At 48.1% G+C, this 72,089-nt stretch overlaps 1 protein-coding gene across 4 annotated transcripts; it reads right to left on the bottom strand.

Moving 5' to 3' along the window:
- Positions 1-24,944: 24,944 nt before the first annotated feature.
- Positions 24,945-38,912, bottom strand: LOC123430053. Of its 4 annotated transcripts, none has more exons than XR_006622840.1 (4): positions 38,475-38,912; positions 38,031-38,405; positions 29,223-29,297; positions 28,624-28,664 (listed from the first exon to the last, which is right to left on the bottom strand). XR_006622840.1 is itself a non-coding variant. In XM_045113975.1 (3 exons), exons 1-3 carry the CDS (start codon positions 38,537-38,539, stop codon positions 38,064-38,066), a joined length of 303 nt encoding a protein of 100 aa, XP_044969910.1. In that variant the 5' UTR covers positions 38,540-38,912; the 3' UTR covers positions 37,495-38,063. The 4 variants fall into 4 exon arrangements, 1 of the variants encoding a protein (XP_044969910.1); XR_006622838.1 differs by having other exon boundaries at positions 38,031-38,392; XR_006622839.1 differs by lacking the exons at positions 28,624-28,664; positions 29,223-29,297 and adding an exon at positions 24,945-24,975 and having other exon boundaries at positions 38,031-38,392.
- Between the last annotated feature and the right edge of the window lie 33,177 nt (positions 38,913-72,089).

The following is a 72,089-nucleotide window of genomic DNA, read 5'->3' as shown; positions in this document are numbered from 1 at the left end:
CCCATGCTATGTACTTGGACTCGTCGAAGACCATCTAGAAAAAGGATTACACACACGTAAAGAGTGTTCTCGACTCTGCCCTGTTAACCTTCAGCCTTACTGGTGGATGTATCAAGGTGAAATAGTACAGGAATAAAGCACCGACTTTCGGCCATAAGACCGACTTCTCCTGCATCCAGCAACCACACAACAGTACGGCTGATGGATTTGACCTCATGCATCACCTGATGGAGTACATAAGCGATAATCAACGCCTTCGCATGTCAGCTACTACCGAAGATGCCAAGATTGTCAGCTGGGCCACAAGCATAAGAAATACACCGGATCATCGAATGCGAGCTGAGGTTTATCGTGTACAATGTAAACTAGCCCAAGTGATCATGAAGCAAGTCTTCGAACCAACAGGGATGTTCTATCATGGGCCAATCACGCGGGTTGATGTCCAAGCACTACTAGTCGCTCAATGTCTGGACCTGAAGCCTTTCACGAAGCTCGGGTGCGTCCTCCCTGACTATGAAGATTGGAACGCCGACCTGGACGACTGATTGTCAATGACAATATGATGTAACTAAACCGTGGTCCTGAACTAGTGTGCCTTATCACTATTGTCTTTCTATGGCAAAACTTTGAAATTATGCATGGCGAAACTATGTGATGTAACTAAACCGTGGTCCTGAACTAGCGTAGATCACTCTAGTTAATTAGTTTGTCTATGAGGAACTTCGTCATTTATGTTTACTATTGGTTGCTTTTATTTTGCTAATCATGCCTCTTTGTTTTCTTAAGTACATTATGATGCATATTATTGTTCAAATCAACAACTCACGATGCAGGTACCAAGATCATAGATGGCGAAAGACTACTAAACCGTGTACGTTGGGAGGGTTCCAGGAGTTACAACCATTGGCCAGCCGCTTAGGCCCATGTGCACAGGTACCCGAGTGCTAGCCACAGAGGGTTCGACACCAGAGCCAAAGCGGAAAGTAGTTACTTGAGGTGGACACTCTAGCATGAGCAGGGGCGGGACCGCCGGTACTACATAGTCGCGCTCTTCCTCATGTTGATCGCTCTTCTCTTGTACATCATGTTGTAGATAGAGATGACGAAACTTGTGGGTGTGCCATGACCATGCAGTTGCACTTATTCGAGACATGACATGATCGCACTTATGTATCGCTATTTTCGAGATTATGTGATGATATTTTGTGTTGAATGATGATGATGATGATGATGATGGTATGACGAGACTACTGTATGTCTATGATATGTGAGAATGGTGTATGTTTAATATGATGTGATGAAACTATTGTATAGAATCTGTATAAATACATCACAAATACGTAGAGGGTGCAAATCTGTGAAAGCGGTAAAAGTTAGCAGTAGCGCTGGTAAATACTTACCAGTAGCGTTGCTTAGCAGCAACACTTTCTATGAGCAACCGCTACTACTATAGTTAGCAGTAGTGCTGGAGAGGGAAGTGCTACTGCTAACACTACTTACCAGTAGCGCTGCCCATACCAGCACTACTACTAGGGTTTAGCTGTAGCGCAATAGCAGTAGCGCTTGGCCCAGCGCTACTGCTATGCATATTTCCAGCGCTACTACTAGGGTTTTCCCTAGTAGTGTATGGATAATGCATTTGGTAGAATAACAAGTAATATGGAGTATCGTTGGGTAGCAGCTTAAATGTAAATAAACATGATCATAGGTGGGTGTGCAACATATGCTAAATGGTATTTAGAAGAACAGGTTACAGATATCAATATATTTCTTATGGGCTGAATACTTCGGGTTCACCCGATATGAGAAGTCACCAAACTTGGTCATATCAACTCTTTCTCAGATATCACCATTAAACACACACACACTTGGTTTGTGAGGAAACGACTAGACGTAGTTTAAGCAGGATTACCCAACTGTCCTTGACAGTGGACACGACTATTCGAATAGTTTTACACTCGGCAGAGGTTGTACGCTGTACCCACAAAATTCGGGAAACTTCCGTGTCATTTACTACTCATGGTATATAACATACCCGAGGTAAGTACCCGATCATTGCATTTCCCCCTGATGATACTAGACAAAGAGGTCCACTCGATTGGTACCCGGGCCAACCCACATGATGTACGTCTTACGCGCACCAACTCTGGATAGTATCATCCATGCAGGGACCAACGGTGTCCCCGGAACACGTAAAAATGGCATAGTCGTCCTACCTGGCACAACATCGTCACGAGAGTGACCACAAATCACTCCCGCCACTAGTAATTTGGCTCTTTGCTAGCACCGACCAGAGTAATCAACCAAGCCCCGTCCCATAAAGGGGTAACGTGGTCGCACATGTGAGGTTGGGACGGTCGACACGTCATAAATCAATTCTCATTTCCGAAACCACTCACTCCAAAATACCCGGTGCAGCACTTCACCAAAAGTGGCCACCTAACTCATCATCACCCTCGGGCATTAGTGGCACCCAACGGGGTTTTCATAAACCATTGATATTTACCATCATCATGCTCATGCTTTTACTATGCTTAGTTCTACTTGTCAACATGATATTAGTGTGATCCTCATAGGTGGTAGGATCATGCTCAAAATGCAAGTGCTCTAGAGGAGCCATCAAAAACATCATACAGATGATATACTGAATATCATATGCAACTGGAATAATTTTTGTATTAGTATGTAATATAATATTTGCTCAAACATGATCAAAGGGCTGCTTGGCTTGATTAGTTAAGTATCTGGGGTCTTCGTTAAACGTTGTTTCTATCGTCGTAATAAATAAAGAAGCAATAAGTAGCTCACTCCAAAACATATCACAAACTCACTTCAAAAATGTTGCTTTATTCTGATAAATCCATATTGTTATTTTAAAAAATTTGTCTCTGGTTTTAGTGAAAATATTATTCTTAAAATCACTTCAACAGAAGAAAAACTATTCCAAATAGCCTTTTTAATTATTATAAAACAAAAAGGTTGTCCAAATAATTTGTACAAAGGCTCTATTAAATACTACTCATTTTTAGAAGAATTATGGTGGAAAAATAATAAAAATATATTGGCTAACCATTTTTACAAAAATTGTTTAAAACTAGAATAAACAAAAAAATAAAAAGAGGCTGTGGCTCAGGCCTGGCTCGGCCTGTGGCTCGGGCCGACCCAGCTAGCTAGCCAGCTAGTCGCGCGCGCGGCCAAGTTCAAACCTGACGCGCTGGCCCCTGCGGTCAGCGGGACAAAGGAGAGAGGGGAAGAGAGAAGAGCCACCGACAGGTGAGCCCCACCTGTCGGGGTCGTCTTCCACCTCAGGACAGAGAGGAGGGGAGGCACGCCGGTGACGCTACCAACGTCTTGGAGCACAACCGAAGGCAGAAATGGGACTAGCTCACTGTTGCCTACCTGTTGGTGTCCGACGGGTCGACGGGGAGGCCCTGGTTCACCGGCGACGAGGTGGCTACGACGGAGATGTTTTGGGAGGCTGATGAACTAGGTGCTACGGGCGTAGATTAGCTCGGGGAGGTGATGGGGAAGCTCCCTGTGGCTGCTAAAATCCCGGAGAAGGTGAGAGGAGCGTGGGAGATGGCCCGTAGCCCGAAGCTCTGAAGGCTCGACGGAGCTCCCAAGCGGCGGGGCCTCGGTTGATCTCGAGCACAGGAGCTCTTTGTGCTGAAATGAAGTGGCTAGGAGTGGAATTCAGGCACTTGAGCAGTGGGATGGGGCTGGTGGAGCGACGGGGAAGGGCTATTTATAGGCCACCGACGGTGCACCGAGCCAGTGGCGCCGATGGTTTCACCGATGCTCGCAGGAGGGGTAGTGTGTGCTCTGGGTCGAAACCACAGTATGCGGACGTGGTTTATAACCTATGTGACCCACTGGTAGGGAGAGAGAGCGAGGAGGATCGTGCACGAGTGGCCGTGGTCTTCTGGTTGGATCTGGCACGCGTGGAAACGCGTCGCTCCGGTCAACAGAGCGAGGGAGGAGGGGCCCTGGGGCTTCCCTGATATAGAGAGGTGGTCGGGGACTCGAATGGGCATGAGGGTGAGGCTCGAGGCCGGTCCTGAGCACCTTTGCTTCGGGTGCGGCCAGCAGTGTGCAAGAGTGCAATTTTGGCATGTCATGGCATGCTTACGCGCTATGGGGCGCTTTGGCCATGTCTGGGGTGTCCTGGGGCTGGGCCTGAAGATGCTTAGCCGTTTGGGAGCCGAGGGGCTCTGTGTTGGCCATGGGGTGTGATGAAAGAAGAGATGCCAGCTTTGATCCAAAACTTAGAATTGGGGTCTTGGGATCTTCTTCTTGGATTCTAGGAGGGGCCACTCTCCTGCAGCTGGCGAGTGGTGCTGCCTGCTTGGTCAATGAGTTTGGAGGGAAGAGCTTAGGTGTGGAGTGGGGTAGGAGCTGATTAGCTAATATGACAGAAGGTGTCCGACACGTGTTTGGTATAGCAACACCTCACCATGTTAACAAGATTAACTTTGATGCAGAAATAAGATACACCACCAAATTTGAGCTCCATTCGACAAGTTTGGCAATGCAAACTTGAAATCACCCCCAAATGGGCAGATCTGTCCCTTTCAAAGGGAATGCGGGTAGATTACCTCCTCCAAATCCCATTTTTGTGAGATTCTCCTCATTTGGGGTGTTGAACACTCATGCAAAGTTTCAACTCATTTGGATAAACTTGGCAATGTAGAGATGTTTCAACTTGGTTCTGGACAGAGAGGGTTTTAGGATTATTCAGTGAACCAAACCACCTTGGAATGAGGTCAAACTTGGTGTGGAAACCAAATATTGCTTGGGAAGGTTGCTGGAATTTTCTAGGATTTTATTGGAAATATTCCAAAAGATCAAAATAGACAAAATAGGTTTTCATGGATTTGCTCAAATATGTTGAATATAAATATGGGTTGAAAGTCTTATGGATGGAAAATATATGTCCTCTGAGTATCTCTAAATTTTCTCACATTTTTCTAAGGCAGAAAAGTAATTTTCCATATAGGATTATTATTTCTCACCTCAGAAATGGACATGCATATAAAATAGCAAAATAATTTAAAAATAATTATTTTATGGTTAGAGAGTCAAAATAGTTTTAGAACCAGATCACCATCTTTGGGTAAGAGCACTCCTTTGCTATCAAGGACTTGTAGTGCAACCCAAAGCAAGGTTTTGAAATAGTCAAAAATAGAAAAAGAGTTTTGGGAATATTTATGTTATGAAAAATATGGTTTTTTTATACTACTCAATCAAGCATACAAGCATACAATGACAACCATGGCACTCACAGCATTGGTTTTTGAAATATTTAATAAACTCATATTTCGAAACTAAACTGAAGGTGAGGTATAAACAGGGTGTGACACATCCGTATCTCCCTTTTTGGGATTGTAAAGGAGTTTGCATCTGGTTTCAATTATGATCTGTCCTTTCTCGTTTTCTCGGAGTTTTGTTGGTTTTCTCTTTTCTCTCCACGTATACGCGCCACGTCTCCTTTGAATGCCACATGAGCGGGGTCTGGGGCACGGTGCCATGCCCGGGACACGAGCTACAATCACGAGCCTGTCAGGCTCCGTATAAGGACGCATTCCCGCGCGCCTCACCAAGGTCGTGCCACCTAGCTTCCTCGCGTGGCGCACAAAAGCGAGACGACAAGAGCATGTCATGCGGCACCAGGCAAAGGATGACCTATCGGTCATACACTTAGGGAAGCCCCCAGCCTACCTCAGTACTCCCACTGCTTGCCCACATCCAGTGATCATAGCCCGGCCGCCGGGTGGCATCAAACCCCGCATACAAGACACACACCGGGCGAAACAAGGTACAAAATGACAACAAAGGCACTAGAATTCATGCAAAACAAAAATTCATGACAGGAACGGGAGGTTCAAGCAAAATGTTGTCGGCTTCATGCCCCGGTGGAATGACAGGCTGGCAGATTCATGGGGCCAGGGAGGCCTAGAGAGACGCACAACTCTCGTCGCCATCAATGTCGACCTCGTGGGCTTCGGCCTCGTTGTCGTTTTGATCAACTACGACCTCGACACCCCACTGGCCATTGAAGCCATCGGGAACGAACTGCGCTATCAGCGCCTCAACATGGTCTGCAACCACCTTCCCCAGGATGAAGCGGCTCGCCTCCGGAACAGGTGCCATTACGGCTGGGAAATTGAAGGGGGGTCGGTGTGGAAGAGATTGCTGAAGACGTGCGTCATTTCCTAGGATAGGAGGTTGCGGCTTTCCTCCATGATCAGGTCCCCAAATTCCTGAGCGCCCAACTCAATCTGTTCCACTACCTTGGTAAAGAAATAAAGGTACCCGACTTCATTAGACATGAGGGGGCTGGAGACGCTTCCCTTGTAGACGAAACCCAGGGCTCGACGTGCCCGTCACTCGAGACCTCGGGACATGTCGAAGTGTTGAAGATGAAGCCCTCAGGCCTCTTTCGCCTCGTCAGTCGCCCGCTCCTCGAGGGAAGCAGCGCCAGTCACTTCCCCATGGAGTGAAGCAAGCTCGGCCACGGCTGTGGCCTGATCCCAAAGCGTGGTTTTATCACGGTCTCTTCCAAGGGTAAGGCCCTCCTCGAGGCTGTCTATCTTGCACTGCAGCTCCGTGCACAGAGTCGTGAAGCGGCCCTCCTACAATTGCATCTTGCTTCTGTAATCCTCGTTGGCCTTCCCGACCTGCACGCCAACATCCGGTTGGACCTTTTTCACTCGTTGGTTTTAGGTTGCCTCGATGCTAGCTACGTCCTAATCCAGCGCCTCCAGCCGCTCACGTTCCAAGGCCAGATCCGACGATACCAAGGCAAGCTATTTCTCAAGGGCCCGGAGGTCAGCCTCACCAAAGGCAAGCTCCTCGCCCTTGAAGCTGTTGTTCCAAGGCGGTGTTCGAGGCCTGGAGCTCCCTCTTCCGGTCCTCGGCGGCCTTGCGGCGCTCACCCGCTTCGTCGGCCTCATAGAGGGTACGTTATGAAAAGGACGTGGATGTCGCCTAGAGGGGGGGTGAATAGGCGCTTTAAAATAGTTAAGGTTTAGGCTTGAACAAATGCGGAATAAAACTAATCGTTTAATATGTCAAGCACAAAACCTACAAACAACTAGGCTCACCTATGTGCACCAACAACATATGCTAAGCAAGATAAACAACTAAGTGATAGCAAGATATATTACAATAAAGAATATGTCTATCACAAAGTAAAGTGCATAAGTAAAGGGTTCGGGTAAGAGATAACCGAGGCACGGGGAGACGATGATGTATCCCGAAGTTCACACCCTTGCGGATGCTAATCTCCGTTAGAGCGGTGTGGAGGCACAATGCTCCCCAAGATGCCACTAAGGCCACCGTAATCTCCTCACGCCCTCGCACAATGCAAGATGCCGTGATTCCACTAAGGGACCCTTGAGGGCGGTCACCGAACCCGTACAAATGGCAACCCTTGGGGGCGGTCACCGAACCCGTACACGTGGCAACCCTTGGGGGCGGTTACCGGTACCCGTACAAATTGCTCGGGGCAATCTCCACAACCTAATTGGAGACCCCGACGCTTCCCGGAGCTTCACACCACACTGATTGAGCTCCGAGACACCACCAAGCTTCTAGGACGCCAAAGCATCCACGAAGAACAATATCAAGGGTACTAAGTACCAAAGGTAGTAAGCTTCTCAACTTCTCACTTCCACGTATCACCGTGGAGAACTCAAACCGATGAAACTAATGCAATGGCAAGAACACACGAAGTGGTCAAGTCCCTCACACTCAAATCCCTCCACAACAACAAAAGCTATGGAGAAATATGAGAGGAAGAACAAGGAGCTCACAAAGAACTCCAAGATCAAGATCCAAGGGGTTCCCCTCACGTAGAGGAGAAAGTGATTGGTGGAGATGTGGATCTAGATCTCCTCTCTCTTTTCCCTCAAGAACAAGCAAGAATCATTGGAGGGATAGAGAGTAATCAAGCTCTAAGAATGTCAACAATGGAGGTAGAACAAGAGCTCAACGGATAGATGAGGACAAGAGGGAAGAAGACCCCCTTGATATAGTGGGGGAAAGAATCAGACCGTTACCCCCACTCTCTGCCTGAGCTCCAGCGGTACTACCGCTGGCTGCAACGGTACTACCGGTGGCACTCCAGCGGTACTACCGCTGGGCCCCTGGTAGTGTAAAGGCACTACCACCGCCAAGAAAGTCTTCGCAAAAAGGTCCGTCCACGAACAACCGCTAGGCAGGTGGTACTAAGCTCCTGGAGCGGTACTACCGCTGACCAGGGGCGGTACTACCGCGAGCCAGCGGTACGACCGCTAGGGCCAGCGGTACTACCGCCAACTCTAGCGGTACTACCGCTAGGTCCAGCGGTACTACCGCTCGCCACTGAAACAACCATAACTTTCGCATACGAGCTCCGAATCGAGCAAACCCAAGCTTGTTGGATTCAGGAAATCTTAAGACCATGCGGTTATGAATATTCCAATGATATAGAGATGTGAGATCTCTATGAATGAAGAACCGGCAAAAACTCCAACATCGAAAACATCATAGTAGATGCATATGGACTCCGTTTTCGATGAACTCGAGCTTGTCACGAAGATGACCATAAGCTCTAAAACTCACAAAGTTGTGTATTGTCTGAGATCTTGATCAACTGTGTGTCTCTATGACCATTCTTTGGATAATACCTTGAATACCATCTTGGTCATCATATAAACTCCTTGAACCCAACAGATGGACTTCAAGAAGTGCCTATGGACAAATCGTATAAATGTAACTTAAGGCAACCATTAGTCCATAGGAATTTTCATCAAGTACCAAAACCACATATGGAGATATATGCTCCAACACGTTCGAACACCTCCCTCGCCACAGCGGAGGACTCGTCGACCTTCGCATAGACCTCAGTTTGATAGCCACGTCATGCTGATGCCACCCGCGAGCGAAGCGCAGATGTTCCTTGGCGAAGCACGCGTCTACATCCAAAAGTTGTGTCCCAATCTGCTTCACCATGTTCAAAGTGCCCCTTAAGAGGTCATGGTGGACCGAGGTCCGGGAGGCCACAAGCTACAGGGACCAGTCCAGCTTGGGCCTGAGGCTTCCACTTCCGGGAAGGTCCCCGAAGGCCGAGGCCCTACTCGCTGGGGGATGGGGTTGGACGTTGGATGCCTCGCTTCATCAGGGCAGGGCGCGGTAGACTGCGGGCTCGAGGCCCCACCCTGGGAGGCTAGCCCCACTTAATCCTCCATGGCATGCGGAGGGCCATCACGGGCGATCGGGGGCTTCGGCACCCTCAGCGCATCATCACCCATAGGCCTCCCCGCCGGGGACGCTGGGAGACTTGTCCCCCTTTGCCCCGCGACATCGATAGACGAGGACGGGGCTCCAACATGGGGATCTGGCATGCGAAATTCGCTTCCCCCTGCCCTGTCCGGCGGCGAGAAACCGCGCGTCGGGCTCGAGGGTTGGCTAGCCCTCTTGCCAACTAGAAGCTAGTGAAAAGAGGGATTATTCACACCAGAAGCGAGAAGGCAAATGAAATGGACGGGTGGTGCTCCTCTTCTTCAACGCCATCGGCAAAGCCCTAGTGTTGTCCTTGGACCAGGCCTGAGGCCGGTCCCCCCATCTCCCGCTGCCGCAGCTCGGGTCTACGCGCCAAGCTAAGCCCCCGGCTCGAAGGCCACCAATATGGGCGCATCTTGAGGCCCCTCATGGCTTCTCAGATGCTTCCCTCGCTGGTCGAAGCAGGGCATCGCGCGGGCAAAGTCTTCCTTGTTATTGTACCTGTACAACGGGCACCCCTTGCGATGGAGGCCCCCGACAGACTTGCCAAGCAGAACCTGGAGCACGCTGTCGAGCATGTCGCCCGGCAGGCACCTCGGGTAAAGCCGCATGGGGTCGTTTGGCCCAAAGAAGTACCACATCAGGGGAGAGTGACATTGAAGCGGGGCAATCCACCGCCTAAGGAACTCCCTCGTGATCTGCGTCGTGGTTACCCGCACTTCCCTCAAGGTCTCAAGTCTCTCCCAAACTAGCCACAACCTCAGGTCAACAAGTAGAACGTGCTCCCACCTGGATCACGGAACTACCGGGGAAGATGGGGTCAGTAGAAGGGGTTGTATTTCCCTGCGTCCACAAACACCCATTGCCGCGTGTAGCCCTCGGCAAAGTGACCGATCGCCATATCTATCCAATCACTCACTGTCGCGTCTACTGGCTAGAACGATACGCACCCGGAGTTGTGGTCGTGCATGGTCAGCTGGAGGAAGAAGAAGTGTCGGAGCAGTACCACCGAAGCAGGGACGCCAAGGAAAGCCTCGCATGGAAAGGCGACGGATGATAGGAGGAGAACAAACTTCGGATGAAGGTGCAGCGCATGAATTTGATAATGCATGAGCACGGCGTTCAAGAACTCCCAGAATGGAGGGAACGGACCGGAGAAGAGTGCGGGAAGGTGAAGACCAATAGAAGTTGCTGACAGCTCAGTGATATGTGTCGAAGCCGGCAAGATCAAAGTCGTCCCCCACTCGCTCGAGCCGGTCACGACCATGGGGAGGATCTTGTTGAGCCCTTCGCGATTCAACACCTTAGTCCTATCTAGTGCAGGCCGAGAGCCTGGGTAACCCCTTCTGCTGCTATTCCTGCACTCTCCCTAATCAGAGGGGCTACCATGGTGTCGTGTGGGGAGGGGTGGTGGCTGTTCACCAGATGCAGGCAATCTTATGCAAGAAGGATGGTGCAGGGAGGAAACACTAGGCAAGGGAGAACAGTGACAGACCAACAGCGGACGCAAGCTTTATGCCGGCCCAGGGTGGAATCCGAGGCGTCATGGGGACCAGCAACGATGTTTCACGGCTAACCGAGTGCCACATCATGCCGGGCCTGCAGGTAGTTCGGGCCCATGTCGCCTCGCCCCTCTTGTTGGGAGGAGTCATACCCAACACGGGCCCGGGGGCTACTGTCGGGCCCTTGGGACCGGTGGTTCCCAGGCTTGTTGGCCTGCAGCCTGGAGCACAACACAGCAGGATGTGCCTGGTTCATATCATTGGCAAGCCTGACAAGGAGGATCCTCGTGAGGTCCCTTTCCTCACGAGGCGAGCATTTGAAGATCTTCGCCCATGAATCGGGAGGACGTCTGTCGCGAGGTCCTTTCCCTTGAGGCCCTCGTGGGCCAGGCTCACTGAGGGTGCCCTGGAACGATACCACGAACCAGACCGTTCTTGCGAGTGAGGCATGCCGCACAGGTAGCATAGGAGCAGTGCCAACGATTGCGTACGGGGGGGTCCCATTCCATGCTAAGTAAGTTGGGACAGATGGCGTGCACCCTGCAGCGAACCATGGGGTTTTCCCGTTCGGTGCAAGGAGGCTAAAGCTGGAAGCTCCACGGGACAGAGGTCATCCCCGATCCCACCAATGCATCATGGAGAGAAGGTTTTGCACGCGAAGACCAGCTTTGTCAGACCAGACTGTAATCCTGTCCCCCTTCAAAAAATGGCTGTTGTCGCCACCCTTCCCGCCAATGTTTTTTTTTGGGGGGTGAGGACCAAGGCTCGTATATAGCAGAGTCCTAGACTCCATAGAAGGGAATTTAATCCTCATCCCCGGGCTAGGGAAAGAAAACACATTTGTACCATTCTTCCACCTCAAGCAATGCCAATACAAGAAGGAGTAGGGTTTTACACCACGAGGTGGCCCGAACTTGGGTAAGTGTCGTGTGTTTTGAGTTTGTCTCCGTAGCTCGTGTTACCATAGAAGCATCGTGAATCAATAAGGTAGGGTAGGAGAGCGAGCGCACGCCAGTGTTAAAACATTTCCTTTGGTGTGTGGAGCCCCGATACAGACATCCATGAAGATCTGGTGGTAGCAAGAGTAAGCATCAAGGAATGAGAACAAATTGTAGCTAGCAGTTGAGTCTATTATCTGATAGTCGCACGACAAGGGGAAAGGATCCTTTGGACAAGCCTTGTTGATATCTATGAAGTTGATGCAAAATCTCCATTTCCTGCTAGGCTTCTATACCACCATTGTGCTCACTATTCATGTGGGATGGAGAACACCTCTGAACAGACCTAATGCCTCCATTTTCTTAATTTCCTCGACAATGAATTCTTGCCGCTCTAGCGCTTGTTCCCGGACCTCCTGCTTGACTTGAAGTGCGTGGGGAAAAATTGCAAGGTGGTGCTCGATCACCTCACTTCGAACACTTGGTATATCAGATGGCTGCGAGGAAAATACATCAACATTCGCCCGCAGGAAGGCGACATTCGCCCACAGGAAGGCGAGCGTCGATCGGCTAAGGATTCCAAGGTACGACAGTGACAACTTGGTGACATAAAAAACTCTCTCTTTCTTTAAGTTGAGCTCACTACCAAATGTAACCGGCAAAGTGATCATTCCAATGGGATGAGATCTTCCTAGGTTGACACCCTGGAAGGACCCTCTCAGCTTGAGATCCATGTCGGCAATCTGTAGCCGCTTGATCCCATCGGGCGAGATCAAGTTCAAGTAGGCCCCACTTTTGACCAACATCTTCGTGACCCTAACGTAGCAAATTCTCGGGGATAACAACAATGGCAAACACCATACGACAGTGATGCGGTGAGGGTGATCCTCGGTTTTAAGATGATGGGTACGTTTGTCCACTTGAGGGGTTTCCTTTCCCTTGACGCTGGTTCAGCCATGTTAACCTCAACGACACACTACTTGAGCTATCAGTTTTAGGAGTGCAAAGATGAGCCTCCATCAACACACATGATGTCTAGTACCTTTTGGAACTCCTGGCCCTCGGATCCTTCTTCATATTCGTCCTCATTACGTCCCTCATCATCGGACTTCTTGTCTCCACCCCATGGGGGCTTATCCTTCTGCCGCTTGGCCTTGCCACTCCAACCAGCATGGCCACCGCGGTTCTTCTTATCGGATCCACCTACACTGTTCTGGCCTTTCTTCTTGTCACTCCTTTCGTACTCTTGCTTCAACTTTTTGGCAAGTTGATTTACTTGGCGACACTCAGTGATGTGTGGCCCTTGGTGAGGTGGATCTTGTAGTATGGCCTCTCGGCCTTTTCCCCTATCGTAGCCTCGCCGTCTCCGGAGCATGCAGCTCATTCCTTGATGGACACCTTTTACTTAGCCTTCATGCCATCACTGAATTGTCACACCCTTTTATAACCATAACTTCCTTGCACTTCCGCTTTCGATTGCGCTTTCGGCCCTTTCCCTTCTAAGTGGGTGCATCTTCATCTTCGTAGCCCACCTCCTTGCCAAGATCCACGTCGAGAAGTGTTCTTCCTGTTGGAATTATGCCCTAGAGGCAATAATAAATATAGTTATTATTATAATTCCTGTATCAAGATAATCGTTTATTATCCATGCTATAATTGTATTGAATGAAGACTTATATACATGTGTGGATACATAGACAAAACACTGTCCCTAGCAAGCCTCTAGTTGGCTAGCCAGTTGATCAAAGATAGTCAGTGTCTTCTGATTATGAACAAGGTGTTGTTGCTTGATAACTGGATCACGTCATTAGGAGAATCACGTGATGGACTAGACCCAAACTAATAGACGTAGCATGTTGATCGTGTCATTTTGTTGCTACTGTTTTCTGCGTGTCAAGTATTTGTTCCTATGACCATGAGATCATATAACTCACTGACACCGGAGGAATACTTTGTGTGTATAAAACGTTGCAACGTAACTGGGTGACTATAAAGATGCTCTACAGGTATTTCTGAAGGTGTTCGTTGAGTTAGTATGGATCGAGACTGGGATTTGTCACTCCGTGTGACGGGGAGGTATCTCGGGGCCCACTCGGTAATACAACATCACACACAAGCCTTGCAAGCAATGTGACTTAGTGTAAGTTGCGGGATCTTGTATTACGGAACGAGTAAAAAGACTTGCCGGTAAACGAGATTGAAATAGGTATGCGGATACTGACGATCGAATCTCGGGCAAGTAACATACCGAAGGACAAAGGGAATGACATACGAGATTATATGAATCCTTGGCACTGAGGTTCAAACGATAAGATCTTCGTAGAATATGTAGGATCCAATATGGGCATTCAGGTCCCGCTATTGGATATTGACCGAGGAGTCTCTCGAGTTATGTCTACATAGTTCTCGAACCCGCAGGGTCTACACACTTAAGATTCGACGTTGTTTTATGCGTATTTGAGTTATATGGTTGGTTACCGAATGTTGTTCGGAGTCCCGAATGAGATCACGGACGTCACAAGGGTTTCCGGAATGGTCCGGAAACGAAGATTGATATATAGGATGACCTCATTTGATTACCGGAAGGTTTTCGGAGTTACCGGGAATGTACCGGGAATGACGAATGGGTTCCGGGAGTTCACCGGAGGGCAACCCACCCTGGGGAAGCCCATAGGCCTTGGGGGTGGCGCACCAGCCCTTAGTGGGCTGGTGGGACAGCCCAAGAAGGCCCTATGCGCCATAGGAAGAAAATCAAAGAGAAAAAAAAAGAGGAGGTGGCAAAAGGGGGAAGGACTCCTCCTTCCAAACCTAGTTGGACTCGGTTTGGAAGGGGGGGGGCTGCCCCCCTTGGCTCGGCCGAAGCCCTTAGGGGTCCTTGGACCCCAAGGCAAGGTTCCCCCTCTTCCCCCCATATATACGGAGGTTTTAGGGCTGATTTGAGACGACTTTTCCACGGCAGCCCGACCACATACCTCCACGGTTTTTCCTCTAGATTGCGTTTCTGCGGAGCTCGGGCGGAGCCCTGCTGAGATAAGATCACCACCAACCTCCGGAGCGCCGTCACTCTGCCGGAGAACTCTTCTACCTCTCCGTCTCTCTTGCTGGATCAAGAAGGCCGAGATCATCGTCGAGCTGTACGTGTGCTGAACGCGGAGGTGCCGTCCATTCGGCACTAGATCGTGGGACTGATCGCGGGGCGGATCGAGGGACGTGAGGACGTTCCACTACATCAACGGCGTTCACTAACGCTTCTGCTGTACGGTCTACAAGGGTACGTAGATCACACATCCCCTCTCGTAGATGGACATCACCATGATAGGTCTTCGTGCGCGTAGGAAAATTTTTGTTTCCCATGCGACGTTCCCCAACAGTGGCATCATGAGCTAGGTTCATGCGTAGTTGTCTTCTCGAGTAGAACACAAAAGTTTTTGTGGGCCGTGATGTGCGTTTTGCTGCCCTCCTTAATATTTTCTTGATTCTGCAGTATTGTTGGATCGAAGCGGCCCGGACCGACATTACTCGTACGCTTACGAGAGACTGGTTTCATCGCTATGAGTAACTCCGTTGCTCAAAGATGACTGGCGGGTGTCAGTTTCTCCAACTTTAGTTGAATCGGATTTGACCGAGGAGGTCCTTGGATGAGGTTAAATAGCAACTCATATATCTCCGTTGTGGTGTTTGCGTAAGTAAGATGAGATCCTACTAGATACCCATGGTCACCACGTAAAACATGCAACAACAAAATTAGAGGACGTCTAACTTCTTTTTGCAGGGTATGCTTGTGATGTGATATGGCCAACGATGTGATGTGATATATTCGATGTATGAGGTGATCATGTTGTAATAGATAATATCGACTTGCACGTCGATGGTACGGCAACCGACAGGAGCCATAGGGTTGTATTTATACTAATGTTTGTGCTTGCAGATGCGTTTACTATTTTGCTAGGATGTAGCTTTAGTAGTAATAGCATGAGTAGCACGACAACCCCGATGGAGACACGTTGATGGAGATCATGGTGTGGCGCCGGTGACAAGAAGATCGTGCCGGTGCTTTGGTGATGGAGATCAAGGAGCACGTGATGATGGCCATATCATGTCACTTATGAATTGCATGTGATGTTAATCCTTTTATGCACCTTATTTTTCTTAGAACGATGGTAGCATTATGAGGTGATCTCTCACTAAAATTCCAAGACGAAATTGTGTTCTACTCGACTGTGCACCGTTGCTACAGTTCGTCGTTTCGAGACACCACGTGATGATCGGGTGTGATAAACTCAACGTTCACATACAACGGGTGCAAAACAGTTGCGCACGCGGAAATACTTGGGTTAAGCTTGACGAGCCTAGCATGTGCAGACATGGCCTCAGAACACATGAGACCGAAAGGTCGATCATGAATCATATAGATGATATGATTAGCATAGGGATGCTTACCACTGAAACTATGCTCAACTCACGTGATGATCGGACTTGAGCTAATGTAAGTGGATCATGAACCACTCAAATGACTAGAGAGATGTACTTTTTGAGTGGGAGTTTAGCGAGTAATTTGATTAAGTTAAACTCTAATTATCTTGAACATAGTCTAAGTCCACTTTGAATATAGTTGTGTTGTAGATCATGGCTCACGCGACAGTCACCTTGAATTTCAATACGTTCCTAGAGAAAGCTAAGTTGAAAGATGATGGAAGCAACTTTGTAGACTGGGCTCGTAATCTTAAGCTAATCTTACAAGCTGGGAAGAAGGATTATGTCCTTAATGTTGCGCTAGGAGATGAACCACCCACTACGGCTGATCAGGATGTTAAGAACGCTTGGTTAGCACGTAAGGAGGACTACTCAGTAGTTCAATGTGCAGTCTTGTATGGCTTAGAGCCGGGACTTCAACGTCGCTTTGAGCGTCATGGAGCATTTGAGATGTTCCAGGAGTTGAAGTTTATCTTTCAGAAGAACACCCGGATCGAGAGGTATGAGACCTCCGATAAATTCTATGCTTGCAAGATGGAGGAGAACTCATCTGTCAGTGAACATGTGCTCAAAATGTCTGGGTACTCAAACCGTCTAGGTGAGCTGGGGATTGAACTCCCGCAAGAAGCTATTACTGACAAAATCCTTCAATCACTGCCGCCAAGCTATAAAGGCTTTGTGTTGAACTACAACATGCAAGGGATGAACAAGTCTCCTGGCGAGTTGTTTGCGATGCTGAAAGTCGCAGAGTCTGAAATCCATAAAGAGCATCAAGTGTTGATGGTGAATAAGACCACTAGTTTCAAGAGAAACGGCAAAGGCAAGAAGGGTAATTCGAAGAAGAGCGTCAAGCCTATTGCCAATCCGACGAAGAAACCCAAAGCTGGACCTAAGCCTGAAACAGAGTGTTACTATTGCAAGGGTATGGGTCACTGGAAGCGCAATTGCCCCAAGTATCTGGCTGATAAGAAGGCGGCCAAAGAAAAATCAGGTATATTTGATAAACATGTTATTGATGTGTACTTAACCGGCTGTCGTAGTAGTGCCTGGGTATTCGATACCGGTTCTGTTGCTCAAATTTGCAACTCGAAACAGGAACTGCGGAATAGACGAAGGCTGGCGAAAGATGAAGTGACGATGCGCGTAGGAAATGGTTCCAAGGTTGATGCAATCGCCGTCGGCACAGTTTCACTTCAGTTACCATCAGGATTAGTTATGAACTTGAATCATTGTTATTTAGTGCCTGCGTTGAGCATGAACATTATATCTGGATCTTGTTTATTGCGAGACGGTTACTCTTTTAAGTCAGAGAATAATGGTTGTTCTATTTCTATGAGTAACATCTTTTATGGTCATGCACCCAATGTGAGAGGATTGTTCATATTGAATCTTGATAGTGATACACACATACATAACATGGAGACCAAAAGAGTTAGAGTTAACAATGATAGCGCCATATTTTTGTGGCACTGCCGCTTAGGTCATATTGGTGTAAAGCGCATGAAGAAACTCCATGCCGATGGACTTTTGGAGTCACTTGACTTTGATTCACTTAACACGTGCTAACCATGCCTCATGGGCAAGATGACTAAAACTCCATTCTCCGGAACAATGGAGTGTGCAAGTGACTTGTTGGAAATCATACATACCGATGTGTGTGGTCCGATGAGCGTAGAGGCACGCGGCGGATATCATTATTTTCTCACCTTCACTGACGATTTGAGTAGATATGGTTATGTCTACTTAATGAAGCACAAGTCTGAAACATTTGAAAAGTTCAAGCAATTTCAGAGTGAAGTTGAAAATCATCGTAACAAGAAGATCAAGTTCCTACGGTCTGATCGTGGGGGTGAATATCTGAGTTTCGAGTTTGGTGCTCACTTAAGACAATGTGGAATTGTTTCACAGTTGACACCGCCTGGAACACCACAGCGTAATGGTGTGTCCGAACGTCGTAATCGTACTTTATTAGAGATGGTGTGATCTATGATGTCTCTTACTGATTTGCCATTATCGTTTTGGGGTTATGCATTAGAAACAGCTGCATTCACTTTAAATAGGACACCATCAAAATCCGTTGAGACGACACCATACGAACTGTGGTATGGCAAAAGGCCAAAGTTGTCGTTTCTTAAAGTTTGGGGATGTGATGCTTATGTCAAAAAGCTTCAGCCTGAAAAGCTGGAACCCAAAGCGAGAAAGTGCATCTTCATAGGTTACCCAAAAGAGACAGTTGGGTACACCTTCTATCTCAAATCCGAGGGCAAAGTGTTTGTTGCTAAAAACGGAGCTTTTCTCGAGAAAGAGTTTCTCTCGAGAGAATTGAGTGGGAGGAAGATACAACTTGATGAGGTTGTCGAACCTCTCATCCCTCTGGATGGTGGCGCAGGGCAAGGTGAAACCTCTGTCGTTGCGACGCCGCTTGAGGAGGAAGTTAATGATGATGATCATGAAACTCCGGTTCAAGTTTCTGTCGAACCACGCAGGTCGACGAGACCACGTGCTGCTCTCCAGAGTGGTACGGTAATCCCGTCTTGTCAATCATGTTGTTAGACAACAATGAACCTGCAAATTATGAAGAAGCAATGGTGGGCCCAGATTCCAACAAATGGCTAGAAGCCATGAAGTCCGAGATAGGATCCATGTATGAGAAGAAAGTGTGGACTTTGGAAGTACTACCTGAGGGCCGCAAGGCTATTCAGAACAAATGGATCTTTAAGAGGAAGACGGACGCTGACGGCAATGTGACCGTTTATAAAGCTCGACTTGTGGCAAAGGGTTTTTCACAAGTTCAAGGAGTTGACTACGATGAGACATTCTCGCCCGTAGCGATGCTTAAGTCCGTTAGAATCATGTTAGCAATAGCTGCATTTTTCGATTATGAAATCTGGCAGATGGATGTCAAAACGGCGTTCTTTAACGGTTTCCTTAAGGAAGAGTTGTATATGATGCAACCCGAAGGTTTTGTCGATCCTAAGAATGCTAACATAGTGTGCAAGCTCCAACGATCCATTTATGGACTGGTGCAAGCATCTCGGAGTTGGAACAAACGCTTTGATGAGGTGATCAAAGCATTTGGGTTTATACAAGTGGTTGGAGAATCTTGTATTTACAATAAAGTGAGTGGGAGCTCTGTGGCGTTTCTAATATTATATGTGGATGACATATTGCTGATTGGAAACAACGTAGAGTTTTTGGAGAGCATAAAGGATTACTTGAATAAAAGTTTCTCTATGAAGGACCTAGGAGAAGCTGCTTACATTCTAGGCATTAAGATCTACACGGATAGATCAAAACGCCTGATAGGACTTTCACAAAGCACATACCTTGATAAAGTTTTGAAGAGGTTCAAAATGGAACAATCCAAGAAAGGGTTCTTGCCAGTTTTACAAGGTACGAGATTGAGTAAGACTCAGTGCCCAGCAACTGATGAGGATAGAGAGCATATGAGCACCGTCCCCTATGCTTCAGCCATAGGTTCTATCATGTATGCAATGCTGTGCACTAGAACGGACGTTAGCTTGGCCAAAAGTATGGCAGGTAGGTTCCAGAGTAATCCAGGAGTGGATCACTGGACGGCGGTCAAGAATATCCTAAAGTACCTGAAAAGGACTAAGGAGATGTTTCTCGTGTATGGAGGTGACGAAGAGCTCGCCGTAAAGGGTTATGTCGATGCAAGCTTTGACACAGATCCGGACGACTCTAAGTCGCAGACCGGACACATATTTATTCTTAATGAGGGTGCGGTAAGCTCGTGCAGTTCCAAGCAAAGCATCGTAGCAGATTCTACATGTGAAGCGGAGTACATGGCTGCCTCGGAGGCGGCTAAGGAGGGTGTCTGGATGAAGCAGTTCATGTCGGATCTTGGAGTGGTGCCAAGTGCACTGAATCCAATAACCTTGTTCTGTGACAACACGGGTGCCATTGCCTTAGCAAAGGAACCACAATTTCACAAGAAGTCCAGACACATCAAACGACGCTTCAACCTCATCCGCGACTACGTCGAAGGGGTGGACGTGAATATATGCAAAGTGCACACGGATCTGAATGTAGCAGACCCGCTCACTAAACCTCTTCCACGGGCAAAGCATGATCAACACCAGAACTCTACGGGTGTTAGATTTATTACAATGTAATTCGCATGATGAAGTGAGGGCTAGATTATTGACTCTAGTGCAAGTGGGAGACTGTTGGAATTATGCCCTAGAGGCAATAATAAATATAGTTATTATTATAATTCCTGTATCAAGATAATCGTTTATTATCCATGCTATAATTGTATTGAATGAAGACTTATATACATGTGTGGATACATAGACAAAACACTGTCCCTAGCAAGCCTCTAGTTAGCTAGCCAGTTGATCAAAGATAGTCAGTGTCTTCTGATTATGAACAAGGTGTTGTTGCTTGATAACTGGATCACGTCATTAGGAGAATCACGTGATGGACTAGACCCAAACTAATAGACGTAGCATGTTGATCGTGTCATTTTGTTGCTACTGTTTTCTGCGTGTCAAGTATTTGTTCCTATGACCATGAGATCATATAACTCACTGACACCGGAGGAATACTTTGTGTGTATCAAACGTCGCAACGTAACTGGGTGACTATAAAGATGCTCTACAGGTATCTCCGAAGGTGTTCGTTGAGTTAGTATGGATCGAGACTGGGATTTGTCACTCCGTGTGACGGGGAGGTATCTCGGGGCCCACTCGGTAATACAACATCACACACAAGCCTTGCAAGCAATGTGACTTAGTGTAAGTTGCGGGATCTTGTATTACGGAAGGAGTAAAAAGACTTGCCGGTAAACGAGATTGAAATAGGTATGCGGATAGTGACGATCGAATCTCGGGCAAGTAACATACCGAAGGACAAAGGGAATGACATACGAGATTATATGAATCCTTGGCACTGAGGTTCAAACGATAAGATCTTCGTAGAATATATAGGATCCAATATGGGCATTCAGGTCCCGCTATTGGATATTGACTGAGGAGTCTCTCGGGTCATGTCTACATAGTTCTCGAACCCGCAGGGTCTGCACACTTAAGGTTCGACGTTGTTTTATGCGTATTTGAGTTATATGGTTGGTTACCGAATGTTGTTTGGAGTCCCGGATGAGATCACGGACGTCACGAGGGTTTCCAGAATGGTCAGGAAACGAAGATTGATATATAGGATGACCTCATTTGATTACCGGAAGGTTTTCGGAGTTACCGGGAATGTACCGGGAATGACGAATGGGTTCTGGGAGTTCACCGGGGGGCAACCCACCCTGGGGAAGCCCATAGGCCTTGGGGGTGGCGCACCAGCCCTTAGTGGGCTGGTGGGACAGCCCAAGAAGGCCCTATGCGCCATAGGAAGAAAATCAAAGAGAAAAAAAAGAGGAGGTGGGAAAAGGGGGAAGGACTCCTCCTTCCAAACCTAGTTGGACTCGGTTTGGAAGGGGAGGGCTGCCCCCCTTGGCTCGGCCGAAGCCCTTAGGAAGGCTCCCCCTCTTCCCCCTATATATACGGAGGTTTTAGGGCTGATTTGAGACGACTTTTCCACGGCAGCCCGACCACATACCTCCACGGTTTTTCCTCTAGATCGCGTTTCTGCGGAGCTTGGGCGGAGCCCTGCTGAGATAAGATCACCACCAACCTCCGGAGCACCGTCATGCTGCCGGAGAACTCTTCTACCTCTCCATCTCTCTTTCTTGATCAAGAAGGCCGAGATCATCGTCGAGTTGTACGTGTGCTGAACGCGGAGGTGCCGTCCGTTCGGCACTAGATCGTGGGACTGATCGCGGGACGGTTCGCGGGGCGGATCGAGGGACGTGAGGACGTTCCACTACATCAACCGCGTTCACTAACGCTTCTGCTGTACGGTCTACAAGGGTACGTAGATCACACATCCCCTCTCGTAGATGGACATCACCATGATAGGTCTTCGTGCGCGTAGGAAATTTTTGTTTCCCATGCGACGTTCCCCAACACTTCCTTCTTCAATACGTGCACACCTGTCAGCGAGGGCATAGAGCTCAGCGACATGCCACACTTTGTTGCTGCTCATATTTTCGTGCATCCGTCGGTTGAGCATGTTCGTATGGAACACTGAAATCACAGCTTCGGGATGGATGTTAGGGATGTTGTGTTCTACACGGCTGAATCTCCGAATATACATGCGGAGAGATTTCCCAACTATCTGCGAAAGTACATGCAGCTCGCTGGGCTGCCCTGGGACTTTTGACCCCCATGGTATGTGCCAACGAACTGGTTGCACAGATCCGCCCAAGAGGAAATGGATATTTTCAGCAAGTTCATCAGCCAACTCCTCACATTGGGCTTGAGTGCCAATTGGAAGTAGCAAGTAAATACTTTCGCATCTCATCCCCCGACAACCTATACGACGATCGTGTAGATGCCAAGGACTCCGATGGACTCATTGTGCCGTCGTATTTGTTTGGCAGCTCAAGATTGAAGGGATGGTTGTAGGAACAACGAACTTTCCGCAACTCGTGGGTAAATGTCGAGCAACCTACCTCGTCAGCCAGGCTACCGGCACTGATGTCTACTATAAAACTTTATTCTTGCAGACATTGTTGGGCCTCCATTTACAGAGTTTTGAAGGACCATGCTAACATAATAGAATCATATGATCATCCCTGAACGTGCAACAAAGAATCACTCCAAAGTTCATATGTAGCGGAGAACATAAGATAAAATTGGTTCATGTAGTAGAACCACCGCAAAGTTATTATTTTCGATCAATCTTTTTATCTATTCCTATAAGTGTCACAAACATAAGTAGAGTTCGTACTAGAATAAAACCCATGATACATATCAATCAACCATAATGCCACCTAGATACTCCAATGTCACCTCAAGTATCTATGGGCTAATTATACGACATGCATCAAACAATTTCAGATTCATCATATTCAATCCAACAAAAAGATCTTGAAAGAGTACCCCAAGATTTCTATTGGAGTACATAGTAATAAAAGGTGTAATCAACCCCTATGCACAAATCCCTAAGGTCACCGGAATCATCAAGTTGATGCCACAACATATATCAAGTGAATCAATAAAATACACCATTGCAACCTCGGGTATCCACATGCAAGACATACATAATTTGTTCTCAAATTCAACACTCAATCCAAAATAACGTTATCTTGAAGGAAAAGATACAATCCATCACAACAATATACAAGGGAAGAACACTATATGATCCGACTATATTAAGAAAGACAGTGATACATCAATATCGTAGCATATCAATAACACGGGATAGAGAGAGATAAAACACATACCTACTGGTAGATACCCTTAGCCGTGAGGTTGAGATACTCCCTCCTTGTCATGGCCTCCGTCGGGATCATGAAGATGGCCACCGGAGATGATTTCCCCACTATGACAGCGTACTAAAAAGGCCAAATATGGGTTTTTTCATCAATACAAAGAGTTGCGATCGCGGAGCAGAAGTTATCTTCTTACTTCTGAGGGTTTCTATATATATAGGATATTTTGCTTGCTCAAATATTCCAAAAAAATTGCCAAAAGGTTTCTGGCGATTCTGCACAAAAAACAACACCACGGTAATTCTGTTGAAAACAACTTTAGTCCGGGTTAGTTCTAAATAAATCTAAAAAAATTCATCAAATCGATATAATAATATTGTAAACATAGGTAAATATGGCATGAATACTTCATAAATTAGTGATACACTGGAGACGTATCAGCAACACAAAGCTTAATTCCTACTCGTCCTCGAGTAGGTAAATGATAAAATAAATAATTTTTGAAGTGTGAATGCTACCATAGCATATAAGTTTGATCAATGGTAATTCCAATCACTTCTTCTAGTATCATAACCAGCAACTTTTTCATAAAAATCATCCTGGTTGAGTAACTATCAATTCACATGTAATGGTTCAAACAATGCATTCTCTTGAAACTTAACAACCCACTTTCTTAGTCACCAAACAACTTCAATGCATCATCATTAAAATTAATAGATTGAGGTTCAACTAATAGATTGAGGTTGGAATAATAAGTTTTTTAAACATGAAAATTAAGTAAAAATGAAAGTAAATAGATTCTCCCTTCGCAGAGAGGAGCAACGATTTGTGGAGGTGCTAGAGCTCATTTTATTAAAATAGAGTTGAATATGTAATTTTGGGTCGTGTTCCTTTCATGTTAACAATACAACAGAGTTTTTAATATCTTCCATGCTAATCACATTATTAGCGGTTCCCAAACAGAATTGAAATTTTACTCCCCTCCACCATTCAAAAACATTCCATGGCTAGCTGTATCCATGGGTGCCTTCCAAACAATCAACTTTCTAGGGGGGAGGGAGTTCTTGTTTATTTATTTTTGTATTATGTAGAACTAGGAATCCTTTGTACAAGCCTCTCTCGTGCAATCACAAGTGAATAAACACTCATCATGAGAATAACTCGCTTAGCATGGAAGATACTATGGGGACCCCGACTTATGAGTCAAGATCGCCGAATGAACGTGCTCAGTGATCCCAGAGATCAATGCTCACCGAACACACATATGCTGAATATTAAGAGTCTTACATCCAAGTACCGAATTATTACAACACATGACCGAATGGTCAAGTTCACAAGGTAGGGCCTATAAGGCCAAATCACACTGATAGAACTAGTAGCAGAAATCTTAGGGCTAAGCGGGTGCCCATGCCATCAGCCTACACCATGAGGCATTCTGACTGGGAAGCATCCTAGTCCGCAGGGCCGTCTCCGAAGACGTACACATCTCCAAACTCCGGTCCTTCCATGTCTGTTTAATAATATAACAAGTGGCAAGCCAATAAGTACTTTGAATGTACTCGCAAACAACCCATGATATGAACAACACATTTGGTGGAATAACAAGTAATATGCAGCTTGGGTGGATTGCAGCTTAAATGAAAATAAACATGGTCATGGATATGAAACATAAGCTAGATGGTATTTATAAGAACAGGTTACATATATCAATATATTTGTTACGGGCTAAACACGACGGGTTCAGCCGATATGCCAAGTCACCAAACTTGGTCATATCCACTCTTTCTCAGATACACCATTAAACACACACACACTTGGTTTATGCGGAAACGACTCGACGTAGTTTAAGCAGGATTACCCAACTGTCCTTGATTGCGGACACGGCTATCCAAATAGTTTGACACTCTCTAGAGGTTGTACGCTGTACCCACGAGATCGGGGAAAGTTCTGTGGCATCCACGACTCGTGGTATATAACATACTCGACGTAAGTACCCAATCAATGCCTTTCCCGTGACGATACTAGACACAGAGATCCACTCGATTGGTACCGAGCCCACATGATGTACGTCTTACGAGCACCGACTCTCTACCGTATCATCCATGAGGGGACCAACGGTGTGCCCGGAGCACGTAAAAACGGCATAGTCGCTCTACCTGGCATGACCCGGTCACGAGAGTGATCATACATCACTCCCGCCACTAGTAATGTGGCTCTTTGCTAGCACCGACCAGAGTAATCAACAAAGGGGTAACATGGTCGCACATGTAAGGTTGGGACGGTCCACACATCATAAATCTACTCCCATTTCCGAAACCATACACACACAAAATACCCGGTGCACCACTTCACCAAAAGTGGCCACCTAACTCATCATCACCCTCGGGCATTAGAGGCATCCGACGGGGTTTTCATCAACCTCTCATTTATACCATCACCATGATCATGCTTCTACTGTGATTAGCTCTACTTGTAAACATGATATTAGCGTGACCCTCATAGGTGGTAGGATCATGCTCAAAATGCAAGTGCTCCGGAGGAGCCACCGGTAACATCTCTTCAATGATTTACCGATACTTACGATGACATGCAACAGAAATATTTCTCTACTAGCATGCAATATAACATATGCTCAGACATGGTCAAAGGGATGCTTGCCTTGATCAGCTAAGTATCCATGGTTTTCAGGGTCTTCAAGTCCAACTCCTTCGTCAAGCGTGGTTTCTATCGTCGTATTAAATAAAAGGCAATAAGTAGCTCACTCAAAAACAAATCACAAAATCACTTTAAAAATGTTGTTTAATTCTGATAAATCCATATTGTTATTTTAAAAATATTTGTCTCTGGTTTTAGTGAACGAATTGTTTTTAAAATCGATTTAACAAAAGCAAAACTATTCCAAATAGCATTTTTAATTATCATAAAAAGAAAGTTGTCCTTAAAATTTGTCTAACACTTCTATTAGATACTCCTCATTTTTAGAAGAATAATGGTGGAAGAATCATTAATCTCCACTTGTTAACCAAAAGAAAAAGGGCAATAGCCCTGGCGTGGCTCGGCCTGGGGCTGGGCCGGCCCAGATGGCCAGCCATCCAGCCTGCCCAGACACGTGCGCCGTCAGGTTTGAACCTGACGCGCGGGCCCGTGCGGTCAGCGGCTGCGGGGCGTGAGGGAGAGGTGGATGGGCCATCGACAGGTGGGGCACACCTGTTGGGGTCGTCTCCCACCTCTGGACATAGAGGAGGAGGAGCACGCCGGCGTGGCTACCGACGTCCTCACGCCCTAACAAAGGCGGGAATGGGTCCAGCTCGTCGTCGCTTACCTGCTAGTGGTCGAGTCGACGACGGGGGGTCCTGGATCACCGGTGACGAGGTGGCCGCGGCGGAGAGGTTTCAGTCAACGGTGGGGATGGTGGCTACGGGCACGAAATCGATCGGGGGAGTAACGGGAAAGTTTCCTGGGATCACGGGGAGTGCGTAGGAAGGCAGAGGGACGTGAGAACTGACATGTAGCCGGAGATCGACCTGAGCTTCGAGGCGGAGGGGCCTCGATTGATCTTGAGCATCGGGTCTCTTATTGCTCAATGGGGTGGCTAGGAAGGTGATTGGGGTCTAGGTGGAGTGGAGTGAGGGGTGCTGGAGCAAGGGGGTGGCCTTATATATGCCTGCGACGGTGCACCGGGCGGGAAGCTCCGGTGGTTTCACCGTGGCGTGCAGAGGGGCTCAGAGAGAGGTTGGGGTCGAAACCACGGTCTTAGTACGTGGTTTTGGACCTTCGAGCTAACTGCGAGAGAGGGGGGAGCGAGGAGTGGCGTGCCTGCATGGTCGCGATCCTCTGGCCGAACCTGGTGCGCAGGGAACGCGTCACACCGGCTCTCAGTGCGAGAAATGAGGGGCACTTGGGGCTGGCTAATGTAGAGGAGTTGTCGGGGGAGAGGAGAGACACTGCAAGGAGGATGGAACTGGTCGTGGGAGGTCGCCCCCACCTCGGTTGCTCTGTGTAGCGCACCCAGAGCGCAGCTTTGGCATGCCACGACATGTTGGCGCGCTTTGGGGTGCCTTGGACGCGTCTGGCGTGTCCTGGGCCCTTGCTTGGATATGTGTAGCCGTTTTAATCCTGTGGGAGCGTCGTCTATTCAAAGGAGGAGAGGAAAACAGATGTTGTCAGCCTTGGGCTGAAGCTTAGATTGGGGTTTTCTAATTTTCTACTTACAACCAGAGAAGAGCCACTTGACTGGAGTTGGGCATTAATGCTGGCCACCTAATCTAGGAGTTTGAGAGAAAGGGAATGGGTGTAGCTGGCGTTAAGTGGGGTTTTGCCATAATGTCAGAAGGTGCTCGACAGTGGTTTGGGGTGGTTACACTCCACCACTGGCTATGCAATTTTCTGGCTGTCTCTTCGACCATAAAAAGACGTTGAAGCCTTGGTATGATTGGCATATACCGAAGAACACTAACTACGATTTTGGTCTGCCTCTTCTCACCCGTACCGTTGTCTACCACAAGATACCTACAAGACTCGCAACTGGGAGAATAGTCCAAGTGTGCATTCTCCTTCCTAATTAAGACACATCCTTTCTCACATGCATCTATCTTCTCATAGGGCATCTTAAGTACATGAAGTATTTTGTCCCACTGGTACAGGTTTGCTGGCATGACATGGACATTGGGTAGAAAGCGTCCAAATAGTGTCATCATCGCGTCATAGTATTCTCTTCCCAAGTTGAACTCAGCCATCAGAGCCATTACTTGTGCAATGGCATCCAGCTGACAAAGATTAGTGTGCTCGTGGAGAGGATGTTTTGAAGACTCGAAAATTTCATAGAAGGCCTTTGCAGATTCCTCCATCTCATCTTCCGAATCCCGAGCATCATCAAAGTCTTGCACCATGTCTTCGATCCTGGTACCATGCTCGTCGGTGCGACGACGAACCACCTCAGCTCTGTGCGTTGTATAGACTCACCATGAAATGTCCAAACTGTATAACTAGGCTTAAAACCCCTCCTCTGCAGGTGTTTAATCATTACAACATATGTCCTCTTTTTATAATTGTCTCCTTCAGTACAAGGGCACCAGTTTGTTTCCTGGCCATTTGCAAATGCGGCTTTCACAAACTCCTTGGTTTTTAGAAACCATTCTTTCGTCATCTCTTTCTGAGTAGGGTGACTGGTGTACATCCACGCACGATCACTCATCTTGCCTAGTTACGAAACACACAAGAAATATATTTATATATAAATCAGCATATATATTCATCAGTTAATCAAGTTCGCTAGTTTTATTATGTCCATGCAACCTACACGCTAATAGGTAAAGATAGGTCCTAATCCCACCCGAGTATGTGTAGATTGGGTTCGTTTTCCCATGCTCTGGTCCGGATCCAACGCAAAATTTTGGCAGCACCTCCCCACTGTTCTCCTGATACACGTCTCCGCAATAAACAGAGAAGATGTGTATCCGAAGAACAACAGGGAGGCACTGATGAAATTATGCATCGCATCCGGAACAAAGCATATGGGAAAACAAACCCAATCTACACATACTCGGGCTGTCCATGGATAACGTTGGACAATTCGGAAGAATCACGGTTATAAATATATGCAAATGCATGCATATTTATAACTGTAACCCATTCGAACAGGAGACGCATACTGGTCACGCATACTGATAAACTAATTTACCTATATCTAGCAAGTTTCATCTGAACACCGACACAGAGCAAATGAAGGGCCGAGGAGGAGATGACATTTGTACTAACCCACGAAAGCAAGGGCGGAGCTCGTAGAAGGCACAAGGAGGTCTTCGCCTAGCAGACCTCACAGCGACGAGACAACTGCACATGTAAATCCATCCGATCACACAAATATTTTGTGTTCACCAATAAAATCGAAAAATATATGACCTAACACAAATATATGACCTATATATATGTCATTTAGGATTCCATCAACGTCGAGGAACCCCCTAACTCACTCGTCCCCAGCGCCCTTAGGTATGGTGACGAACCGTCGAAGGGTCAACACGCCAACTATTCCGGTTCGGGAGACCTCTCTTCTCTGCCTCTCCTCTCCTCTCCGATCATTCTCCTAGTGAGGTCCATTGTCGGCGACCTTTGGAGGCCGAAGATCACCTTTTCGGTCAACAATAGGACGAAGAGGTGTCGAGGATCAGGGGTTGGGGTCAGTGTCGTTGGGGGCGGCATATTCATAGATGCACGGAGTTTCGTGCCAGGGTGTCGTGATGTCTTGTCGGGGTGTCGGGGCATCGTGTCGGGGTGTTGGGGCCTCGTGTCGTGGTCTCAGGGTGTCATTTGCTTCTTCATCTTCTTTTTTTCCTCTTCTTTTTTTCCTCTTCTTTTTTTCCTATTCTTCCTTTTCTTCTGCTTCCTTTTCTTCTTCTTCTTCTTCTTCTTCTTCTTCTTCTTCTTCCTTCTTTTCCTTTTTCCTCTTCTTCTTCTTATTCTTCTTCTTCTTCTTCTTTCTTTCTTTCTTTCTTTCTTTCTTTCTTTGCTCTTTCTCCTCCTCTCCTCTTTCTTCTTCTTCTTCTTCTTCTTCTTCTTCTTCTTCTTCTTTCTTCTAGTTTTTTTATTCTATTATTTTCTTCTAAGTTTTTTGTTTTCTATCTATTTTTTTGTTTTCTATCTACTTTTTTCTACCTAATAAACCAACTATCTAATTTAACAAAAAAAACAGAAAAAAACTAACTATTTAATTCAAAAGAAAATACAAAAAATAATATAACTATCTAATTTAACAGAAAACAGTAAAAAAACTAACTATCTAAATTAACTATGTAATTTGAAAGAGAAAAAAATAGAAAAAAGGGGGTGGGGGCACTCACCGGAGTTGGGGACAGTCGGGGCGACCGAAGGAGGGGGAAGCCGCGGGGAGGGGAGCTGTGAGGAGGGGGTGGCGCCAAGAGGAGGAGGGGGCGCAGGGAGGAGGCGGTACCGGGGAGGAGGAAGGGGCCGGCGCGGTGGAGGAGGGGTGGCGCTGTGCGAAGGAGGGGGTCGTGGGGAAGAGGAGGGCGCGACGGTTGAGGAGACGACGGTGGTGGCGGAGGGGGCGGTGGTGGAGAAGGGGTGAGCTCTGACTGCGGTGGTGGAGTAGGAGGTACCGGGGAGGAGGAGGGGGCATGGTGGAGGAGGGGGCATGGGGAGGAGGATGGCGCGGTGGTGGCGCACGGAGGAGGAGGGCGCGGCGGCGCAGGATGGAGGAGGGTGCAGCGGTGAAGGGAGGAGGAGGGCGCGGCGGCGGTGGTGGTTTCGGGTTTGAGAGAAGGATGGGTGGGGCGCGATGACCGTTAGGGGAGAGAGGCGCGTTGGCGTGGGGGCGACGGCCGTTAGGGCGCATCCTTTTTGCCGTCTGCCCCCCGATGGCACAGAAGAGAAAAGCAGACGGCAAAGAGAGAGGCCTCTAGGGGGGAGAGAGGGGCTGTGAGGTGGGCTTCCCGTGCTCTTTGACGTCGGCCTAAATGCCCTTTGTCGTCAGCTGGCGGACGACAAAGAGCTGGCTGATGGCAAATAGTATCTTTGCCATCACCTAGCTCTTTGTCATCTAGTTTTTGGTAGCTGATGGCAGAGAGTCTTTGCCATCAGCCAGCAGACGGCAAAGCAGCAGCAGATGGCAAAATCTCGGATTCCAGTAGTGTATATATAGTGGAGGGTTTTAGGGTTTTTGCAACTCAAGCGTTTGTGCAGCCCTCTCTCCCTCACGACGAAGCCCTGCTGGAGTAGCTCCACCATCATCACCGCCACGCCGTCGTTTTGCCGGAGAATTCAGATACCTCTTCGTCTCTCTTGCTGGATCAAGAAGTCGGAGATCGTCATCGAGCTGTACGTGTGCTGAACGCAGAGGCGTCGTCCGTTTGGCGCTAGATAGGGACGAATCATGGGATGGCAGCGATTTGGATCGCGAAGACGTTCCACTACATCAACCACGTTTCTTAACGCTTCCACCTTAGCGATCTACAAGGGTATGTGGATCCGATCTCCCTCTCGTAGATGATCATCACCATGATAGGTCTTCGTGTGCACAGGAATTTTCTTTGTTTCGCATGCAACGTTCCCCAACAATCTGTTAATCTAGGGTTTCACTGGTTATATATAGGTAAGAGGGATTAGGCTAGGGACTAACTCGTCCCTACGATCGCAATCGTACGGCAGGGAAATATAGGCTAGGAAGCTCAATTTAAAAGGGGATGATAATTTAGGGTATTACGGGGTTGATCCGGAACCAACGGTCACGACCGCATGATTCGTGTTGCGGTGGAGTTTTCGGACTAGGTTGCGCGTATGTCGGTACATTGTGTAGAGATGCTAGGCGGAGATGAGAGGGAAAAATGGGCAAGCCGGCGACAAAGTTTTAAAACATCAAAACGTGCGACAATAACTGATGTCCGTGCCGCTACGGTCGACCGTTCGGGTATCAAACAAACTCCGATTGCCGCAAAATTTGGCACGTGGCCTACCTGCACTAAAATAAGATAGCACGCCAAATTTCAACCCAATCCGAGAATATTTTTCACACACTTTTAAAAACACGATTTTAAAGAGGTCGCGGGCGCGTGCGTGTGTGGTTGGACTCTAAACGGTCGACGACACGAACAGAGAGAACTGTCAACTACGAACGGATGCATGTTTTGAAAACTGCCAGCAACGGAGTATCGATGCAATGCAGATGATGCGCATGATGCAATGATGAATGCGACAGATAATCTAATCGCACGACAACAATGGAATAAGAGGGGAATCTTATGGAGAATCGGCCTCGGGCTGTCACAACTCTCCTACACTAACAAGAGATCTCGCTCCAAGATGTAAGAATCAAAAAAAGGGAAGAGAATGAGAAATCAAGAGGTAAACTTAGTCCCTTCTCTGATGAACGAGTGAAACCAACGATCCTTTCAGGTTGCGAAGAGAAGAAGAATGATAAGAGAAACAAGCGAGAATTCACACAAAATTTCGGCAGCACTTCGATAGGAAAGAGGGGCAAAATTGAAGAAGACGGGAAGATCTTGACAAGATTCACAACAAGCTAACGGAATTGAACAAAGGAGAGAACATGATCTTGATATAACAAGATGATAGATTTAAGAGAGCAACATCACAAAGCCTCCAGAACAAGAATAGAAACTAAACCATTGGGAAGAAAGAATGAAGAAGAAAATGGAAATTACAACCACAATTGAATTTGGCAAGCATCCTTGCAATAAGAATTGAATGGAGTTTTTGGAAAACCAACTATGAAAAGAACAAGCTTGTGGTGCACTTAAGAAAACCATCCCAAAGTTATGAGTTGACAAACAGTCACTAACAGAACAAGGGTTGATTGGGAGCAACAAGATATGGACCACTTCTTACAACAAGAGGTTACATTGAGAGCTTAGATCAAGAATAATCACCGTAATAACAACAATCCTTAGACAAGGCTTTAGGTGAAATCTAACCCAAGACAACTTCAATGAAGAATCAAGGTTTGAAAATATCTCATGGTCATAGAATCGGTCGATCTAAATATCTCATTCTTGAAACAAATTTTCTTCGAGACTCCTTCACTAACAAGAATGCAATAACACCACCTCAAAGGATAAAGGAAAGAAAAAGGTGGAGCAGCTGGGAAAAGAATTGATATCATGAGCCACTCCGGAAGAAGAATTGAAATCACTAAGAAACAAGAATAAGAATTATGTTATGGTTATCCTTCAGCAAGTTAAATTGATGACAAGCAACGGATTTAGCATACCACTTATTCTTCTTGAAAAGATTGAGGAGAGATATGAGCACAAACTTGAAGAAGTCTTGAAGGAGACACCGGTAAGAATTGGAATGAATGGGGATAACAAGAATGAACGGAGATATATGAGAATGAAGAGACCATGATCCACCTGAGTGAAAACTTGAACAAGGCATCAGAATAATTGAGATACAAATGAATAGACAACAATTGAGAAGAATTTGAGGATGAAAGCTGAAAGCTGAGAATGAAGAAATCTTCTGAAATGATGTCCTTCGGGGGATAAAGAAGTGAAAACAACACTGAAATACAGATAGATATCAAAGGAATTACTTGCGATCGAAAACAAATGAGAGGATATCACGAAGCTGAGATGACAATCTTCACAAGAATGGAGCAAGATTTAAGAGAAACTCCCCTTAGGACTTCCAAGATGAGAATGATGGCAAGAAACACCATCAAGAATTACTAAGACACTCCTGAATAATGAAGAATGAAAGGTTGAGCCAAAGATGAGAATAACTTCGAATGGCTCTTGGATAATGAACATGACTGATGGAATTCATACTTATGTCATACTTCAAAAGATATGATATCTTCAAGAAAGATTACAGAGTCAAATAAGATCCTGGGAAATCCTGTGGGTTATGGGCCCACTAAAAGAAAACACCGTTGAAACAATTGATTAGAAAAGAGAGATTGCACTCATACCATTGAAAACTTGATGAAGTAAGTCCTTCGAAATAATTGAAAGGATTGAAAACAAGAAACTTCTGAGATATCTTCAACACTCCGGATAGAAAAGAGATAGATGAAAAATAAAAAAAATACTTGATAAAAATTTCCAACATGGGAATAAATTTAAAGGATGAAAAGGATATGATGAACAAGAAGAGCTGGAATTGAATTCACTGGAAAAGAGAACAAGAATGAAAAATGATGAACTTAGAACTCCTGAGAATCTTCACAATGAATCACCGGGTACAACATAGAAGAGAAGATAGCAAAAGCAACACTGAAAAGAAAGGCACTTGGATGATAATTTATCCTTTGAAGGAAAAGGGTGGGAGGGTGGGAAAAACAAAGACAACTTGGGACAGATGAGATGAAATCCGGAAAAAAATGAGAGATTGATCTTGCAAATAATTGGAAAAGATAGAAGTATCTTGAAGAGAAGCACTCCAGTTGAAAGGGGTTGACATCACGACTCCGGTTGAAAAGGAATTGATAAGACAACTTGATTGAGAAAAAGAATCAGCATTCCCATAGAAATATGAGAACACCTCCTAGAAAGATATGAATTCACCACTTGACATCGAAGCAACATGAATTAACATATTCCAACAAAACAAAGGATGAGGCTTGCGAAACAAGCCGGAACAAATACATGACAGAGATTTCGTCTGATATTTTCGTGGATAGGATCGCACATGCTCTATCCTACAGTAGCCATCATGGACATGGCAATGCATACGACATACGTAGCATCCCCGAGTCGTAGCAAGGTACAAGGACTCTTTAAGACACAACGAGAGCTACTATAAGACGACCGTGAACAAACGAATCCACTAGATGTCGAACCCGAACCTCACATCGTGCATCTGTTGGAAGATTGTTCTATAAGTAACTACTTGAATTAACACCTAAGAACTTTCAAACTTTTCTGGTCATGCAATCGGGTCCACGGATACAAGGAGTAAAATCTATCACTCAACTCCTAGCAATAACACTACCCGTCCAGTGTATCCCATCCGTTAACACATAGCCAGAGACTTCGAAAACTCATCTATCACAGATCCTCGTAATCACAATGATACAAAGTATGGCGATACATCCGGGCCTATCTGCACCAATACTGAGGAAACTAGACTCCTCTCGCCACTACTAGTATTGAAGGAATTTCGAACATCCTCCGTCCTGAGATACTAAGAAATCTGAATAATAACGATCTGCTCAAGAATCCCCTGTAGCTCAACTCCCCGGAATTAAATCAACACAGCAGGAGGCACCAAGTCAGAACTCCGTCACATCAACATCATATAGATTCCAAAAATATACGCATGATCCTAAAAAAATTCGAGTGAGAAGAGGAGTAGAATTAAAATTTCCTAAGTCGTGAACCTCACCAGAGCATAAACGAGGAGAAAAAAGAAACCTACTCTCCGATATAACAAAGACTCAAAATAGTTTTTCACTAGACTCGACTCGGCCAAGTTCGATGAATCAAGGGGGCTCCTAGATCGGTACAGCTCTGATACCAACTTCTAATGCCCAAGACACGGTCTTATCCTTATTTTGGCGTGAGGTCCTCGACAGGGATAGAAATGCATTTCAGCGTTTCGCAAGAATGGATATCGTTACAAGTACTTGTACTGAAAAGATGAGTATAAGGAGTTGGCTTACACTCGCCAAAAGCTACATGACAGTCACATCAATACAACCATATACAATCATCACGAAGAAGAGCAGGGTCCAACTACGGACGAAAACAAACGATAAAATAACGATGTCCGTCCTTGCTATCCCAGATTGCTGGCCTCGAACCCATCCTAGATCGATGAAGAAGAAGAAAAAGCAACTCCAAATAGCACAATCATCGCGCTCACGTCATAATATCACTTTACATGTACCTGCAACTAGTGTTGTACTAATCTGTGAGCCACAGGGGACTCAGCAATCTCATTTCCAAAGGTATCAAGACTAGCAATGCTTAATGGCTGAGGTATGGTTAAGTGGTGAGGCTGCGGCAAGCGACTAAGCATTTATTTATGGTGGCTAATTTATGAGTACAAGAATAAAAGAGGGGGATGATCTACGCATAGCAGACGTGAACTACTGATAATCTAATGATTGATCTTGAACACCTACTTACGTCATACATAACCCCACCATGTTCTCGATTAGAGAAGGAGCTCACGAAAGAGACAGTCACGATTACACACTCAGTTGGCATATCTTAATTAAGCTTACTTCGAGTTATGTAAAACCGGATGTTAAACAAAGTTTCCAAGTTGTCACATAACCGCGGCACGGATTTCCGAAAGATTTAACCCTCCAGGGGTGCTCCAACCACTCCATCACAAATTACTACAAGCCGCATATAAATCCTCGATCACAAAACTCGTGATCTTTCGGACTCCTTAGTGGAAAACCTCAACTCTGAGATTACCCGAAGTTTCACTGGAATCCCGATGCACAAGATATTTCGTAAAAGGTAAAATTAATCTAGCAAGGCCGCCTGGCGTGCCGACGGTCCCGATATGAGCCGCGTATCCCGTTTTCAGGGCACGACCGGATGGGCAAGACGTCGGGTTGGATAAAACCAAATGACCAGGGGCACCGGGCATCGCCCGGTTTGGACCAACACTCATGCGGAGCACTGGCCCGGGGGTTTATTAATTATCCACGGGATCCAGAAATACCTTGTGCAATTTTATTAGGTTATTAGGAAAATGTTGTACCAAAGTTGGGCCTTCCCAGACCAGTTTTAATCAAAACGAGTTATCAAGGGGGTCCCCATAACAACTCCGATCGTGTTAGGAGCGCTCAAATATGGAATATAACATCGGTAGCCAAAACTAAGGCAACAAAGGTGAAAGAAAACACCACGCTAGAAAGGCCGAGCCTTTCACCTTTTACCAAATTTATAGGTGCATTAAATTAAATAGCATTTAATAGTTTGACATAACAAAGAACACATATTATCACATGAAAGAAACTGCACCTACAACTAGCTATGCTAACACATGGGTAAGCAAGCGGTAACATAGCCAATTAGTGGTTTGCTAGGTTGTGAACAGTTTGAAGGTTTTCATGGCAATGTTCAGAGCCTGACATTTAACAGGTGGTACACAACAAGACATAGCGAAAGAAACGAAACAACTAGCATGGCATTGATAGTAATGATATCTAGGAAAATGATCATTTTTCCTGAGATCCTTTTTGAAAGAAGAAGGAGTCCATTAAGCAAACGATCTGACGTAGTAAAACGGGTCCTCACATTCCGACACGCTTGCGGATCTCTATCGAGACGAATCAAACCGGAAACAAGCATCAACACTTGATGTTCACCACACACATGCACGATATGATGCACACCCTAATATCATGCATGTTCATTCCAATCATGCAAGGCATGGCACGGCAATTCACACAATCAAACGCTAGACATTAAATGAAGCTCAATATGTAACGAGTTGCATATTGACGGAACTCCACATTTAATTATTTAGTTCACTCCCATTTATTTACACGGCAATATTAAATGTTGTTAAACATGGCAAGGGGTGAAACACAAATTAAAGTACCTATCTAGGCATTTTAAATGAGGCCGAAAATGACATATAGCATCTCCAAACCGATCTCACGCATCACTTTGTAATCTGCCTGGATCTTACCTAAATATATTTATGTTTGTTAAACGACAAAACAAAGTGGTTCACACAAAACTACACGTCATTCTAGTTGGTTTACATATAAAGTTCATCCCCAATGGAGCTACGGTCTAAAAAATACAAGCAACACGAGATCATATGTCATGGATGCAACATGTGTGGAAAATTAAAGCAAACAGAGAAAATATTATGGTGCTGGAAATTGAGCCAAGGACCTCATCGATGGATGCAGTGGCTTTGTTAACCAGCTGGGCTGATGCATTGCATGTGCTACAAACGGGACGGATTTAAATAAACGTGCTTCTCAAACTAACCTTGACCAAAACAAAAGTGAAGGACAAGAACAAATAAAAGGAAAATCTTTGTAGTGATCCTTTAAAAACTCTACACGCCAAAACTGATCCAGGAAAAGAAACAAAGTTTAGATAGGAGTCTTACAGCGGGGAAACAACAGCCGACGACCATGGCCTGTTAGGAACGGGCGAGGGAGATCGGGGCCCTCCGGAAGTGGTGGATCGGGACGAACACTTGGCAGGTTGAGGTCGACTGATGGGCTGGGCTTGGCACCGCCAGCGCGGTCAACAACCGAGCGAGCTGTTGCTGCCCGTTACCTGATGAACAAAAGCAACGTCAGGAGTCTGACGAAGCAGAGGACACGACACGGGAGGTCGTAGCGACGGGGTCGGCTGGAACCGGCCGGACCCGTGGCCACGTCAGCGGTGGAGCTCTGCTCTGAGGTGGGCTGTGGAAGATCGTGGCACAACGAGGCGGGAGAACAAATGAAGCTCCGACCATGGCTCCTACAACAGACAGCTACGAGAGATGAGGGAGAGATGAGAGAAATAGAGAGGGAGGAGGAGAACGACATGGCGGGGAACTGACCAGCGTGAGAGCGACCTAGGCGTGGTGCTCAGGCAAGCGGGATGCGGCGAGGCCCTATTCGGCATGGCTCATGCGCACGGCGCCGGCGATGCAGGGTCACGGCTCGAGGAAGTTCGCGTGACGTACTCGCCTGTGTTTGGGTTGCCAACCATGAGGGCTGGCTTGGTGTCCCTAGCGAAGGGCGGCACGACGGCAAGCTAGTTGCTGGCTGCGTGGATGGTGCGGCTGCTCCTGGGAGGAGCTCCTGGTTGAGGCCGTTGCGCGGCTTGGGAAGCCTCCGTTCATTGGATTAGTCCACGGAGGTCGGTGGTTGGCTTCAGAGCTAATTGCTGCTGGTTGGATGCGGCGCAAAACGAGGAGAAGTGTGCTCGCGCATTTGTTTGGGAGGATGAGATTCCGAGGAAGGAGGAGGTGGGTCGGGTGGCGGCTGCGAGGGGATTTGTCGGATGGGATAGGTTAGTCTAGGGTTTCGCTGGTTATATATATAGGGAAGAGAGATTCGGCCAGGGACTAACTCGTCCCATCGCAATCGTATGGCAGAGAAATATAGGCTAGTGAGCTCAATTGAAAAAGGATGATAATTTAGGGTATTACGGGGTTGATCCGGATCCAACGGTCACGACCACGGGATTCAGGTTTCGGGGGAGTTTTCGGACTAGGTTGCACCCATGTCGGTGCATTGTATAGTGAGACTAGGCGGAGATGAGAGGAAAAAAATGGGTAACCCGGCGACAGAGTTTTAGAACATCGAAACGTCCGACAATAACCAATGATTGTGCCACTACGGTCGATCGTTCAGGTATCAAACAAACTCCGATTGCGAAAAAAATTGGCACGCGACCTACCTACACTAAAATAAGACCACACACCAAGTTTCAACACAATCCGAGAATATGTTTCACACACTTTTAAAAACACGATTTTAGAGGTCGTGGGCGCGTGCGTGTGTGGTTGGACTCTAAAGGGTCCACGACACGAACGGAGAAAACCGGCACCTATGAACATATGCAAGTTTTGAATAAGAGGGAATCTTCTGGAGTGTCGGTCTCGGGCTGTCACAGGCCCCTACTGTTGCAACGTGACCGCTTGGCCGCGCCCCCCGCGGCATCTTCACCATCTTGTGTCCAAGTGGGAGATCTGAACACGTGAGACACACTGCTCATGGCGAGCGAACTGCTACTCCACTTCCCTATCGACGGAGGGCACGACACCAGGGCAGACCACATCGCCGAACTCTTCACCATTGCCAGGAGGGCCCTGGTGCCCTACGTCTCGCTTCGGCCCCCTGCACCACGGGAGGGGGGCTCGTCCAGTGAGCTGCCTCCACCATCGCACGGCGACTCACTCGACCCATACCCCGAGGGGCCCAACGAGGTACGCCTCGCTTCGTGCTCATTCTCCTCCGGGTTCCAGCGACTGGCTTTGGGCCATTGTCGGGCCCCTGCGGCGGCCCACCCGAAAGAGTCGGCATGATGTTCTGCATCCACAACAACGCGCGCACTCACAACATGAAGGATTGCTAGGCGATCGGTACATCCCACACTAAGCGTGCAATCCGGCGCCGGAACCGCATCGCCCGCGTTGCCGGGAGCGAAGGTGACTATGGCGGTGGCAGAGGGTACGACCCCGGGGACCACCCTCACCAGAGCCGACGCGACCAGCCCCACGGTGACATTGGAAGCAATCTACCTCAAGCAGACGCTTGGCGCGGGTGGCCTTGAAACACGCGCCCCCAGGACGATGTCACCCTGCCACCACGACCACTCCTCCCTAGGGGGAAGGGGTTTGCAGCAGACGCTGTTACCATGGTCCTCGCGCTCCAAGAAGGCGCCCGCCTCCCTACGGTATAGGAGGTCGCTCTGAGAACCCTCGTCAAGTAGGGCTCGAGGGCTCCCGCTTGGAGCCGCCTGGCTTGGCTAGTGTGCCGAGGGGTCGCCCGGGGACCCCATGGAGGCATGCCCTAGCATGCGCACCCACGAGCCGGGAGAGTGTTGCCAAGTGTTAAGGGCACGACAGTTCCCATCTCATGAGATCGACAGGTTGCAAGGGGTGTGGGTCACGCGCACCTCGCGAGGTGTCGGGACCCCGCGGGCTCATGAAGCCTCAGGAGCCAACCACCCCCACTAGAGGGTTAGAGCCCCACGGCACGTGACGTCAAGCGGCCTGGCGCGCCCGCGGCAGCCTGGCCGCCATGTGACTTTTGGGTTTGTTCGAATCGAGCAATTCCCTGTATTTTGCATCACCCGAAGAGGGTATTTCCTCCATATGTAACGAACTTCTTTAAACATCACTTGAGATGTTATCATTTGTCTGAATCTTAAGCTTGAGTGTCTGGCCACAGTCGATACTGGTGCGCCCCTACGACCACCTTGTGATGGTTCTGCGGTGGGGGGTAGAGACGGCGTTTGTGTTAGGATTTGTCCTCGCATCATCGAGAAATCTAAGTGAACGAGCCCTGGCTCACGAGCTGAAAACCCATGTTAGTCATCTCCCTAAGGTCCTTAGTGTCATGCCCTCCCCCAAGACCATTGCAGACACACGGAGGGTGGAAGGGTCCCTTCAGGAGCGCCCATGTCTCCAGGCCAGGCGCCACACGCGTGGAGACAAACGGTGGAAGGGCCTCTTGGGGAGCGCCCATGTGTCCAAGCCCGGTGCCGAACTCCTCGAACATTCAGCACATCCGGAAGCACCTGAAAACGGGGTTACACACTCCTGAGCCTTGGGACTGGGGTATCCGCCCAACTATCGCCACCTGTGACACTCTCACGTAATAATTAGTTTTGGGGGTTCTGTATGCTCTGGGGCCCACGAAGTAGAAGCCCACGACGAGTTGTGTCCTGGCCGTGGAGGAGGGTCCCCTCCCACGCATAGTGGCAGTCCCCATGCTCAACGCTGGCGAAGAAGACCGCGACACTCTCACGTAATAATGAGTTTAAGGATTGTATATGCTTCGGGGGCCCCGAAGTGGAAGCCTATGACGAGCCACGTCATGGCCGCAGAGGAGGGTCCCCTCCCATGCCCAGTGGTAGTCCCATGCTCCATGCTGGGGAAGAAGACCATGACACTCTCATGTAATAATGAGTTTTTGGGGCTGTATACGCTCTGGGCCCCCAAAGTGGAAGCCCACGATGAGCCGTGTCGAGGCCGTGGAGGAGGGTCCCCTCCCATGCCCAGTGGCAGTCCCCATGCTCCGTGCTAGAGAAGAAGACTAGTCTTCTTCCCCAACGTGGAGCATGGGACTACCACTGGGCATGGGAGGGGACCCTCCTCAGCAGCGATGACGCGGCTCGTCGTAGGCTTCCACTTCAGGGCCCCTGAAGCGTATACAACCCCAAAAATTCATTATTACGTGAGAGTGTCACGGTCTTCTTCCCCAACGCTGAGCATGGGGACTTCCGCTATGCGTGGGAGGGGACCCTCCTCCATGGCTAGGACACAGCTCGTCGTGGGCTTCCACTTCGTGGGCCCCAGAGCGTATACAACCCCCAAAACTAATTATTACGTGAGAGTGTCACGGGCGACGATAGTTGGGCGGACAACCCAGTCCCAAGGCTCAGGAGTGCGTAACCCAGTCTTCAGGTGCTTCCGGATCTGCTGAATGTTCAAGGAGTTCGGCACTGGACTTGGAGACATGGGCGCTCCTGAAGGGGCCCTTCCACCGTTCGTCTCCATGCATTTTCGTCGGTCTTCTCTTTTTTTCCGCGCCTCCCTCCTGAGTGTCGAACATTGACCATACCCATGCCCTGTGGAAGCCCCATGCATAGCACTGGGGAGAAGACGAAGACAACGAAGAATGCCCGAGCGACACGCACCCTCCAACTTACCTTGGGCCTCACGGTCACAAGGGCTCGACTTGGTTCCTTTTCCTTGGTTTGTCCCGGCGGCGCTGAAAACCCGAAGAACTGGGTTCTGGCTCGCGAGCACAATCCACACGCTCGTCACCTCATCAAGGACGTGGGGGCTATATTTCTCGCGTAACGCCAAGATGCAAGCGGACAACCGGGCACCATCAGGACATGGCGTATTCTATGTGGGACTTCGCTCAAGGGGCCTCGCGAGGCGGGCGCCGCAAACAGCAACCCCTCACGTGAGCCGTTCGCACGAGGAAGGCAAGCCCGTGAGCGTCGTCTCTCACGAGCCCTCATACTCACGCTCGGGGGCTGGGCGTGGGATGAGCATGTAGAGGGTTGAAGTGCAACATAGACATGTTGCATTACAGGAAAGGGGAGAGAACGCACGAGAAGAAAGAGCAGGCTCCTGAAGCACCACCACCAAGTGGCTGGGACGAGGCCCTCGCGAGGGTCTCAGCCTCGCACGGCTCGCATAAGAAACCATCGTCGAGGGCTTAGCGGTGCCTCTGTGGGGCCGCGTCGAGAGGCTACCCCCGGGGACTTCGCAGGGAAGGATAACAAAGGGAACGTGAGTCAATAGCCTTGCCAAGTAATGGCAAGTACCAAGAATCGCTCGGTGGTTGTTGCCCCGAGGCCCCGATCTCGCGTCAGGGGTGAGGGCCTCGGAAGCCATTTGAAAAATTCTGGTGCCTTCATTGCTCTCTCAAAGGGGAGCCGCATGTTACGGGACCCCTGTAGCCAATGCACAAGAAATGCACGAAGGCAACGAAGGACCTCGCAGAGGGAACAAGGGCACACCAAGTATAAGAGGCAACCACTACTTAAAGCAAATGTTTGATTCCCTCCAAGGGCCAAGTGATTCTCTATGCATCACGAAAGGGGTAAAAAGGCTAAGAGGAAGAGGCGCTGTCCTCATCATGGCCTCTGGAGGCCCCGGCACCGATGCTGCTGCTCTCCTCGGAAGGCGCCGCCTGGACGAATCGCCTGACCACGGACTCCAAATGCTCGAACACCTCGTCCGTGAGGGGGCTCCACAGCTCCGCAGGCACTGGCTCCATAGTGTGATAGAGGTCGAACATGGGTCGTGGTTGTGCACGTTGGAGAAGACAAGCGTTAGCGCGCTGTCTAGGGGGTCGCGCATGCTAGACTTGATGTCTTAATCAACCTTGAAGACGCCCGATTCCAGCGCCTCCACCACCTTGAGGAAGAAGTCGAGGTAGCCCCCGTCAGCATGCGTACGCGATAGCGCTGGGGTATCCTCGACAAAGTGGCGGAGCGCGCCGTTCGCGTGACGGGCAAGCTCCAGGAACTGCTTGGCGTGGTGTGCCGCCATCAGCCGCGCATGCGCAGCGTTGTCCCTCGCCACCTAAACGGCATCAACAACTTCTATGACCTAGGCCTGAAGCGCTTCCAGGTCCTTCTTAACACCCTCCACACCTTGACGGCGGCCTGGAGAGCGGCTTGGGCGCACAACAACTGGGCCCTGAGCGCACTCTCTTCCTCTTGGATCGTGTCGCACCTTAGCTGGAGGCGGTTTTCATGCCGGGTGAGTCCATCGTGATACTCCTCGAGGGTGGCCGCTCGCTCTCGAGCCACCCTTGCATCCACATCGGCAAGGGATTCCTCACGCATCGCCGCGAAGGCGGCCTCGTCCGCGAGAACGTGCCTCTCCACAGCCTCCAGGTGCTCTCGCTCTACCACCTGATCGTAGGCTGTCCAGGCAGCCTCCCACTCACGGAGAGCCATGTGCGCCTCCCGCTCGGTGATAGCCTCCTCCAGGGCCATGCCGTCACCCAGGAGGAGGCTACGGGTCCTCTGGGCCTCGTCAAGCCAAGCCCAGAGGTGGAAGCTGCACCACCATGTGGCGCTAGAGAGGGCGGCCATGGCGGGGCATCCCGGCGCCTCTTGCGTTTTGGCGCCCTCGAAAGTTTGATGTTCACATTCATCGGGCCAGACAAGGTACGCAAGGAAAATAAATGGTGACAAAGCACTTACTCGTCACTAGTATCCCAACAGCGTCGCATTGGGGTTGGCCGCGGCTCTGAGGGCCCCACCCACGCTTCAAAGGAGAAGAGTCCCACGACTTGCCGAGTGCCACGCGTCGGGTCTGGCCTGCAGACGGTTGTGGTCCGCTTCGCTCACCCCCTCCTGTCGGGCGGAGTCGTCCACAACATGAGCAGGGGGCTACTGTAAGCATCCTAGGACCAGGGGTACCCAGACCCGTCAATCTATGGACCTAGGCGCGGCACGTCGCACAGACTTGGTTTGACCCGTCGGCAAGCCAAAGAAGGAAGACCATCATGAGGGCCCTCGCCTCGCAAGGAAAGCGCCAGATGATCGTTGTCGTGGACCACGAGAAGGTCACCCGCCAAAAGGGCACGTCGTGAGGCAACCCCTGAGCCCTCGCAGGGCAGGCTCGCCAAGGGTGACCACGTAGGGTCCCGTGATCTTGCGCACCCATGTGGGAGATGCACGCTACGCACGCGATGCAGGAGCGGTGCCAACATACATGGACAAGGAGGTTTTCCCCTTTCATCCTAAGGAATCGGGGTCAGCTAGCAGGCTCCCAAAGCAATCCTCAAAGGATTCCCCTTTTGTGCCAGACGACCAAGGTTGGGGTCTCGGCAGGAGGGAAGTCACCCTCGAGCCGATGTGTGTGTCACGGCAAATAGCTTTGGCACGCGAACACCAGTTTTGTTAGGGTGGAATACAGTCTTATCCCCCTTTGAAATGTTCGTTCTGGCAACCCTTCCCGCCTGCTGTTTTGGGGGGACGAGGACCAGGGCCTATATATAAGAGAGGCCCAACCTCTATAGTAGAGGGATCCATCTCGTCATCTCCACTAGGGAAATAACCCATCGTTGTACTCTTCTTCCACCTAAAGCAATCGAGACAAGCATGAGTAGAGTTTTCCACCGCAATGTGGCCTGAACTGGGTAAACTGGCCACGTGTTCTTGTTTGCCTTCCCTAGCCCGAGCAATTGGAGATTCACAACGATGTTGAGAGATAGAATAGGGTAGGAGAGCGAGTGCGCCATAGAGTTAGAACCTCACAGGGTCTGTGGAACCCCCATTCCAACAAAGACATCAGAGACTTTGTTGAGCATGACCCTTGACCATGACTTGAAACCATTATACATGTCATATGGCACTTTACTTTGTTGCATTTGAATCATGTTAAATCAGTGACCACCTTGGTGGGTTTTCTCCAATAACTCCTTGTTGATAATTGCACTGAGCATGACCCTACCTTCCTATGAGGGTTGTGCGGGTGGTAAGTAGATAGGTTGTTGAGTAGTTGCTACGCAGTTGGGATGTGGAGCTAAGCATGGCGTCCGATAGGAAATGTTTTCAAAGACTTTTCAACAAACCCATCGGGTGCCATTGATACCCGAGCGAGATGATGATGAGCTAGGTGACCCCTTGATAAAGAAGTGGTGTATTGAGGTAAGTGACTGTGTGGTTTTCGAAAAACGGAATAGATTTAAGATGTGCCGACCGTCCCAACCTTACATGTGCGACCACGACACCCCTTTGTGGGACATGGTTTTCTTGATTACCTTGGTCGATGCTAGAAGAGAGCCGCATTAAAAGTGGCATGAGGGCCATAGTTACACTATCGAGATGGGTTCGTGCGTGATAAGGTGACCATGGGTTGTTTTTACAAAGAACGGGCACACCGTTGGGTGCCCTCATGGATGGTACGATCTAGAGCGAGGCTCGTATGATGTACATCATTATGGATGGCACCAATGAAAAAGGCATTGTTTGGGTGCTTCCCTCGGGTATGTAATGTTCCACGAGTCGTGAATGACCCGGAAGTTCCACGAGTCTCGTGGGTACAACGCGCAAACCTCTCCAGATTAAAAAACTATTCGAAAGTACATGGCCACGGTAAATGATAGTTGGTGGACCTGCTTCGACTATGTCGAGATGTTTTTCACAAACTTGGTGTGTGTGTGTGAGAAAGATGATACTTGAGATAAGTCAGATGACTTGACATGATAAATGGACATGGCACGTTCAAACCATGCTTATGATGATATATATGGCTTCTTCATATGGATATCTTCAACCTGTTAATGCATGCTATTACAAGTTGATTGATCACGACATTTCATGCAAAACTAGCTTTCTGCAATTCACCTACTTAGTGCAATATCATGCATTGTTATTGCCTAGTTCCAAACATGGGTTGCTTGTAAGTACATTCAAACTACTCATTGGCTTGCCACTAGTTATTTAATTGGCCAGACATGGAAGAGCAGGAATATAGAGAAGAATTCGTTGGTGATGAACATGCGAACTAGGATGCTTCCCAATTGGAATGCCTGTAGGGCTAAGGCCACTGCGTGTGTTCACACATTCGTTCAAGAATTCCACTGCTAGTTATGTTTGGTGTGTTGGCCTTTGAGGACCTATCTATGTAAGACTTGACCTTAATGGTCTCTATTTGTTTCAGACATTATGTATAGATGGAAGACTCTTGTAATTCGGCTTCTATGTGTTCATTGAGCACTGATATTTGGGATCACTATGCACGCGCATTCGGTGATCACAACTGATGAGTCAGGGTCCCCACGGAGGTGGTATCAGAGCCATCCTGACTGTAGGAAGCCTTAGTAGCATGGACGTCAGATAGGATAAACCCCCTTTCAGAAACTATACCTAGTATCTATACTTAGGAGTTTTTGCACTTCTTACCTCTTCCACTATACTTTAAAAGCATTAATGACACCCTCCCCTTGAACCTTGTAAATGGTCGACGTACCCGAAGACCTCCTAGCATCCGACACTCCCCTACTCCTTGAGTATAGCTTGGAGAAGTGCCAGTTCCGCTGATCACACGTTTTCCTCTAGCACGAGCACTGGGTCGATGCCACCACGAAGAAGTACCATGTTGATGTGGTCGTGAAGGCAAATGACTCCCCGACAAGCTGGTTCACTGAGGGACCACAAATGGAGATAATGTTGGAAACATGCCCTAGAGGCAATTAGAAATTGGTTATTATTATATTTCCTTGTTCATAATAATCGTTTATTATACATGATAGAATTGTATTGATTGGAAACTCAAATACATGTCTGGATACATAGACAACACACTGTCCCTAGTGAGCCTATAGTTGACTAGCTTGTTGATCAAAGATGTTCAAGGTTTCCTCGCCATAGGCAAGTGTTGTCACTTGATAATGGGATCAAATCATTGGGAGAATGATTTGATGGACAAGACCCAAACTATGAACGTAGCATATGATCGTGTCAGTTTATTGTTACTGTTATTTGCATGTCAATGTATCTGTTCCTATGACCATGAGATCATGCAACCCCCGTACACCGGAGGAATATCTTGTGAGTTATCAAAAGTCGCAACGTAACTGGGTGACTATAAAGGTGCTCTACAGGTATCTCCAAAGGTGTCTGTTGGGTTGGCATGGATCAAGACTGGGATTTGTCACTCCGTGTGATGGAGAGGTAACTCGGGGCCCACTCGATAATACAACATCACAATAGGCCTTGCAAGCAATGTGACTAAGAAGTTAGTCACGGGATCTTGTATTATGGAACGAGTAAAGAGACTTGCTGATAACGAGATTGAACTAGGTATAGAGATACCAACGATTGAATCTCGGGCCAGTAACATACCGAAGGACAAAGGGAATAGCATATGGGATTATATGAATCCTTGACATAGAGATTCACCCGATAGAGATTTTCGTAGAATTTGTAGGAGCCAATATGGACATCCAGGTCCCGCTGTTGGTTATTAAACAGGGAGTGTCTCAGGTCATGTCTGCATAGTTCTCGAACCCCCCGGGTCTGCACACTTAAGGTTCGGTGACGTTTCGGTATAGTTGCGTTATATGTGTTGGTGACCGAAGTTTTTTTAGAGTACCGGATGAGATCCTGGACATCACGAGGAGTCCCGTAATGGTCCGGAAATGAAGATTGATATATAGTAAGTTGGTGTTTGGATTCCGGAAGATTTTCGGGCATTGGCGGCTGTGTACTCGGAGTGACGAATGGGTTCCGGGGGCCCACTGGGTGGGCCCACCACGCCCCAAGGGTCCACATGGGTTTATTGGATGCGCAATAAGGTATAATGGGCTGACAAAGTCATCCAAGGAAATCCCATGAGGAAAAAGAGGAAAATCCAAAAGAGGTGGGAAAATAAGGAAGGAGTCCTAATCCAAGTGGGATTGGAGGAGGACTCCTCCCTTCCCCACTTTAGTCGACCCAAGGAGGCCTTCCTTGGCGCGCCAAGTCTTCCCCTACCCTCCTCCTATATATACTAGAGGTTTAGGTCTGTTGAGACACAACTTTGCCACGTGCTGCCCTCTCCTCTAGATCATAGTTCTTCCTCTAGATCGGTTTTCTACGGAGCTCGGGTGGAGCCATGCATGAATAGATCATCACCATCACCGGCCTGCCGTCATGCTGCCGGAGAACTCATCTACTTCCCTGCCCCTCTTGCTCGATCAAGAAGGTGGATATCGTCATCGAGCTGTACGTGTGCGGAACACGGAGGTGCCGTCCTTTTGGCACTTGATCGAGACGGATCGTGGGACGGATTGTGAGACGGTTCGTGGGACGGATCATGAAGATGTACCAGTACATCAACCGCGTTATAGATGCTTCTGCTTAGCGATCTACAAGGGTATGTATATTCACTCTCCCCTCTCGTAGATGATCATCACTATGGATAGGTATTGCGTGTGCGTAGGAAATTTTTTGTTTCCAATGCAACGTTCCCCAACAGTGGTATCATGAGCTAGGTTCATGCGTAGATGTAATCTTGAGTAGAAAACAAAAGTTTTTGTGGTTGTTGATGTTCGATTTGTTGCCCTCCTTAGTCTTTTCTCGATTCAACGGTATTTTTGGATTGAAGTGGCCCGGACCAACATTCCTCGTACGCTTACGAGAGACCGGTTTCATCGACTAACATGCAACTTGTTGCATAAAGATGACTGGCGGCTGCCTGTTTCTTCAACTTTAGTTGACTTGTATTTGACCGAGGCGGTCCTTGGAGAGAGGTTAAATAGCAACTTTCACATCTTCTTGTGGTTTTGTGTATGTAAGATGCGATCATACTAAATACTCATAGCATCCACGTAAAACATGCAACAACAAATTAAAGGACGTCTAACTTGGTTTTTGTAGGGTATGCTTGTGATGTGTTATGTCCAAATACATGATGTGATTTATTGGATGTATGAGATGATCATGTTGTAATAGTTAAATCTTGATTTGCACGTCGATGCTACGGCAACCGACAGGAGCCATAGGGTTGTCTTTAAACTAACGTTTGTGTTTGCAGATGCGTTTACTATATTGCTAGGTTGTAGCTTTAATAGAAATAGCATAGATAACACGACAATCTCGATGGCGGCACGATGATGGAGATCATGATGATGGGGATCATGGTGTGGCACCAGTGACGATGAAGATCATGTCGGTACTTTGGTGATGGAGATCAAGAATCACAAGACCATGGCCATATCATGTCACTTATGAATTGCATGTGATGTTAATCCTTTTATGCACCTTATCTTGCTTAGAACGATGGTAGCATTATAAGGTGACCCCTCACTAAAATTTCAAGATAAAACTGTGATCTCCCCGACTATGCACCGTTGCGACAGTTCGTCAATTCGAGACACCACGTGATGATCGGGTGTGATAGAATGAACATTCACATACAACGGGTGCAAAACAGTTGCACACGCGGAACACTCGGGTTAAACTTGACGAGCCTAGCATGTACAGACATGGCCTAGGAACACAGGAGACCAAAAGGTCGAGCATGAATCATATAGTTGATATGATCAACATGGAGATGTTCACCACTGAGACTATACTCAACTCAAGTGATGATCGGATTTGAGTTAGTGGATTTGGATCATGTTCGACTCAAATAACTAGAGGGGTGTCTATTTGAGTGAGAGTTCTTAAGTAATATGATTAATTGAACTAATTATCATGAAAATAGTGAAAAGGTCTTTGCGAAATATGTTGTAGCTTGCACTGTAGCTCTACTGTTTTTTATATGTTCCTAGAGAAAATTGAGTTGAAAGATGATAGTAGCAATTTTGCGGACTAAGTCCGTAAACTGAGAATTTTCCTCATTGCTGCGCAGAAGGCTTATGTCCTTAATGCACTGCTCGGTGTGCTGCACCTCGAGCGTCATCTATGGATGTTGCGAACATCTGACATACACGTTTTTGATGACTACGTGATAGTTCAGTGCGTAATGCATAACGAGTTATAATTGAGGCGCCGAAGATGTTTTGAAAAAGCCACAAAACATATGAGATGTTCCAAGAGATGAAATTGGGATTTCATGCTCATGCCCTTGTTCAGAGGTATGGGACCTCCGACAAGATTTTTGTCTACAAAGTAAAGGAGAAAAACTCAATTGTTGAGCATGTGCTCAGATTGTCTGAGTACAACAGTCGCTTGGATCAAGTGGGAGTAAATCTTCCAGATGAGATAGTGATGGTTCTCCAAAGTCACTACCACCAAGCTACTAGAGCTTCGTGATGAACTATAACATATCAAGGATAGATATGATGATCCTTGAGCGATTCACAATGTTTGACAGTTCGAAATTAGAAATCAAGTAGGAGCATCAATTGTCGATGGTTAGTAAAACCACTAGTTTCAAGATGGGCAAGGGCTAGAAGGGATACTTCATGAAACGACAAACCAGTTGGTGCTCTATTGAAGAAACCCAAGGTTAAACCCAAACCCTAGACTAAGTGCTTCTGTTATGAGGGGAACGATCACTGAGGCGGAGCTACCCTAGATACTTGGTAGATGAGAAGGCTGGCGAAGTCGACAGAAGTATATTAGATATACATGATAATGATGTGTACTTTAACAGTACTCCTAGTAGCACGAGGGTATTAGATACCGGTTCAGTTGGTAAGTATTAGTAACTCGAAATAAAAGCTACGGAATAAACGGAGACTAGCTAAAGGAGAGGTGACGATATGTGTTGGAAGTGTTTCCAAGGTTGATGTGATCAAACATCGCACGCTCCCTCTACCATCGGGATTGGTGTTAAAACCTAAATAATTGTTATTTGGTGTTTGCGTTGAGCATGAATATGATTGGATCGTGTTTATTGCAATACGATTATTCATTTAAAGATAATAATGGTTATTCTATTTTCTTGAATAATTACCTTCAATGGTTTACTGAATCTCGATCATAGTGATACACATGTTCATAATATTGATGCCAAAAGATACAAAGTAGTAATGATAGTACCACTTACTTGTGGCACAACCACTTGAGTTATGTCGGTGTAAAATTCATGAAGAGGCTCCATGCGGATGGATCTTTGTAATCACTCATTTTTGAAACGTTTGAGACATGTAAACCATACCTATTGGTATAACCACATGAAGAAAATCCATGCAGATGGATCGTTTGGACTCAGTTGATTTTGAATCACTTGAGACATGCAAATCATACCACATCGGCAAGATGACTGAAGGCCTCATTTTCCAGTGAGATGGAACAAGAAAGTAACTTGTTGGAAGTAATACATTTTGATATGTGGAGTCCAATGAGTGCTGAGGCACGCGGTGGATATCTTTATGTTCTTACTTCACTGACGATTTGAGGAGATACAGGAGTACTTACTTGATAAATCACAAGTCTGAAATATTGAAAAGTTCAAAGCTATTTCAGAGTGAAGATCATCGTGATAAGAGGATAAACTGTCTACGATATGATCATAGAGATGAATATCTGAGTTGCGATTTTAGGTACACAGTTCAGACAATGTGGAAATTGTTTCACATTTCATGCCACCTAGAACACCATAGTCTGATGGTGTGTCCGAACGTCATAGCCGCGCCCAATTGGATATAGCGCATACTATGATGTCTCTTACCGAATTACCACTATCGTTTATGGGTTATGCATTAGAGACAACCGCATACACTTTAAATAGGGCACGGCGTATTTCCGTTGAGATGACACAATATGAACTATGGTTTGGAGAAACCTGAGCTATCGTTTCTTGAAAGTTTGGGGCTACGGTGCTCATGTGAAAAAGTTTCAGTCTGATAAGCTCAAACCAAAAGCGGATAAATGCATCTTCATAGGATATCCAAAACAGTTGGGTACATCTCCGATCTCAGATCTAGAAGCAAAGTGTTTGTCTCTAGAAACGGGTCCTTTCTCGAGGAAAGGTTTGTCTCGAAAGAATTGAGTGGGAGGGTGGTGGAACTTGATGAGGTTATTGAACCGTCACTTCAACTACTGTGTAGCAGGGCGCAGGAAGTTGTTCCTGTGGCGCCTACACCAACTGAAGTGGAAGCTGATGATGGTGATCATTAAGCTTCAGATCAAGTTACTACAAACCTCGTAGGTCGACAAGGTCGCGTACTACTACAGAGTGGTACGGTAACCCTGTCTTGGAGGTCATGTTATTGAACAACAATGAACCTATGAGCTATGGAGAAGCGATGGTGGGCCCTGGATTCCGACAAATGGCTGGAGGCCATGAAATCCGAGAGAGGGTCCATGTATAAAACAAAGTGCAGACTTTGGAAGAACTACTTAATGGTAGTAAGACTATTATGTATATATGGATCTTTAAAAGGAAGACAGACGATGATGGTGAAAAGTCACTATTAAGAAAAGCTTGACTTATCGCAAAGATGTTTCCGACAAGTTCAAAGAGTTGACTATGATGAGTTTTCTCACTCATAGCGATGCTTAAAGTGTGTTGGAATTAGGTTAGCAGTTGATGCATTATTTATGAAATATTGCACACTGGATGTCAAAACATTGTTTCCTCGATAGTTTCCTTGAGGAAAGGTTGTATGTGAGACAAGCAGAAGGTTTTGTCGATCCTAAGGATGCTAACAAGTATGCAAGCTCCAGCAATCCTTCTATGGACTGGTGCAAGCATCTCGGAGTTGGAATATACACTTTGATGAGATGATCAAAGCTTTTGGGTTCATACAAGGTTTATGAAAAACTTGTATTTCCAAAGAAGTGAGTGGGAGCACTATAGAATTTCTGATAAGTATATGTGGTTGACATATTGTTGATCGGAAGTAATGTAGAATTTCTGGAAAGCATAAAGGGTTGTTTGAAAGGATTTTTTCAAAGGAAAACCTGGATAGAGCTACTTGAACACTGAGCATCAAGATCTATAGAGATAGATCAAAACGGTAAATAGAACTTTCAATGAAATGCATGCCTTGACATGTTTTTGAAGGAGCTCAAAATAGATCAGCAAAGAAGGAGTTCTTGGCTGTGTTGTAAGGTGTGAATTTGAGTAAGACTCAAACCCCGACCACGGTAGAATAAAGAGAAAGGACAAAGGTCGTCCCCCATGCCTTAGCCGTAGGCTCTAAATTATGTCATGTTGTGTACCGCACTTGATGTGTGCCTTGCCCTAAGTCTGTCTAGAGGTACAAAAAGTGATCCAAGATTGAACCACTAAACAACGGTCAAAGTTATCCTTGGTAACTAGTGGACTGAGGAATTTTTCTCGATATGGTGGTGATTAAAGAGTTCGTCGTAAAGGGTTACGTCGATGCAAGCTTTGACACTAATCCGAATAACTCTGAGTAGTAAACATGATTCGTATAGTAGAGCAGTCATTTGTAATATTTCCAAATAGCACGTACAAGTAGCATCTACAGGATAACATAGAGATTTGTAAATTACACAGAGGTCTGCAAGATTCAGACTCGTTGACTAAAACCTCTCTCACAAGCAAGACGTGATCAAACCCCAGAACTGTATGGGTGTTGGATTCGTTAAAATCACATAGTGATATGAACTAGATTATTGACTCTAGTCCAAGAGGGATACTGTTGGAAATATGCCCTAGAGGCAATAATAAATTGGTTATTATTATATTTCCTTGTTCATAATAATCGTTTATTATCCATGCTAGAATTGTATTGATTGGAAACTCAAATACCTGTGTGGATACATAGACAACACACTGTCCCTAGTGAGCCTCTAGTTGACTAGCTTGTTGATCAAAGATGTTCAAGGTTTCCTGGCCATAGGCAAGTGTTGTCACTTGATAATGGTATCACATCATTGGGAGAGTGATTTGATGGACAAGACCCAAACTATGAATGTGGCATATGAACGTGTGAGTTTATTGTTACTGTTTTCTGCATGTCAATGTATCTGTTCCTATGACCATGAGATCATGCAACTCCCGGACACCGGAGAAATACCTTGTGGGTTATTAAACGTTGCAACATAACTGGGTGACTATAAAGGTGATCTACAGGTTTCTCCAAAGGTGTCTGTTGGGTTGGCATGGATCAAGACTGGGATTTTTCACTCCGTGTGACGGGGAGGTATTTTGGGGCCCACTCGGTAATACAACATCACAATAAGCTTTGCAAGCAATGTGACTAAGAAGTTAGTTGCGGGATATTGTATTAGAGAACGAGTAAAGAGACTTGCTGATAACGAGATTGAACTAGGTATAGAGATACCGACGATCGAATCTCGGGCAAGTAACATACCGAAAGACAAAGGGAATAACATACGGGATTATATGAATCCTTGACATAGAGGTTCAACCGATAGAGATCTTCGTAGAATATGTAGGAGACAATATGGACATCCAGGGCCCGCTGTTGGTTATTGACCAGGGAGTGTGTCAAGTCGTGTCTACATAGTTCTCGAACCCGCAGGGTCTGCACACTTAAGGTTCGGTGACGTTTAGGTATAGTTGAGTTATATGTGTTGGTGACCGAAGTTTTGTTCGGAGTCCCGGATGAGATCCCATATGTCACGAGGAGTCCCGTAATGGTCCAGAAACGAAGATTGATATATAGGAAGTTGGTGTTTGGATTCTGGAAAATTTTCGGGCATTGCCGACAATGTACCGGGAGTGACGAATGGGTTCCGGGGACCCACTGGGTGGGCCCACCACGCCCCAAGGTGTCCACATGGGTTTATTAGATGCGCAATAAGGTATAATGGGCTGACAAAGTCATCCAAGGAAAGTCCAAGAGGAAAAAGTGGAAAATCCAAAAGAGGTGGGAAAATAAGGAAGGAGTCCTAATCCCAAGTGGGATTGGAGGAGGAATCTTCCCTTCCCCACTTCGGCGGACCCAAGGAGCCTTCCTTGGCGCACCAAGGCTGCCCCTCCCCTCCTCCTATATATAATAGAGGTTTAGGGCTTTTGAGACACAACTTTGCCACATGCTGCCCTCTCCTCTAGATCATTGTTCTTCCTCTAGATCGGTTTTCTACGGAGCTCGGGCGGAGCCCTGCAGGAATAGATCATCATCATCACTAGCGCGCCATCACGCCGCCAGAGAACTCATGTACTTCCCCGCCCCTCTTGCTGGATTAAGAAGGCGGAGATCGTCATCTTGCTATACGTGTGCGGAACGCGGAGGTGCCGTCCGTTCGGCACTTGATCGGGACGGATCGTGGGGCGGATCGTGAGACGGTTCGTGGGACGGATCGTGGGACGGTTCGTGGGACGGATCGTGAAGACGTACCACTACATCAACCACGTTATGTACGCTTCCACTTAGCGATCTACAAGGGTATGTAGATTCACTCTCCCCTCTCGTAGATGATTATCACCATGGATAGGTATTGCATGTGCGTAAGAATTTTTTTGTTTCAAATGCAACGTTCCCCAATAGATACTTGCCATGGTAGTCGAAACAGCTAGACGGAAGGCACTCATCCACGTTTGTGATATAATTTCAGAGATGGTTGACGAGCTGGCTACTCGTCACTTTCCTTTCGGGAAAGATGATATTGGCGAAAGTTGGACGTTGATCCCGTTCCCGGAGGAAGGAACACCACTCAGATTCCAGACCTACTTCAGCCTCTCTCCAGACAGTCTGGATCACAACCTGATTAAAGAATCCGTGAAGCTCCGCAAGGAACTTCACCACACTCGTGAGCTACTCCGGCTAGCTAAGGCAAAGCCAGACAAGGTTAAGAAGGATGGAACTCTAACGCCCAAGATGCGATCCCATCCTTATTTTGGTACGAAGGCCTCGACAGGGATAGAAGCGCATCTTGTCGTTTCGCAAGAATGAATTTCGTTACAAGTACATGTACTGAAGAGAAGCATATATGGAATTGGCTTACACTCGCTACAAGCTACATCAGAGTCACATCAGTACAATACATAAATATCACGAAGAAGAGCAGGGTCCAGCTACGGACGAAAACAAACGAGAAAAGAATGACGTCCATCCTTGCTATCCCAGGCTGCCGGCCTGGAACCCGTCCTAGATCGACGAAGAGGAAGAAGAAAAAACTCCAAATGAACAATCATCGCGCTCACGTAAAAGTAACCTTTACCTATACCTACAACTGGTGTTGAAGTAATCTATGAGCCACAGGGGACTCAGCAATCTCATTTCCAAAGGTATCAAGACTAGCAAGCTTAATGGGTGAGGTATGGTTAAGTGGTGAGGCTGCAGCAAGCAACTAAGCATTTATTTGGTGGCTAACTTACGAGTACAAGAATGAAGAGGGGGATGATCTACGCATAGTGGACGCGAACTACTGATGATAAAATGAATGATCTTGAACACCTACTTACGTCAAACATAACCCCACCGTGTCCTCGATCGGAGAAGGAGCTCACGAAAGAGTCAAACACGGTTATGCACTCAGTTGGCAAGTGTTAATTAAGTTTACTTCAAGTCGTCTAGAACCGGATGTTAAACAAAGTTTCCACGTTGCCACATAACCGCGGGCAAGCTTTCCGAAAGATTTAACCCTACAGGGGTGCTCCAACTAGTCCATCACAAACTACCACATGCTGCGACGGAATGACCTCGATCAGGGAAACCCGTGATCTCCTCCGATCCCTATTGGAAAACCTCAACCTCGAGTTATCTCAAAGCATCTTCGGTATCCCTCGCAGAAGACGCTCGATAAAGGTAAAACAAGTCCAGAAAGGCCACCCGATGTGCCGACAATCCCGATAGGAGCCGCGTATCTAGTTCTGAGGGCACAATCGTATGAGCGCATCATATAGTGGCCTGATAGAAATCAATCGAGTTGCCCCGTGTTGGCCCTGCACACGACTCTGTTTAAGACTAGCACCATCAGCACTGGCCCTCCCTGTATTATGTTGCCCCGGGTTCATGACGCCCTATGTTTTTCAGTATTAACCGAATTATTATGTTGGGCAAATATAGTACCAATATTGGGCCTTACCAGACGAGCTTTATCATAAAACGAGAATCTAGGGGGGTCCCCGTAACAACCCCAAGCATGTTAGGAGTGCTCATTTATGGAACATAACACCGTTAGCAGTAACTAAGGGGGCAAATGTGGAACAAAACACCAGGCTAGAAAGCCCGAGCCTTCCACCTTTTGCCAAGTATATAGGTGCATTAAATTAAATAGCATTTTATATGGTGATATAACAAGCAACCCATGTTATCACATGGAAGCAACTGCACCTGCAACTAGCAACGCTAACGCATGGTTAAGCAAGCGGTAACATAGCCAATCAGTGGTTTGCTAGGTTGTGAACAGGTTGAAGGTTTTCATGGCAATGTTGGGAGGGTGATATATAACAGGTGGTAGGCAACGAGACATAACGATAGAATCGAAATTACTAGCATGGCAATGATAGTAATGATATCTAGGGAAATGGTCATCTTGCCTGAGATCCCTCTTGGAAGAACAATGACTCCTTGAAGCAGACGAACCGATCTAGTCGAACAGATCCTCACTTCCCAACACGCTTGCGGAACTCTATCGAGACGAAGGAAACCGGAAAGAAGAAACAACACACGATACTAACCACACGATGCACAACACATATGATGCATGAGCAGTTTCATTTATGCATGGTATGACATGGCAATTCACACAATCAAACACTACACATTAAGTGAAGTTCAATATGCAACGAGTTGCATATTGACGAAACTCCACATATGAATTATTTAGTTCTATCACGATTAGGTACACGACAATATTATATGTTGGTTAAACATGTCAAGAGGTGAAGCGTAATTAAGCTACCTAACTAGTCATTTTAAATGAGGTCGGAAACGACTTATAGCATCTTCGAACTAACCTCATACGTTAATTTATAATTCTGTCCAGATCTGCACTAACACGTTTTAATATTTGTTACACAAAAAAATAAAGTGTTTCACGTGGTTCTAAGCGTCGTTCTAGTCCATTTACATATATGGAACATCTCCAACAGAGCTACAGTTCAAAAAATATGATCACCGCAAGATATGATGCCATGAATGCAATATGCATGCAATGACAGTTACAAGCATCCCAAACCAAGAAGGCAGCAACAAAATATGAAACTACACAAGATTCTAAGCAAGTTTCATATAGGACACGATCAAAACGGAGCAACGGTTCAACAAATACAAGCTACACAAGAAATAGACATAATCTGCCAAAACCAGCAACATGGCATTTTCTACACCCCAAAACAACAAGCTACATAAATCTAAATTAGTCAAACAAGGCATGAGACAGTAGTAGTCAAGATGCACTTCAACCCCCTACTAATTACATTGAGCATAGCAGCATACATCACTAGGAAAAGAACTCACAAAATGGCATCTCACACACAGTTTCAGACTTCATGAAAATATCAGTTTTTGACAGTGCAGTTTTTGATCTGAAGGCATATTGACAGCAGCAAAACTATATGCTTGAGGGATCCAAATGGCATTAAAATTCACATCATGCTAGAGAATCTTAAGGACTACAACTAACTCCATTGCACCAACCCCGAAGGAGCTGTAGATCACTAGCAAAACTCATGGCAAGACAGCAACAAAATATAACAAATTTCAGACTTAGAAATATTTCAGCACCTCCAAATCAGCACTATTTTCTAGCATGTTGAGAACAAGAAAATAACACCTAAACATGTATTTCTATTGCAACCAATATTACCAGGGGCTAGCATACATATCCAAGGGCATATCTCTAGTTCACAACTCATGCATATCACGCACGGAATAAATGACACACAATAGACAAAAGGGCAATATGGCAAAATATCACGCGCACTAACTTGCTCAAAAGCTAAAACTAAATGCACAGTTAAATTCTATGGATTTTTCTACCCAGAAAACATATATAATATGTGGGGTTCGAAAAATAAACTAGTGCCACACATATAGGCGAGAATATGTCCTAAACTCGACATAGCAAACAAGCGAAGGAACCTACATGCAAAATGCAAACAACTCCTCTAAAATACATAGCAAAGGGTCCCGAACAACATGAACATTTTTATCTATGGGATTGAACAATTCGTACGGGCACCAAAATATATACGCAACAATTAACCTATTAGGACAGCACCCAATTCTAGGCAACCGGTGGGTCAAACCACTTCAAACATGCATGCAAGCTGTAAAATCATAATCTACATGAAATTCTATAGGATTTACATATATAATACGTCGCGATCCGATGCACGGTTTAATATCTACGGACGTTTGAAAACCTAGCTTTTTCTGAAATTATTAAATTCGGAAAAAACTAAATAAATTATTAAATCCACCACTTGGGTCCGAGAATCCATAGGGTAGGATAAGTCATGTATCCCTCATGTGAATCAAGTCTGTGTAATGGTTCATATGAAACCATATGCGTTTGTTGTTTGCTTTGTTGTTTGTGTCTCCCTGCAAGTCGCTCTTTTGCCTTAGGTAACATGTAAGCAACTACATCGCCTATCTTATCTTAATGATGTGTGTTGGGTCTTTCGACCTGTGATTGTCACTCTTGCACTATAACAACCCCCTTAGGCGTGTTTTCCTCTTGGTGCTTTTTTCCTTTCATCTATTCTAGTTGTTTGATTTGGCTGCTACAAAAGGATGGTGACTTCGACCCGCACCAGCACTTTTGGCAACCCCACCGCTGACAACTCTAGCCAGCAGCCGGAGGCTGGTGGGTCTGCTCAAGATGGAGATCACGAGGAGCATCCATAAGGTGACATTCCCCCGCCACCACCTCCACCGAAGAACATGACCATAGCTCATTTTCTCCAAGTTCTTCGGGAGGAATGCAAAGTCAACTCTGCTGCTATGCAGCAGATATCTCAAGTTCTTGTGAACAACCAGCAGCAAGGTAGGAACGACAATGGTCGTTACACTCTATTGGAGTTCATGAAGAATTTCCCCCCACCTTCACCGAGACAGCTGAACCTCTGGATGCTGATGACTGGATCCGCACCATTGAGGACCTCCTTGCACTGGTCAACTAAAATGAGGACCATGAGAGGGTTGTCTATGCCTCTCACTGCCTCGGGGGTACCACGAGACCTTGGTGGCATAGATTGAAGGTCATGCAAGGTGATCGTGTGATCACCTGGGCTGATTTCAAGGAAGGATTCGTCACTGCCCATATTACTTTTGGGATTATGGCTATCAAGAAGTGGGAATACCGACGGCTGAAGCAAGGAAGTACCTCTATCAAGGAGTACCTGAAGAAGTTCCACCTCCTGTCAAGATATGCACGAGAAGATGTCAGCATTGAGGCGGCCAACATTGAATGCTTCATTGAAGGACTCCAACAAGCCATGGTGTATCAACTAGTTGTCTGCGACTGCCAGACTTTCTTTGAGCTGGTAAACAAGGAACTAATGCTTGAATACAAGCTCCATGCCATAGAATACACACGCAAACATAATATGATCAGCAATGGAAATTCCAGCAACCAGAAGACTCACCCTGGCAACCAGTCCCAGCGAAGCCAAACTATCATCCTCAGCAGGCCAGGACTCATGCACCTCGTTCGAGCTACCAGCCTCAGCAGTATGCCAACCCTAGGCCAGCATACAACAACCCTAATAACAACACTGGTGGCAAGTCCTACAACTTTGGGCAGGTGATGTGATTTGGGTGTGGTCAGTCTGGACACATGCAAAGTACTGCACCAACAAGAACCCTGATGCACCGAGCCCCAATGCACCAAACCAAGGGCAAGGCCATGGATCACCACCCAGGAACCAAGCTGCCGACAACCTTCCCAACAATTGCAAAGGTCGTGTGAATCACGTCACCCTTGAAGAAGCCGGAGAAGACCCGGATGTCATACTGGGTACGTTCCTTCTCAACTCAACCCCAACAATAGTTCTGTTTGATTTTGGTGCTTCACATTCTTTTGTTACCCAAAAATTTAAACCAGAGTGTGGTGTGAAGCCTACACCTCTGGGTAGTCATATGATGGTACAGACCCTGGGTGCAATATTAAGGACCAAGATAGGGTCTAAAGGTGTTGGGATTCTAAGAAGACCTCATAGTTTTGGATTCGCGAGGCTTGGACGTCATCGTCGGCATGAATTTGTTAACCAATCTTCAAGGCTTGTTGGAAAGTGCCAAGAGGAGTGTTACCTTGACCAATAGAAAAGGAGTCGAAGTCAAGTATATTTCCAACCCTACCTCTGCTCAAGCCCCTCATGTAAATTGCCGCTCGGGAATTGAGTTGGACCAAGTGCCAGTGGAATGTCAATACTCGGACGTCTTTCCTGATAAGCTGCCCGGAATGCCTCGTGACCGTGACATTGAGTTCATTATTGAGCTAATGCCCGGATAAGGACCCATCTATAAGAAGCCCTATTGTCGGTGCAGGTGCGCACACGGTCGCCTATGGGACCCTCGGGCCCCTTGTAGTTCGGCGGGGAGGTCGTGTCACACAAAGAGCAGAGACTATGAAATAACACAACGATGAGACTCAGGGTTTTTTACCCAGGTTCGGGCCGCTATGAAGCATAAAACCGTACTCATGCTTTAGTGGATTGATTGGGGAAGATGAAGTTTGCACGGAGCTATACCCAAGCAAGGGTTCTCGTGGAGAGCTAGCACGCAGTTATGCTTACACTTGGCTCTAATCCCACGGGGACCTAATATACCAAGTGTCATATCTCTAAGCGCTTGAATGTCCAAAGATCCGAAATCCTTTGCTAGGTTGCCTGGGGCCTCCTTTTATAGATCAAGGGGCATCCAGAGTCGCAACTGACATGATCAGCTAGCAAACAGTGCTATCATACCTAACTATGGCACTTAAGATAGAGCACCATAAATGAGGCCCTAGGTGGCGAGCGGGGGTGCCTTCCCGGCAGGTCTCTGCCACCTACGAGCTGGCCACGGCTTCAGGTCTCTACACGCCTCTAGACTAGTGCCAAGATGTTGTAACCTGTCTTCCGGCGCGGTGCCACGTAGCTAGCGGAGCCAGCAATCCATCTGGGCGCTTAGCACCTCATCAACAAGTAATTGGTGTAGCGATGAGGTGGAGCTTTAGCAGGCTGGCTCACACCTGCCGGGGAGGTGCCTTGCCGGGTCTTGGGGAGGATGATTGTGCCTTCGCACCCGGCAGAAGTTGTTGGTCTTGAGAGGTGATTCTTTCGACGCTCGTGCATAAGTCAGGGGCACTAGGTACCCTATTGTTAGTGCAGTGATAGGAGCCCCCGGGCCTGGCCCATACTCGCTCGCCTAGTGTTGTTGGGTCAGGACCAAAGTTCATGCACGAGTGTGGAATTTGCAAAGAGGTAACTGTCATCCCACTGTTCCGTGTCATTCCACCTCCACAGGTCGTCTCCGCCAAGCGCGCCGCATGCATGCGCGAATCTCACGTTGGGTACAGCTGACTTAAAGGCCTGGTCGTGGCAGTAGCTGCATGTTCGTGGATTGGATTGATGGGGTGGTTACCTCTTTGCCCGTGATGGTGGGCAACGGCATAGGTGGAGGTGAGTAGTGACCCTTGGAGCGTAGGAAAGCCAGCCCACAGCGCCCTCCCTATAAAAGAGGGAGGGGTACGGCACGCGATGCTCGTCCATCTTCCTCCTCTCCAAACTAGAGTTGCTTGGTTTGCTCTTCTCTTCTGGTTCTTCGAGGTGGCTTCGTTCTTGGCCATGGCGGGGAAGTGTGGGCGTCCCCCATCTTCCATGGAGGCAGCAAGAGCTTCCCCTCGGATCATGTAACCGCTTTTGTCGTAGTGTCGGGGGTTGATAGGCCGCACAGATTATGGTCCCATGTGTGCGGTGTCGGTGCACTAAAGACTGGGGTTCCTAGTGCCCCAGACTTGTGCACGGGCGCAAAGAGCCCCTGACAGCAGGGAATGGCAGGACCAAGACCACATGCACCCCCGAGATTACCAAGGCCCCGGCAAGCCTGCCTTGCCGGGAAGATAACAAAAGCCACGCCCATTTAGTTGGCGTGATGAACTCACCAAGTACAAGACCTCGGCAAGCCTCCCTTGTCGGGATGACAACCGAAGCCCCTAGCAAGTTCCCTTGCCGGTACAAGGACCCGAAGTGCCGGCAAGCCCCCCTTGCCTGGATGACAGGGTCGGGCAATGGAGGGCGACCGCCCTCGCTACAGTCCCACCACCCCCAAGTTCCAGCGCATTCCGCATGCGCCAGCGCAGTGCTCAGGTGTCGAAACACCTGGACACGTGCCTTCACCAGCACATTGCTGGGAAGGACAAGACGTGCATTTAATGCATCTGACAGCGATAGATGGATAAGCACCGCCCTAGGTTCACTATAACTTCTCATGAACCTACCACCGAGCATTTAAAGTGACTCCTTTTCCTATAAAACGAGTCCCTTAGCTCATTCACAAGGGGTTAGACTCTTTGGACATCGGCTAGAAGACGGTTATCACCACTCACTGTGACGAATAGCAAAACGCTTAATAGAACCAGACGAGCAGGACGTAGGGTTTTACGCGTAAGCGGCCCAAACCTGGGTAAAAAGGTTTGCCGGGCATTGATCGTTAGCTTTGCTCTTGACGTCGTCTTGCCCCACCCTATGATCACAAGGGTTTCATGTTGATTCCCATAGGTGTCGACCTAGCATCGCGGACATCTTTGGCACGCCAGGTAGGGGGGTGCGGAGTTGTGCGTGAATCAGAGCAAACTCGGCACGGGATTCTTCGAAGTTTGGGCGCTATGCCTCGTTCCCCGGGAATGGGGTACCACGGCGGACACCTTGTTCTGCTACGGCTTCCCAAGGCCTACGTGAGTGCGTTGCTACACGCGCACGCGGGCCAGGGAGGTGGAGGATCTAAGGGCAGCGCTGTCAGGCCAATTCATCGCTCGGGTCCGACGCGCAGCTGTCGAGGGCGTGCCTGGGCGCTTCACACAGGCCCCGGCGCATACTCTGGCGGACGCACCTCTGCGGAGTGATGCCTAGTCATTGAGGATGTGCCACACGGTCCCGAAGCCTCGGCGTGCCCTCCAGTGTGAGTGTTGCGCCCCTCAGAGCGTCGCATTGTCGTCCAAAGATGCACTCGGAGGCTTTGCAAGTAGAGCCTAGCAAGAGAAAGGCAAATGGGTTACACCCTGGCCGGCTTTTCCTCCAAACGACGGTCGCGTACCGTCGGCAAGAAAACTTTGTTGTAGGAAAAAGCCGTCGGGAGCGGTGATGCCATGTTTGCCGAGGGCACCGACGCCCCGACGAAAGACTCAAACGCCATGCGACCACGACATGAGCAGAGAAGTTTTTAAATTTAAGATTGAGCTTTGGAGTAGATAGATTGTTTGCTTCGCCTTTGAAAGTTTCCAATCTTTGTGTGTGGAGTCTATGCATATTGGGACCTTCCCAAAGATCAGTGCGCCTTGTCTTTGTTTGGAACTCGTTCAAACGACCTAAATGGCCACAGAGCACCTTCAAACAGTTGCGAACCTGATCAACAGAGCAAGCGGCTACGCAGCACCCTATTTCGTCTCAAGATGCGCTTGGCGATTTCCATGGTTGCACTCAACGCCAAGGAGCCTTGCCGGTAGTTGCCGGCAAGCTCCTAGATTATGCATTGGCGAATCATACAAAGAACCGAATCAGAAAAGGGGAAAACAGTATTTTCATTCATTTGAATGGATACATTTGGCTTTGCTTATAAAGCGTCGGTATCCTAACCTAAAGACTCTATCTTTTGACGAGAATCGACCTACGCAGAGGAGCGAAGTTCAAAAACACAAAAAGTTGGCCGGCCCACTGCACAACACAAGCTGGCCCCTCCTGAACTAGCATTGTGCAGTGGAGAGCAACACCGGAAGAAGTGAAGGGTGTGAGACCAATGGTCGCACTGCCTCGAAGATGAGGCATCGATGCGGGCCCCGACAAGGAGGGGGAGAGGTGTGAGCGGGCGCCGACGGCGGTGCCAGCAGTCAGTCGGGGCCTGGAGGATCGTACTCCGACTTGCAAAGAGTGCCACTGCCGCTGCCGTCCCCCTCGTCACCGTCGCTCGAAGCAGAGCTCTCAATGCCGCTCGAGCGACCTTCGCAGCAGCCGAGAAGCACACGTGGGGGGCCCTAAAGAAACATGGAGGGCCGCCATAGGAGCAAGCCTCGGGGAAGGCGGAGGCGCTGGAGTAGCGCTCCGCCTCCCTCGGCCCCGACCTCCGTCTTTTGCCGCGGCGCCCCGAGAAGTTGTTGCATGATCCAAACGGGATCCCCTTGCCGCCCCGGTGGCCGATGGTGGCCGACCTCGTCCCCTAGCCCTGGTTAGGGGCGAGCGCCACCTACACACACAAGAAGATTCTGAAGACCAAGATCGAGGAGTTGGTGGATTCAGGAGGAGTTGGGTGAACAAAACCCCTCACAAACCCTCCCAATCTATAGGACGGGGCGCAGGGGCTAGCCTCCCTTGCTCTAGAGGCCACCACCCCTCACGCCCAATCGCTCGAGCTCACGGGCGAATAGAGAACCGCCCTGCTGCGCCAATGCATGCACGGGCAGGTCCAGCCACTACTACGCCTTTCAAGGTCACGTCTGCCACCTGTCCATCCATAACAGTGCATGCCACGTGCATGGCAGAGGCGTTTCAGGAGGCGGAGAGGCCACACCGTGCACAACTCCCCATTCTGCATGTTGAATGCACGGCACGGGGAAAAGCAACTGCCATCCGATCAAACCATGAAGGCCCGTGCACCTCTTTGGGCCTGGCCCAACAAGGCTCCGCGTGCGTGTGTGGCCCAGGCCCGGGCGCTCCTGTCTGTGCACTAAAAACTGGGGTCACTAGTGCCCCACACTTGTGCACGGGTGCAAAGAGCCCCTAAAGGCAGGGAATGGCAGGACCCAGACCAGATGCACCCCCGAGATTACCAAGGCCCCGACAAGTCGGCCTTGCCGAGAAGATAACCAAGGCCACACCCATTTAGTGGGCGTGATGAATTCAGCAAGTAAAAACCTCGCCATGCCTCCCTTTTCTGGGATGACAACCAAAGCCCCCGACAAGCTCCCTTGCCGGGACGAGGACCCGAAGCCCCGACAAGACCCCCCTTTCCGGGATGACAGGGTCGGGCATTGGAGGGCGACCGCCCCTGCTACAGTGCCACCGCCCCCAAGTTCCAGTGCATTCCGCATGCGCCAGCGAAGTGCCCAGGTGTCGAAACACCTGGACACATGCCTTCACCAGTACATTGCTGACAAGGACAAGACGTGCATTTAATGCATCTGACAAAACTAGATGGATAAGCACCGCACTAGGTTCACTATAACTTCTCGTGAACCTACCACCGAGTAATGTAGGTGACCCCTTTGCCTATAAAAGGAGGCCCTTAGCTCATTCACAAGGGGTTAGACTCTTTGGACATCGGCCAGAAGATGGTTATCATCAGTCACTTTAACGAACAACAAAACGCTTAATACAACCAGATGAGCAGGACGTATGGTTTTACGCGTAAGCGGCCCGAACCTAGGTAAAAAGGCTTGCCGGGCATTGATCGTTAGCTCTGCCCTTGACGTCGTCTTTCCCGCCCTACGATCACAAGGGTTTCATGTTGCTTCCCATAGGTGTCGACCTAGCATCGCCGACATGTGTTTACCCTATGGTGAAGGCAGCGGTTGTTCTTCGGATATCGCGGCGGGGTATACCTCCATGGCGCTATGTTCGGTGTGCATGGGAGGGAGATTTTGTCCTGCGAGTTCTTCTCAAAGGTAGGGCGGATTCCCTGCCTTTGGCCAATAGGGACGACCATGCTCTATGTGAGAAATGTGGAGAGCATGGCGTCCTCTCTCGGCCGCGGCAGGGGATCCAACGATGGTGGAGGAGTCCGCGCGGGTGACAGAGGCGATAGAGGTCGCAATGGGAGCAACCTCTCGTGCTCCACGGCAGGGGAGGTGACTCCGACCCGCCGTAACCGCCGACAGCACCATCATCAACAGCAACCTCCAACAACACCATCATCTGCACCTGTCCACTTCTCCCCTACCGGCTTCGTATGCCCCTCCGGGTGAAGGGGCTCCTTGGTCTTGAAGGGGAGGCGTCCCTCCGATCTTGGCGGGGAGGCAATGAATCCCAGTCGGTCGCGCCCTTCGTCCACCTTCCCTCCATCATTTAATATCTGAAGATAGGGGGATAAGGAAGGCATTACGGGGTGCTTATCTTTTTATGAAGCAAAAGGTTATAGGCGTTTGCTAAATTTTTACAAGTGGAATTGTAATCTATTTTATCCATTATGTACTGAAGAAATGAATAAATGGTCGCCATTTATTTTCCTCGAGTATTATCCCCATGTCATTATCTTCGTGTTGGCTGTATGTTTCCACAGCATGGGGTTCTTTGCCGATGCGGCGCAAGGCGGAACTTTCAAAGGGGGAGCGAGCCCCCGGCATCATACGATCATCATCCCCAGGCAAGGCCCCTTGCGTTATCAACACGATCTCGCCCCTCCTTCGTGGCTGGTGAGCGATGCGAGGAGAAAAGATAGCCTATCCCGACAAGAGTCCGTTACATGCAGAGAGTCCCATCACATGAACCAAAGGATGAGCGGTAGGGATATTCTCAAACGAAAGAACGAAACCACATTTGAGACAAGGTAGTTTAAACTTATCTCCTTGGGGAAATCCCCCTTGAAGGTGCGATGTTCCCTTGTCTTCGCCTTTGCGCCATCCTTCGTTTACCTAGAGGAAAAACTCACAGAGCAAAGGAGGGGATCCACCCTCTTGAGAAGAGGGGTGTCGGGAAAAATGACACCTATGGGAACCTCCAAGGATACCTTGATCGTTTGGCGGGGAGATGGGTGGCGCCAAGAGGAGAGCAAATGTTCAGCACCAAGAACGCTTTTACCTATGTTCGGGCCGCTTAGTGCGTAAAACCCTACTCCTGCTTTGTTTGATGTATTAGGTTCTTAATGTAGGTTTACTTGCTACAGTTATTGCGTGTTGGCCAATGCCTGAAGTGTCTAAGCCCTTAGAACTGAGCCTTGGGCCTCCTTTTATAGGCAAAGGGGTCACCAATAGTGTTCAAAAGAGGGTTCACAATTTGTACAGTGAACAGGGTTCACCGCTATCTATCTACCACGGTGTCAGGAGCAGTAAATGTATCACGAGTCTCCTGACCCGCATAGAGATGGTATCGACACGTACCCAGGTGTTTTGACACCTTGGTGTTGTCTTGGAGCACGAGGGATGCGCTGGCGGGGACACCTGGCGACGAATGGGGCTTGCCGGGCTGGTGCCCTCGCCACTGGCCTAGTCTACCTTCCCAGCAAGGAAAGATTGTCGGGGCCTTGTCTCTCTTCCTGGCAAGGAGGACTCGCCGGGGCCTTGAATGCTTTTCCCTGCAAGGAAGGCTTGCTGTGGCGTTGGACATCTTCCCGACAAGAAGGGCTTGCCAGGGCCTTGGATGTCTTCCCGGCAAGAGGGACTTGCCGGGGCCTTGGAGCTTGGGCTAATTCCTCACACCCTTGGATGGGTGTGGCCTTGGTGAGTTAGGAGGTTAGTCTTCTTGCCAGGATCCGTAGTGCCTTTCCGTCAAAGGGGTTGCCGGCGCCCGTGCAAAAGTCTGGGGCACAAGAGACCCCAGTCTTTAGTGCACCGACAGGAGCCCCCAGGCCTGGGACACACACGCGCGTGAGGCATTGTTGGGCCATGCCCAAAGTGGTTCATGGGCCTCCGTGACAGGGTATCTTTTGGTTTGGAGCTGTTGGTAGTGGTCTTTCCCCACATCGCACATCGGACACACGAAGTGGAGAGGCGTGTGCGTAGTTGTCGTCCCATCTCCCAAAACGCTTCTACCATACGCAAAGCATGCGCACTAATGGTCTGGCAAGTGGCGATTGTGTCCTTAAAAGTTGCATCCGTGGCAGGGACCACCCCTGCATGCATTGGTGCAATAGGGCGGCTCCCAATTCGCCCGTGATCATGGGCGATTGGGCAGGAGAGGCAGCGGTTTCTGGAGTGAGGAGGTCTAGCCCCCGCGCCTCGCCCTATAAATTAGGTGGTTTGCGAGGGGGTTTGCTCATCCATCCAACTCGTGAAGCGCACAACACCCCCAACCCTTTCTGTTATATATTCCTTCTCTTCAGGCGGTGCTCGCCCCAAACCATGGCTAGGGGACGAGGACGGCCGTCATCAGCCACCAGAGAGGCTAGAGAATCCCGTTTGGATCATGCCACAGTTTCAGGAGCCGCAGCTACGGAGGGTGGCCCGACCGCCCGAGGTGGCGGAGGGGCGAGGGGCCGTGGTCGCCGCGGAGGCCGTGGCGGGGATGTGGGAGCACCCCCGCCTTATCCGAGGCTCGTTACTGCGGGGACTTATGTTGAAAGGACTATGTTAGAGTTCCTCGTCAAACTGCAAGGCTGCATCAGGACCGGGCTTCAACTCCCAATCGCCTTCTCCAAGGCTATGGGAGAAGAGCAGCTCCTGATGCTACGACTTTGGGTGCATGGATGCGGCAACGGCGCCGTACCGGTGGCCGTGGAGCAATCGGGGCCTCGGCTCCTCTTCCTTGGCCGTGGGTGGAAGAGCATCACTCGCGCCCACTATGTCTGGGATGGGCACGTTCTTCGCTTCAAGATGATGGCGGACAACCTGCTCTCCGGCAAGATATACGGGAGCTCAGGTGTACGCCTCAGCTGCTGCGAAGAAAGCTCGAGCAGGACTGAGAGCCCTTCCTCGCGCGAGGGCGACGAGGAAGGGACAGACGGGAGCGACAGCTCGTGCGGGTCAGATCCTCGGCAGGCTAACCCTAGTTACGAGGACCTGACCTCAGACTGACTGCTGACCGCACCATCACCGTCAGTCCGCGGCTCTCCTCTTCCCGAGTTGGGATTGACGCGCCGGAAGAACCGACGTTGCGACATATTACTGCAGCGCCTGGTTCCTACCTCCGCCGTACCTTCTGGCCCCGTTCTCCTCTACGCAGTGCTAGTCCAGGAGGAGCCAGCTTGGGTTGGGTCGGGGGCCGCGTCGCTTTTTGTGTTCTTGAACTTCTGTCCGGCAAGCATCGTCCCTCGCCAAAGATAGTATCATAGGTTAAAGTAGTAAAAATCATTCCTGTAGTATGTCTGAGTCTGCCTCAAACAAATGAATGAAATATAGTTTCCTTTTTCTCGCATCCCCCTCTTTGTATGATATACCGTTTGCATTTTCCGGAAGCTTGCGGGCTTGACTCGTCCTGCCGCTAGTGCTTTGAGGAACGGATCCTTAGCAGTTCGTCGGAGGGGTCGTTATCGTCAAGACTCCTTGCCGCACTCAGTGCAACCGTTAAATCGTCGAGCACGGCTCAAGGAAAAATAAAGCGCTGCATAGCTGCTTGGTCTGTTGAGCAAGTTCGAAACAGTGTGAAGGCGCTCTGTGGCCGTACAGGTCGTTGAATGAGTTTGAAACAGAACCAAGGTGCACTGATCCTAGCAAAGTCCCTTCTGCGTGCAGGTTTCTCAAACAAAGATTGGGATTTCTAGAAAGGAAACAACCTATCTACTCAAAAATCTCATCTAGAGATTTTGCCACTTATCTGCCGTGCCACGACACATCTTCTCGCGGCATCTGAATCTTTTGCCAGTGCCTCAGATCACCGGCAAGCAGGATGGTACACCCTCCCGACAACCTCCTTGCCGGCAAGGTTCTTGCCAATAGTCTTTGACCATCGCGTGGGAAAGGGGTTTGCCGGGGTGTAACTCATTTTTCTCTTTTTGGCAAGGCCATGCTGGCGGAGCCCCCGAGCACATCTTTGGCGGCGACGCGACACTTCCAGGGGAGAAAACGTTTCTGCTGGAGTGCGTGTTGGGGCTTCGGGACCTATTAGCGCATCCTCTATGGCTATGAATCACTCCGCAGAGGTGCGTCCGCCAGAGTATGCGCCAGAGGCCTCGCCAAAGCCCCAGGCACACCCTCGACAGCAACGTACTGTCCTAGAGCGGCGCATCAGCCTGATTGCGTGGAACTTGGGGTCTCCGCTTCCTTGGCCTATGCTTGCACAGCAGCGCACCCGCGCATGCGCTAGAAGGCCATAGGAGAGCGGAGTGACCACCGCCGTGTCCCGCTTCAGGGACCTGCGGCAGTGCGCCCAACTCCTAAAACTTTGGCGCAGAGCTTGATCAGATTAGCGCAGATACTCTCACCCCCTACCTGGCGCGCCAAAGATGTCAGGAAAAATGGCGCGCCTATGCGAAGCTCCAATGATCCCTTGATCGTTTGGCGGGGAGAGGGGTGGCCCAAGAATAGAGCTAGCGATTAGCACCGGGAACGTTTTTACCTAGGTTCGGTCCACTTAGTGCGTAAAACCCTACTCCTGCTTTGTTTGTTGTATTAGGTGCTTACTGCAGGTTTACTTGCTACAGTGATTGCTTGTTGGCCAATGCCTGAAGTGTCTAACCCCTTAGAACTGAGCCTTGGGCCTCCTTCTCTAGGCAAAGGGTCACCAACAGTGCTCAACAGAGGGTTCACGATCTGTAGAGTGAACATGGTTCACCGCTATCTATCTACCGCGGTGTTAGTGGCAATAAATTCCTCACCGGTCTCCTGACCCACATCAGGATGGTATCGACACATACCCAGG

This window comes from Hordeum vulgare, chromosome 2H (genome assembly GCF_904849725.1).
Source record: "Hordeum vulgare subsp. vulgare chromosome 2H, MorexV3_pseudomolecules_assembly, whole genome shotgun sequence".
NCBI lineage: Eukaryota > Viridiplantae > Streptophyta > Magnoliopsida > Poales > Poaceae > Hordeum > Hordeum vulgare.
This window is presented reverse-complemented; position numbering and strand designations above follow the sequence as displayed.

Bases quoted from the DNA above. Each gene is read 5' to 3' on its own strand.
- LOC123430053 (XM_045113975.1), bottom strand. From the start codon at position 38,539: ATGCCGAATAGGGCCTCGCCGCATCCCGCTTGCCTGAGCACCACGCCT. The intron at 38,393-38,474 runs GTCAGTTCCCCG...TGTCTGTTGTAG, and splicing joins CCTAGGTCGCTCTCACGCTG to GAGCCATGGTCGGAGCTTCA. The intron at 38,204-38,294 runs GTCCGGCCGGTT...TTTGTTCATCAG, and splicing joins CACCGCTGACGTGGCCACGG to GTAACGGGCAGCAACAGCTC.